Source organism: Lygodium microphyllum, chromosome 20 (assembly GCF_053477565.2).
Source record: "Lygodium microphyllum isolate KBCC chromosome 20, Lygodium_microphyllum_v1.1.10, whole genome shotgun sequence".
In the NCBI taxonomy this organism is placed as follows: domain Eukaryota; kingdom Viridiplantae; phylum Streptophyta; class Polypodiopsida; order Schizaeales; family Lygodiaceae; genus Lygodium; species Lygodium microphyllum.
The window spans coordinates 111,549,560-111,621,648 of record NC_141154.1 but is presented as its reverse complement, the minus strand read 5'-3'; the positions used below and the strand labels follow the sequence as shown (position 1 = coordinate 111,621,648).

The window sequence follows — 72,089 nt, the reverse complement described above, 5'->3', positions numbered from 1 at the left end:
CATTCATTCTCCTCTCTCCCTCCCTCCCTCCCTCTCTCTATTTCTCGTTTTCTTTATTATGTTTCATGTTTATTCCGTCACTCTCTCATTCTATATCCCTCTTTCTTTCTTCTTTTCACTCTCTCATTTCCTCTCTTTTTCCCTCAATGCACCTCATTCTCAACAAAAAAAAAAGAAAAGAAAAGGAGAAAGAATAAGAACAAACCATGAGGGAGCAATGCACTCACCGCATAGGCCCGAGGATGAATTCTTCATATCCTCTTCACGACGGTGGCTCCTCTTCATCCTTTGTGCACTTCCTCCTCTTGTTTCGCGAATGGCGACATTGGTGGTGAGAAGCTCTCTTTTTCTCTCTTTCTCTCCCTCTCCCTCCCAAACACAAGATCTATTTTTCTCTCACTTTCAGTCTTTGTGGCAAAATGCTACGCTCGGGTTTCCGCTCTTTTTTTTGTCTGAGTACCATCACTATGTGTGTCACATTTGTGGCACAAATATCGATGCCGGTAATTTGGTCAGAATTGCCCATCGCTATTCCCCTATATCCTAGTAGTGAGTCCATTATCCCTTGTGATGTGCAAGAGTTTCAGTAAGAAAACATATTAGTTCCATAATGTTTAGCAACTACTATTGGCAAGCTTTTAGCTCCCATCTTGTCCAAAAGATACCAAACTTGACCAAGTCCATCAAGTTTTCACACTCAAAAAATCAAACAAAATGACACAAAGAAATCCTAAGCTAGACAAACATAGAAAATCCAACTACGAAATGACAAAAGAAACAATCACACAAACAACTAGGTTAACAAAAATCAAACCTCAATTCTATCTTCCTCTCTCTCAATATTAACTAACTCAACTACAATAGATATACCTTCCTGATCAAAATCGCTTTCTAGTTCTCATTGTCATTATCTTCTCATAAAATCTATCACTCTCTTCATCATCTTCTTTACTGTCATCCTCATTTACCAGTTCCTTTCATGAAGACATGTCAAATTTCTTTGCTACTCCCCTTTGATCATAAATTGTTATAAGTGCTTTTTTCCAATCTTGTATTGCTCTTTCTTTCCTAAGCCAAGGTCTACCCAATATAAGCAAAAAAGTTCCCAACCCTATTGGCATAACATGACCATCAATTTTCATGGATACACCATAAATCTTCACTTCCCAATTTTGAATGATACCTAAGCATCTCACTTTAGCATGATTAGCAAGCTGAATTTGAAACTTTGATCCTTCAATAATTCAAAGTCCAAACTCCTCAACACAAGTGTGAGTAATAACACTAATGTGTGCTTCTCCATCAATACATGCTTCATTTATGTTCTAATTCTTTTGCCAAGTATTCACAATAGGACAAATATCACGCAACTCTTCAACACTCAAAACTCTCATAGTTCCTTTCTTCTTTCCTTATACTTTGGATTCACTAATTTCTTCCATTGTCCTCTAGTTTTAGGGCACAACTCCATGAAATCCCTTTTAAGGTCAAGATATATCAGCATTCTTACCCATCAAATCCCTTTTAAGTTCATAGTCACTCTATACTTCCCCCAATGGAATATCAGTAGCATGATGATGTTTTCTAGGCACTCTCGATTCATTTCTTCTCTCTTCTCTTCTCTCTTTCTTTTTATTCCTCTTTCCTCACCAACCTTACTAGTCTTTGGTTCATCTCTCTTAGTATCCCTCCTTCATTTAATTGCAGGCATTACATCAACAATTTTATTTTTCTCTTTTTGATTTTCTAGAAGAATATAATAAATGGCACTTTTACCTTTCTTCTCTTCAATCAACCTAGGATCTTGATTTGTGTAATTATTTTTTATTTCTATCCCAAAATCATTTTGTCTATTAGGCAAGTTTTGAGATAAAGGATACATATCCCCTCTTGCTCTAGGTGGATAAAGACAATTTGTGCTCACATGACCTAACTCTTCACAAAAAAAACATTTCACCATCCGTCTTTGAAAATATCCTCTTCCATTTCCTCCTCTTCCACTTCCTAAATTTTTTTTATTGGTTTTGTTCTACAAATCCTCCACTTCCTCTTCCCTAAGGTCTTCCTCTCAAAGTTCCTAATCTTATGATTTGCAATTGTCTTGACAATTGATCCTCAACCTCTGGTGTAATTGAGCATTTTGTCTCATTAAAATCTAAAATTTTTGTCTATCCCCTTGCTAATTAGGTGTTCTAAATGACTCTCTCTTGTTAAAATTTTTAAATTTTCTCTCTTTTTCTATAGCAATCATTAACAGCTTGCTCAAAAGTGCTTGATTCCTTAATTTTCAACTTTGTCCCTGCAACTTTTCAACAAAATGTTTTGTTTTTAACATTTATGGGGCTCTCTCTCATGGTCCTAAAGATACATTCCAACAATCCTAAAGTGCGGTATACTCTAAGGCAAAAAATTCTATGGTTTAGTCTTTCTTTTTCTCGCAAGTTTTTATTTTTCTCCAAAGGTCCTTGGAAGTTTTAGTTCCCTTAAAATGGTCAAGAAATTCTTGCTTGGTTACTTCATATTCCATAGGTACAGGGAGGGGGATTCCTCAATCTAGGGGTTTTTCAATAATCTTCAAACCAATTTCGTTTTTCATCTAATAATTGAAATTTCACAATTTGGAGTTTTAGGGTTACGTCACTTATTCACTAGATAACGCATCCAACCTCCAATTTTTTGAGGAATCAATGTGAGGACCCTCTCCCTTCTTTCCACAAAATTTAGGAAAAGAATAGGCCATAGGAAAACAATTTCAAACAAGAAATCAATCCACAAAATCACACAAAAAGTCAACTTTTTCAGTGCTCGTCAACATGGGGGCACAAAAAAAGAGATGTTACATGAGTGGTAATTGAGAGAAGCCTCTCTCACAACCCAATAATGAGATGTCAAGGAGTGCCAGTTAGGGTAATTGACTTTGTTGTTGATCAACACCAACACAAAAAAATTTAAAGTTTCAGAGACACCATATAAGCCACACACGAAACCAAATGACACACAATGCCTCTTGTAGAAATCAACAAAAAACTCAATCTGGGTAGAGCATCACACACTTTGCATAGTATTCAGAAACACACTTCGAAAACAAAAAACAATTGAATTCTCGTACCTTGTAAAAACCTTGAGTCGATACTTTGGTACTACTTCCAATTTCTCAATCTTCTTAATTGGCACAACAAGAGTCCACATTCTCACATGCAACCCTCCACTCTCAATCAAATTACAATTTTATTTGCAAGGAGTAGGGAAAGGCTCTTAGTACCTCTCGCACCTTCCTTCATATAGTTTATTCCCAATACACATGTTTGGTCTTTTTGGAAATTTTGTGCTTTCCAAACATTTAGCTTTTCTTCAAAAAGCTTTAGTGGCATTTTTAAAGTCTAACACTTGAAAGCTTAAAATCTTTAGAAATTCATAAAGCTTTATAGCCTCAAGCGTTTTTAAAGCTTATCATGTTCTTATCACCCTCTTGCATTATTAATAGCACTCACCATTGTGCTTTCAAAATGTACTGCCACACCTACCCGCCAAGAATGCCGCTATTATTGCTTGTGTTATCGAACTACCTTGTTTCTTGCTTTTGAAGCCATTCATCTCCACCAAGATCTTTCCCATTCAATAATGCAATACATGGCCCTCTTGATTCATGCTGTTGTCAACTAGGCCCCAAAATCATGGGCCACCTTGCTCCATCAAAGATGCATAAGACTAGTCTTCCAAATCATTTTGATAGGTCAACCTACATCTTCTATCTTTGGCTTAATGCACACGTTGGTGAGTGAAAATAAGTGACCTGGGACATGATGCTGGAAATATCATTTTTTTGTCTTTCTAACACTTACCTATAGCGGGAGTCGGGTTGATAAATGGAAATCCCAAGTAGTATCATGCATGTTCGACACGTGGTTGAGATATTTTAGATTTGAGACACATGCTTCATGTAGGAAAGGAAGAAAATGTGTTCTCATTTCTGATTTTGAGTCCCCGATTAGAATTTTAAGTGGCAAGGGGCATGTTTGCCATCTAACAATTGAGGGGAAGGGAGAGGCAACTTGAAAAATCTAGATGATGGTGAAAAGAGTCTTCTTTTTGTCTTGTTTTCTTCTACTGCTTTGTGGGGCAGAAGTTTGCAGATCAATTTTGGTATGTGGATATGAGTGAAAGACAACAGAGGGCTGTTCTTCATCATGTTGAGAATGATGTTTGTTAGTTGTTGAGTGAAGCTTCCTGTTAGCAAAGAAGAATGAAAGTGGAGGATCCCTACATTTGAAACAGGGTATGTAGCAGGGAATATGTATTATTAGTAGGTGTTGGATGCACGGACTCAAGTTAGTGGAAATCTGGAAGGATTTGGAGTCAGGAAAATGATGAATCAAAGTTTGTAAAGTTTGAAGCTCCCACAACTCTTCATCAATGCAAGATTATGCTTTTGGAACAGAGAGGTTGTGTTTGCTATATAGAGCATGCAGGAACTTAGGATTGCATACTGTGCATGGCTGTTTTAGGGTAGCAAATCAAGGAATTTGACTCTGAGTTGTTCTAAAGAGTTGTAGATTGAAAGAGAGATACAACTTTCCTTTTTAAAGCTTGGCCATTTGAGGTCTGGTTAGAAAGTTATGAATTGTTATGTGTAATGCTCTATGAGGCAATTTCTATGCTCTATGACGAAACATGTGAATTTAGCAGCATCTATGTCACCAACTTGGTTTTCCATGAAAGTCATTATGATTATCCATTGCTATATCAGTGCAAGATTTGTTTTAATGCAGTAATGGAATTTCTTCAACAGTGAAAAACTTGTAGCGGTTGAATGGGCATGAAAATTTGCTATATAAAGCTTTGATTACTCGTGTATTTGGTTTGTATTTATGTGTGCTCTCAGGAAATAAGAATAGAGAGGGTATACAACTGATTTTGTAGTGCTTGAAGCAATCATGCTTTGTGGAGCAGTTTGCTACTTAGGGTTGCCATCCCTTAAAAATAGGAGTTGTGTGAATCTGAAAGCTCATGTTGTCAGAGTCTCTACCATGGTTGTTTCAACGTCAGATTCTCTCTAAAAGTGGTAAAAACTTAGCTTGAAGGTTTGAAATGCTTAAGTTGTTGAGTTGAGGTCTTAGTGAGGAGTGAGTGATCACGAATTCTAGATCATGCATTCAATGGTGCTGTCTCGTGGGTTTTGTTGAGGTGAGATCCTCAGTCTTTATCCTATGTTGTTATTTTGGGCATTGTTAGAGGCCGACTACCCAATTCACCTACCATAGATTGGTGCTCCCACTAAGGATCTCATGTGCTGATCTTATCAATTGGAAAGTGTAAGCTTTGGAAACCAGCCTGTACACAAACTCAAGCATGGCATCTTTTGGATATGAACCCTTCTTTGGTACTGAAAATGAGGATGCTAATCAATTTATCAAGAGATTGAAGTGGTTGTCTTACCAAGATCAAAGAGACACTGATGCAGACAAGCTTCGAATGATCATCATGTTGCTTGAAGGTCCTTCAAGATTGTGGCGGAACTCACTGAATGAAGAGACAAGGGAAAATTGGAATGAAGTCAAAAAGGAGTTCTTTACAAGTTTTTCAACTAAGAAAACTCCAGAGGGTTTATGGAAATCTTTGGAAAAGATGTTTCAAGGAGAAAATGAGGAAGTGTCTAAATTTGTAGCAAGATTTGAAGCAAAATGGATAGAAATTGCACAGAGTATGGAGCAACAATTTGCTAAGAGAGGAAGCATCCATACCATTATATGATGGGTGCCGAGTATCTCACCTAAAGACAGTGCTTGCACTCCTAAGTGTGCAAGCAAAATACGGGTGGAGCGTACGAGTGTGACCGAGTTGATCAGGTACCTTGTATGTATGCTTCGTTGATTTCTTTTCGGCACTATCATTGAAAACATTTGTGCTTTTTCAAGGTGTTTTATGATTTTTTTCAGGTTACTGAGGAATCATATATTATCACTTGCAAATACCTGCTTGAGTCTCATGATGATGCATGACATGTTTTACGAAAGCTTGGCATGGACTACAACAACATCCATGCATGTATCAACGATTGCATACTGTTTTGAGAAGAATACGAGACTATGGAGACATGTCCAAAGTGTGGTTCTCACAGGTATCAATAGGACTTGCTAGGGCAAACCATTTCTCAAAAAGTTCTTAATCGTATATCTGGCATGGCGAGCTTGACAACGTGGCATGCACAAAATAGGTCCATAGATGGATTTCAACGAATATCAGCGGATTCATGCGCATGGAGTCACATTGACTCTATCTTCCCAGAGCCAAGGAATCTTCGGCTTAGTCTTGCAATGGATGGCATGAACCCATTCTATCTATGCTCAACTTCTTACAGTGTGTGGCCTATAGTCCTTGCCAACTACAATATCTCTCCATGGATTTCTACGAACAAAGGACATCTCATCCTTAGCTTACTCATCCTTGACCGCTACAAAGTAAAAAATATGGACATGTATCTTCGTCCATTAGTCAATGAGCTTAAGATTTTGTGGGAGGAGGGGGGTCACTGTGCAAGATATGAGCAAGTGAGATGGTAGACGTCCGCCAATATTCGAGCCATTCTCATGTGGACGATGCATGACTTTAAAGGATTCGGAGAGTGCTCAAGTAAATAGGCTTCCATTCTTGTTGGTAATATCTATCATAGCTCGTTCAAGTTTGTATTCATTGGATAGAGATGTTGGGACAAGTCTGGTTACCTCAGGTTATCATGCATGTTCATTGTGTGGGCCATAGTTAGACTCCCGAAGGTCACGAACCATGAAGAATATGGTATATCAAGGACACACCACTTTCTCGCTAGAGGGTCATGAACTCAAGGAAGGTTTTCTTGGACGACCTTCAATACATATGAATGCCCAAAGTTGGTACGAGCTGAAAATGGTCCACACAAAGTCACATCCAAACAGAATGTGACGGTTCTCAGTTTTCTACAAGTTGCCATATTGAACCCACTTACAGATCAACCACTTGTTGGATCCCATGCATATTTTCAAGATGTGGGCAGCTTGCTATGGGACCACATCATAGGAAAGAGAGACACTATAGGGACACGAATGGATTTGAAGGAGGTAGGCAAGATGGAGGTGCTTTGTCCGCAGTTGAGTGCTGATGGAAGATATGTCAGGTTTGTACTACGAATGGATTGTAAGTGGCTTGCGCATTTTGCTATTTGGAGTGTAGTCATTGTTCATAATGCTTTCTCATTTGTGGCAATTTGTACTACCGATCGCGATCGTAGGATGTCTTACTCCAGAATTATACAGGGCCATTTATAGGTTGTCGACTTTTGTGCAATGGATCTCACAGAGGGAGATTAAGACGTCCTCTATTGAATTCGCGAGGCGGGGAGCAGTGGAGACGTCTATCTCTTTGAGAAATACCTGCCTACAAGCATGCTCATGATACAAATTCACCTTCTTGTGCATCTTGTAGATGAAGTGGAGATTGCTGGACCTATCCATATGCGTGGATGTTCTTCTTGGAGTGCTTCATGAAAACCCAGAAAGGCTTTGTGTGACAATGAACTCAACCAGAAGGTAGCATGGCTGAAGGTTGGTTGGTGTCTGAGGCGCTAGTGCATATTTCACAATGGCTACCAATGGTGGATGCATATAATAGTATGCTATGGTCGCTGAAGGGCGATGATAGACTGATTGGAGATGTGGTGGTTGGAAATGGGGTAGAAAAAAGAATGGATGTTGCAATGGAGGAGAAAGTGAATCGCTTTTGTATGTTGCACCATGCCTCTATGGAGACGTGGCTCACCATGTACCAGCAAGCTAGGCAAGATCGAGAGGAAGTGCCATCTGAATTTTGATGTAGTATGTGCCATCGACCGATTTGATATCCCGAGGACATGGGGAGGAGATTCCGTGGTTCATGTCAACACGGTGGTTGCATGGAGCTTTGACCACAACGTCTCGCGAAGGGGCGGAGGTGTCAACCGAGGAGTGGAAATTCTCGAGGGGATGTAGTTCAAAGGTGATGATATGTTTAGGGTTTGTCATATCTATATTTTATATGCAACAACTAATTGAGTGTTTCAATGTATAGTATAAAATATATAGTGCAGCGTGGTCGCGCGGACGACATTTTCGTGTAGAGCATATTGACAAAATGCGCTCCACAACAGATTGTGGTATCATGGCAAGGTTCAAGCAAGAGAGCCGATGACGAGCAATGGATCCAAACACGGTTATAGATGAGATGGAGTATTTTGGGAACTTACAAAGTATTGTTACAGTGGATTACCGTAGCTTCCCCATGATACTATTCGATGTGCACTAGTTCAAAGTGGTACTTGAAGGAGCTGGAGCAACAGTTCAACGAGGTCCATTTGGATTTCTTGAAATAGATTTTTAAAAAATGATGGATTTGTGCGACACCTTTGTGCTGCCGGCCCATTGTGAACAGGTGCATGAACTCATTTGTTTGTTAATTGTATTACGACATGGTACATGTCATAATAGTTAAATCTCTCTTGTACATGTTTGTGAATATGTAATCTTCTATCTAAACCCCCGACAATCTTGATGGTGGTATGTTATACCTTCAGCTCCCTGAAGTGCGAGAGTATATGATCAAAGAGATGTTCCAAGCATAGATGAGGACAATATGCAAATAGAGGGGTCGATATTGTAAGGGGTGGAGGCCACCGAAGCTTGGAGCATGTAGAGGAGCCAGCATCAGGTAACAATGATGGAAATACAGGAGTCCAAGAATTTTTTGAGAACGAGGTGGACTCGTCCTTTTGTGGTGACATGTCTATTAACCTTCCAGTTTATGCCGAGTTGTGTCAGGAGATTAACATGGGATCATATGATACTTCATACTTGGAGCATCCACTTAATCAATTCATTGACTAATCACTTATAAGGATACATAAGATATGCATTTTAAGTAAGATCATTTTTAAAGATTTATATTACCGTGCTTTGTATGATTTAAATTGATTATGCTAACATCACTTTTTATATGTGTAGGTAACCTTTGCGGATACTTAGATCATCAGGATGAGTCGAGTGATGAGTGATGAGGAGTTGCCGGATATCTTCACGCGTATGTCTTCAGATCAGATGGCAAGATTCAGAGACATGGTGGACCAGGAGCTATCTCGGACATCGTCAAGCCACTCTATTAGATCTATTTTGGCGCGATCAGATGCTTCAATTTTGAGCAGACGAGGTCGACGCTCCAAACTTGGGCCAGATGGAGGGAGTGCTTCAAGGTCAAGGGAATGCTGCAGAGATATAGATGCAGTGAGCCTGCAATTGGCTCGGAATATATGTGCTACTCCTCGCTCTCCTGGCGGTTCCAAAGAGCGTGGATCAGGTGGTTGCTATGGAGGCACGGATGCTGTGTCTCCATCTCGTCGTACTGTTGGAGTTGCATCACCTCTGGGATTTGTCACACCTATGGGGACGTCTATTCCAATCACTCCAGATTTTGCTCAGCCATCCGCAGGTGGCACCCCTATGGGTGCTACTCTGATAGATACTACGCCAGTTGGTACACTAGATGTACAGGGGTCTCTTGGATATGCCTAGGAGCATGGTCATAGGTGGGAGAGAACCCATTTTAGGCATACCCTAGAGGGGTATGCCTACCTTGTAGATGATAGGCCAGGAGCCATCATCATGAATGATGAGGGAGGAGGGTGATGGCTCGCATGAGAGAGTTGTGCCAACAAGTTTTTCAACACAACGTCTTGGAGCATTGGAAAAACATACCGGAGGGGAGCAATGACTACATAATAGCATCCTTGCATGAGGAGTTTCCGAGTACTAGCCGCAGCAGATATGTTTTCTACGGGCTGGATGATGGAGTGCATGTGCGCATATATGTCACACAAATGATCGGACACACGCAAGGCACTCAAGAGTGGGGCTGCAAAGCCCGAGTGGCTAGATGCAGACGACTGGCGCTGACTGAGGGAGGAGGCTACAGATTCTCTAGGACGTTGGAGACAGCAGTGCGAGGTGGCGAGGGCATGACTAGAGGCCGGAGTGGTCCATCATCTTGGGAGTTGCGGCCACAGGACATATCTGGAGGACTTTGTCAGTTTTTTTTAAATTTTGCTTGCTTATTTTTTTGCAATATCCTTTGTACTGACAATCGTGTTTCTAACAGTTAGTATTTTGTTTCCTTTGTAGCACTCCATTACAAATCGCAATCTGACTGGCCTTGAGACTCGATATGCAGAGAGGCACGGTCTCACTGCATTGATCGACCGATTGTATGGACGTGGCGGCCCTATAAGTCACTCATCTTTCTTGTCTGTAGTTACCATGTTTAATTAGAATGCATTATTATATGGTGGACTGATGTGTAGTTGTTTCTTTTTTTGCATAGTGCGTTCGATACTCCTTTGCGGCGGGACAAGCTTTTGGATGGCGATGATCTATAGCTCGCCCTTGGATCCCTGGAGCTCACACACCTTTCTTTTTTGGTCCCATGATTTGTGTAGACATTTTCTATGTAGTAGTGATATCTTGCCATGATTGTACCAGTCACTTTCATTATGCGATCATGTATCAGTGTTATGATTTAAGTACACTTTGTCTTTATTAACACGAGCATTGTACACAGTGCAAAAACTATTTTGTATGGCCCAAATAAAGCACATAGTACTGCCCTGTCGCAAATTTTTTTTCCCTGTTACCGTTGCTATTAGCATCGCAAATTTACTGCACGTGTCGTTATTGGCATCGTTATTAGCATCGCAAAGCATTGTTATCAGCGTCGGTAAATGCAATGCTGATACCGACGCACATAGTGATGTTGATAAAGACGCTAATACCAACTGTTCTATGGCATTGCCAATAACGACGCTTTTTGCGATGAAGGGGGCAAATTTCTTTATTTACATTTTCGTCGCTTTTAACATCGGTATAAGGCCTATATCTTGTAGTGATGAAGATGTGGACTTTACCCATGCTAAGGAGGAGGAATTACTTGGTGGGGATTACATCCTTAATAACCTGCCCCCCTCAGAAAGCCCAAAAAAGGGTGGAAACAACACAGAACAAACCAAAAGAAGATATTCCAAGGTAGGTCAAAGTACTAGTAACCCCTTTGGACAAGGTCAGGACTCTCAAAAGAAAGATAAGGCAAAAAAAAACTAATTAGTAATGACTAAGTTTACTATTCTATCTTATAACTCAAAAGGGCTCACTAACCCTAAAAGGGCAATTAGTATTAGAAAATTGCTTAACCAAGAAGCGATTCGTCCTGAGGTTATTTGCCTATAAGAAGTCAAAGCTACTCAAGATACTTTGACTAAGAATCTGAATCTTATATCCAAGGATTTTGTATGGTTCACCACTAGACATAATCAAAGAAAGTGAAGTGCATGTATAGGCATTTCCAGTAGGGTCAAAGAGCAGCTAAGAAATATCTCTATTGGCAATTATAATAATTGGATAGCTGCCCACTTTAAAAGTTTTGACGAGTTTGTAGTTGTGTCTATGTATGCCCCTAATTCTTCCTTAGAAAGAGAAAAAGTTTGGGATTGCTTGCAGGTTATAAAGTGCCCCATCATACTGGCTGGAGATTTTAACATGGTGGAGTCCTTGAAGGACAAGTTCTCGGAAAAGGGAGAGTGCATCTTAGGCACTGAGAAGGAAAAGTGGATGGCAACCAAGGCCTTTCATGGACTCGTGGACATAAGTGACAGTTTAAGTTTCTCTTGGTTTGATAATCAGGTAAATTCTAACCTTAGGAAAGCTAGGCTAGACATGTTTTATATCTTAGTAGGTATTTTGGCTACATTATTTAATGCTAAGTGTAAAATGCTTAAAAACATTGTTATGTCAGATCATTTTTCCATTCAATTGAATTTTTCTAATAACTCCCAAATTGTAAAATCTGGATGGCTCCACTTTGATCCATGGTTATTTAAACTAAAAGAGGTGAGGGACTCTATCAAGGAGATATGGGAACACTTATTCCAATCCTTCACCTCCCCAGCGGGGATCCAAGATTCTCAAGAATTTCTTAGACAGATTAAGGCTAGGAGGGTAACGGAGATTAGGGCTGAAAGAGCAAGAAAGTATTCCCTTAGTAGGTCTCTGGAAGTTCAAATTGAATCAGGGAAGGTGCACTTACAGAGATAGATCTTCTCAAGGTCAATGAAGAATTGAGACTTTTAGAAGAAAAAGAAGCATCAAACATTCAGCTTTTCACTAGGCAATGGTGGGTTGGAAAAACTAATAAACCAACCATAGAAATGTTCAACATTTCTTTTAAAAAAAAGGAGAAGGATACTATCCTTCTCTTAACTAAGGTTGATGGTACCAAAGCTAAAGACAATACTGAAAATTTGATAATTACTAAAGAATTCTTCTATAATATCTTTAGCTCTCTTAGAATTAGTAATCTAGAGGATATTTATGCAAAAGCCAAAATTTCCCTGGTTAGGAAGAAGGTGGTCCCATCTTCTATAGCCACCCTACTTGATGGTGACCATAACCGCAGTAGAACTAGAAGACACCATAGATGCTCTGGATAAAGGAAAGAGCCCACGGTCTCGCTAATGAATTCTTTAAAGAATTTAAAGAATTCTTGACTACCCCTGCTAAAAGTATGGAAGGAATCCTTGAGATATGGAGCCCTACCTCACATAATCAATGGAGGGGTGGTAAAGCTTATACACAAGAGAGACGAGAAAGATCTACTCTCCAATTGGAGACCAATCTTGGCCTATAAAGTGTTTGCTAAGGCTTTGGAAAAAAGGCTTTCTCCACACCTAAATTCTTGGATAAGGAACAAAAGGGGTTTATTAAGGGAAGATATATCCTAGATTCCATCATTGCTCTTTGGGAAGGGTTTGAATATGCTCAAAAGAAGAATCAAGGCTTTGTCTTTTTCAAAATTGATTTTAACAAAGCCTATGATAGGTTGGAATGGGAGTTTATCCTTCAATATTTACATGACATGGGACTGGGGAGGAGATTTATAAAGTTTGTAAGTACTTTATTTGGCAATGCATCCACTAGAATTGCAATTAATATGGAAAAGACAGACTCAATACTTCTTAGAAGATCAACTAGACAAGGATGTCCCTTGTCCCCACTGTTATTTGCTATTGCAGCAGATACATTGGGATGGCTGGTCCAAGATCAGATTGAAAAGGGGAACATCAAGGGGATCAAATTACCCAATAGTAAAGACATGGTTTCAAATCAGTTTGTTGATGATACTAATGGGATTGTTAATAATGACCCTATCTTACTGGTAGCTTTTTGGAATTGTCTTCAAGCTTTCTATAAAGCCTTTGGATTAGTTATCAACCCAGTCAAAACAGGTATCAAATCTTTGGCTAATCGAGGTTGGGTGCAAAGAAATAGAAAGGGGCAAGGTTTTCAGACTTCTGGGAATCCTTATGGACTTTGATATTTGTATGAAGCAGAGATGGGATTGGGAACTAGAGAAAATTAGAAAACACTTTGAGAAATTGAAAGGACTTCAGCTTAATATGGCTGGGAGGTGCCTAGTTCTCAAACATATCGTTATCCCCTCCACAATCTATTTTTTAGCATGTTGGCAGCCAACCAAAACAGGATTGAAACATTTGGAGCATCTTGCTAAAATTTCTTGTGGAGTGGGGATGGGGATAAATTTAAGATCCCCAAAGTCTCATGGGTTATTTGTACAAAACCCAAAAATCTTGGGGGACTAGGCCTTCCAAACTTGCAGACATTGGCTAGTAAACTTGAAGCAAAATGGGTTGTCATCAGGAGTATTGATAGGGAGGAAGAAGATTGACCACCTTGTTACACTTCTCTATCAATCAATTTCAAGTAGATGGCTGTCCAAGGTGGAAAAACTTAGATTTTCTCAACGTTATCCTAGGCCTAGTAGAAATCAAGACAGGAGGATGCTCATCATTTTTTATGAAGGGGATCTGGCATGCCTGGTTTAAATATTAAAAACTGTTAGTCCCATCTTCACATTCCAACTTCACCTTACCTTGGGCTGCAATAGACTCTATATGGTTTAGTTTTTTTCACCAATCTATTTCAAAGAGCGATCTAAATAAAGCCTACAAAATATATTGAAAGGGGATTAGAACTTGGGGGGATATATGGGATCCCAATATAAAAGATTGGCTAAGCAATGCACAACTCATGAATAAATTTGGCCTACTTCCTACTACTGAAGTCAATATGGTAACCCTCAGAATGCAACTATGGGATCCACACCTCTCAATAGTCGTCATTCAAAAATAGCCTTTCAGCCCTAGAGGAGTATGTCTAATCAGCCTCTTTTGCCCCTTCCAAATCTCTAGGTATGCAATAAAGATTTATGTGCTAAACTCAATGAAAGGTGGCACATTAATTGGAGCAATAAAAAATGGAATTACATATTTACTAATATTTTGATGAAAGTTATTTAGCCTAAGATGTCATGTCTAATGTGGGTCATAATCCTTAAAGGTTTTTGGACTAATGAAAGGGCTTTAAAGGCAGGAATTGGAAATGGACTATGCCCAAGATGTAATAAAAATGTGGAATCAATATCGCATATTTTTTATAATTGTCATCATAACACTAATATTCCTTGTTTCTTGCAAGTGCTGTTTATGCCAGCCCACCCAACTAAGTTCACCTAGAAAGAGATAATATTGGGTGAAATATATGGCATATCTCCAGTTGTTTGGAATTGGATTAGAAGTCTCTTTCTTTGGAATATATGGATCTGTAGGAATAAAAAGGTATTTGAGAACATTTCTATTGATCCTATTCATGGATTTAAGACTTTTTTTTTTGTAGGTGGATAAGGATACTGAGAAGTTGCAAAGTCTCCATGAGGAAGCTTATCCTAGAGGATCAAAAGAGGAAGTTGTTGCATTGTTACTAGATCTTAAGAAGAAAGTTGTTAATTCCACGAGGACTTGAATGTGATTTAAGTTGATTCACGCTGTAATCTTAGGCTAGTTGCATAAGGCAGCTTCCATGTATTGAAGCTCCTCTTCACTAGCAGCTGTAAAATTCACTTTCTTTTTAAATATATTTTAACGCTTCGTTAAAAAAAAGACAATTTCAAACAAGAAATCAATCCACAAAATCACACACAAAGTCAACTTTTTCGGCACTCCTCAACAACCGGCGGTGGCACTAAAAAAATAGATGCTACAGTCGCTCTCACAACTTGATAACAAGACATTAAGGAGTGCTAGTTAGGGTAATTGACTTTCTTGTTGATCAACACTAACATAGAAAATTTTAAAGTTTCACAAACACCAAACAAGCCACACATGAAACCAAATGATAGACAATGCCTCTTGTAGCTCGAAATCAACAAAAAACTCAATCTGAGTAGAGCATCACACACTTTGTGTAATATTTGGAAACACACTTCGAAAACAAAAAAATTTGTGCTGAATTCTCATACCTTGTCAAAACCTTGAGCCAATACTTTGGTACTTCTCCTTCCAAATTTTCAATCTTGTGAATTGGTACAACAAGAGTCCACACTCTCACATGTGACCCTCCACTCTCCTCACTCAAATTACAAAGTTTTGTGCAAGGAGTAGGGCAAAGCCCTTAGTACCTCTCACACCTTCCTTTATATAGTTTTTTCCAAATACACAAGTTTGGTATTTTTAGAATGCTTGTGCTTTCCAAATGTTTGGATATTCTTTGAAAAGCTTTAGTGGTGTTTTGAAACTTTAACGCTTGAAATCTTAAAAGCTTTAGAAAGTCATTTATAGCCTTAAGGATAAAGCTCTTTTAAAGCTTATCGTGTTCTTATCACCCTGCATTATTAACAACAGTCACCATCGTGCTTATCACCCTGCATTGTTGAATAATCTGATGCCACTGCTTTGTATTGTAGATTAATACTGTGAAATAGTGCCACCTCGACCCTTCAGGAGACCATTCATGCACCAAACAATCACACACTCTTCTTCATAATAGAGTGCTTTGGAGATCATACAACCATAGTGATGATGATAAAATAAAACTAAACAATCGCTCCGTACCATATCATTGAGAATCAAACAAATCTCCTTCGGCTAATCAAACATCCTCTATGCCACCCTAGACCATTATTCAATCTTTTTCGCCATTAAAGCTATTTCAGATGCACTCCAATGTTGATGACCATCATAGTACTTTAACTTGATAATTAGCCTTGATATGAAAAGTCGGTAACTTAATGCTTCTAATCTCCTCTAAATCCTTCAAAATATCTAAGAATGATTACTTCTAGGAAAACCTATCCACAATCACACAATCTTTGGAAAATATGCACTGTACACCGCTCTAGTCAAAGCAAGCTTTGCATTCATCACTTGGCATTTTACATTTGTTCTAGAACTAGTACAAATTGTTGTTGCCATTGCCAACACTGCCTTCTGTTTCACATTTATATAATCTGTTGGTGATGCACCCTCCTCAAACACATGTAGAGATCCAACTTCAAAATGACATCCAATCTTCTCTACTCATGTAGTAAACCACCATGACTACAATACATGACCCTCTCGATTCTTCATTTTGTCAACTAGGTCCCAAAATCATGGGCTACCTTGCTCCATCAAACATGCATAAGACTAGTCTTCCAAATCATTTTGATAGGTCAGCCTGCATCTTCCATCTTTGGCTTAATGCACAGGTGACCCTCATATCATGTAGGCCACCCCCCAATTACACCCCCATTCAAGTTTTTGCAAAAACTTGTAGATAATTCGTTTTTCCCTGAAATTTGGAGTTTTGATGGCACAAGCCTTCAAAATTCATGTAGCATTAAATTTGAATGATCTTACTTGTAGAAGCTCGTACTTGAGAAGATGTATTTTCAAGGATATTTGCTCTAGCCTAAATAAGAAAATTCATTCTTCATCAACAACCTTCTCTTAGTAATCCACCATGCTATGCAAGTGCTCAATGATGGTGCAAAACATACATCAACCCGACCCATGGCATGGAAGTATTTGAAAGAATCAGAAGACGACCCCCGAGTGCAGTGCATTCAACACAAGTGCAACGTGAAGTGCTCGTAAACCCATTATCCCCTGTGATGTGCAATAGTTTCGGCAAGAAAACATACTAGTTTCACAATGTTTAGTAACTACTTGCAAGCTTTTAGCCCCCATCCTATCCAAAAGATACCAAACTTGACCAAGACCATCAAGTTTCTACACTCAAAAAATCAAACAAAATGACACAAATAGTTCCTAAGCTAGACAAACACAAAAAATCCAAGTATGTAATGACAAAACAAACAATCACGCAAACAACTACACTAACAAGAATCAAATCTAATACATTTTTTCTAAGGGTTTTCAATTTTCAAAAAATGATTGATAGCACTAGGTAAAAGAAGCCTAGCTAAGGGTTGTGCAACTGCAAGAATAGGCTATTGAATGGTTTAACAAGGTAGACATCATACAATGGTTGTAATCAAGGGTGGCATTGAGAAGCAAGTCACATGAGAGGATTGCAAACAATGGATACATTGTGGTTTGATATGAAGGAGTGCATCAATCTTCCTAATCACAATTGTACTACCACCAACCACCTCTTATCACACCTTACCACCACCCACGTAACTACACCCACCCTTCAGGAAATCATCCATCTTAGCCTGCAAAATTTTACTTCTCCTACACATAGTTTGACTCTCATGAATAAGCATATGGTTAATTTGAGAAGTTTGATATAAATGTTTTCAAATATTCTTGAGCCAACCCCTCTCACAAATGCCAAAGCATATAATGTTCTCAATTGCCATCATATACAAAGACAAGGCTATAAAGTTGAGGATATTACACATCAAATAGATGTAACAATAGTAGCAACAAAAAGAAGAAAAGGTTATAGATGAACAAGCAAAGAAACAAAGGGAGCATAAGAGGAAGAAACTAGAAGAACAAGAAGTAAAGGAGCTAAAATCTTTAAAAAAATGAGCTTCCTAATCCCCTTGTAGGTGTAAATCCATAAGGTTTTTAGGTGAATTTCTTTATACTTGATGATATAGGAAACATGAAAGATTTTGTAGGCTTTGACTTTGAGATCCTTAAGGATCAAATGAGATAAATAAATGATCTTATTCTTCTTACTAGGTTAAGGTATAGTATGCTCAAATTTTCATTCTTAAGAGTGACATATGCACGTATTTTTCATGAATCTTTAGCAACTTACTTCCTTTTTCTAGTTTGTGATGCATGAATTTTCTCTACACATATAGTAAAAAAGTGAAGTACTTGATCCCTCCATCTGCCATTTTAAGAGGAGAATTGAGGTCGACATAAGTGGACTTGCACATTGGTTTAATCCAATTGACTTTGCAACTATGGAGCTTCTTCTAGTTCCATACCATGATTACTAATTGATTTAGACATTCTATCAAATTTCCTCAAAAAAATTCTTATTTGCACGATCCTTTTAATTTAGACATTACTAATTAATTTAGACATTCTATCAAATTTCCTCAAAAGAATTCTTCTTTGCATGATCCTTTTTGTGTGACTACCTCCAACACTCATTGGAGTTTTTTTACCATAGTTTGCATTGATAAGACCAAAAAAAAACTCTGAAGGGAAAGGAGCCCATGAAAATACGAAGATGTAAGTTAAATAAGTTCAACGTCTCCCTCAATATTTTAAGTTTGGCTATGTATTACATATCTTAAGTTTCATGCTTATTCATATAGAGTTACAAAAAGATTGATTGAAGTGATTGAAAAAATATGTCAAATGCATTTTGATGTTTTTTCCAAGATGGAATATAGAGTTGTTGTAGTAAGTTCCTAATCAAAAGATGTTAAGATTAAATAGTTGAAATATTCACTATTTGTTGTTGGTTTTAGAGTCCTCCATCAAGAAGATAGTCATTCATGTGGTTGGAGAGTAACTTCAAATGCTAGAAGGTTGATTCATTTTACTTTTCTTAATGATGATAAACTTATAAAGGCTACACCAAAAGAACACTTTAAGAAAGAGTTTTACTCAAAAGCTATATCTTTGAAAAATAACGATAAAATAACATACTTTTTAATTGAATGTACATAGTTTAATAGGGATTGTACAATATTCAGCATGATTGATATGTAGGAGAAAAGCTATTGAATCATAGGATCACAATACTACTCAATTACAACAAGAAGAGAATGTTGAAGGAAAAAAGAAGGTTCACAAGAAATCTATGATAAAGAAGGGTATAAAAACTAACAAAAAGTATGCCAACCAAATAGGCAAGCAGGCCATGGAGAGTGTGTAAATGGACAAGGAAGAAGGGTTCCCCCCAAAATTGTACCAAATGAATGCATACCCTCAAGATGTATGGTAACTAAAGTATCAAAAAAAGTTGAAAAGGCCCAAAGGACTCATAGAAAGAATACCTCTCGTAGAGAAAGTCCTCACAAGAAGTAGTAGCCTTTTTGTACTATTAGTGCGAAATTGTAGTGCAAGTGCATACTAAAATGTAATACTTATACTCTAAAAAGGCATGCATTCGTTAGGAATCAATATAAAAAAGGTTATACAATTTTGTGTATTTTTTGGGAAATTTTGACTAGATTGACTAGATAAGTGATTTTGATTTACATGCAAGACCTTTTTCGAGGTTCTTAGACTAGTTTATTAACTTAAGTTAATAATGTATATCTCTTCAAATGTGCAAAATATCAAGTAAACATATGATCTAGTGTGAAAAGGTTCTTAGGATCACTCCTAACATATTGAGAGTAGATATAAGAAAGAAGATGCAAACCAAATAGATCCTAATTACAATGTACCATAAATTGTAGAAGATATATTTCTAAAATATACAACTCTCTATGGCTATTACATGTAAAAAGCCACATTTTCCACATTGATGGTGTTCTCTTGTTGTTAAGTTTTTGGTGCTTTTCTAGACTTGAAAAGGATTATAGATGGGTTCCCTACCGGTAAAATGACTTATTGTGATAAAATGCCCTAGGGGGTGAACCTATAAAAAATCATATATATAACATATGTTCAAGGGGTATTAAGAAATACCTTTTCTTTACATGCTGTAAGGCCATAAAATACAAAAATCGTTCACCTTTTTGTGCACGTGACTAATTATATAGTAAATATGGAGTATACTTAACATCTAAGGCTTTTATTTTTGCAATGCGATTATATTAAATAAGAAAAGAATATCTACATCTTCATCCAAACAAGGGAATGTAAGACAAGTTTTAATTAATGCTATAAATTAACTTTCCTTAAATAGTCATGAAAAGCTATATAGCTGGATGCGTCTTTAGCTTCCTACATGGTGAACCAAAATACCCAAATAAGACTCCTTTTTTATCAATTTCATAATATAAGCTAGTTTCTTCCACCCATCTAGATAAAGACTCCACATGGTCTTCACTGCAATGCAACCACCTCAAAATAGATACGCAATCATCTTCTCATGTTTACCACATAAGGTACCTATCAATGATATGTTAAATGATGTGGATCTAGGACATGACACAAGCTATGGTGGATCAAAGATGAAGACCAAGTTCATAATGACATGGACAAGTAGAGATAAACTATTACACAAGTGAATTAGGTTCCAAGATAGATTAGCTTGGACTCATAAACACAATCTTGTGTAGAATTGACAATGACAGACACTTAATTGAAAGTACAAAGCATCATGATATTGTATTCATTTCATAGTCAAGTATAATGCTTTATAGGCTTTGAGTTGTTCCACTCTCCTCACTGTGCATATGGGATTCAGGACAGCTCCTCTTGGAGCATACATCATTTGTCTATTTCTCAACACCCCCCCTAAAATGATGAGTCCCTACACTTGTTGGCTTTTGCCCCCCCTACATGATAACATGGCCCGGAAGACTAGCTCATAGGCAGCCTAGTCAAGTTAAAGCTTGAGACTTTACATCTTGGCAAGGGTTTTACAAATCAAATCCACTAAGTAAAAACATATGAAAGATACAATGAAAGTTCTTCAAAACAATCTGTCAGAGTTGTTGATGGTGGCGGAAGCATATTGTTCTTCTTCTTCTTCTTCCATGAATTGGTTCTGGTGATGATCACTTTGCAATTGTTGGGCTCTTTTCTTGTGGAAACATTCACTGGCTACATGGCCAGTCTTACCACAATAGTGACATGTAAGCCGATCCTTGTTGTTGTTGTTGATGAATCCTCGACCTCTTCCTTTAGGTCCAGCAGCCCCTTTGGTGTACAAAAGATTGTCCCTAGATGATGAGACATTGTCTTTTGCATTCTTGGTTTTTACTTTGCCTTCTTCATCGAGTAGTGAGTGCTCAATATCTTTAAGTGTGAGGCTTGGAACATTACTCAAAGTGGACACAAGATTTTCATATGGATCCTTGTTTACACTTGCAAGCAGTATGGCTATTGCTTCATCTTCCTCAATATTCTTTTTAAGAGATGCAAGTTGAGTTTTTAAACTCTTAAACTTATTAATGTGTATGGTCATAGAAGCACTGTCTTTGATATCCAGTTTATAAAACTGCATGAGAAGTTTTACCTTTGAATTTTTTGCTTGAGTACCAAACATTTTATCAAGTTCCTCCCAGGCGATTCTAGCATTTCCAATGCCAGATATATGATGTAACACGTCATCACTTAGTCCCCAGGAAATGATGCCTAGTGCCTTATTATTCATCTTCTTCCATTCTTTGGATTTGAACTGTTCTTCTTCAACGAACCCGTCTTCATCATCTTCCTTCTTGTTATCTGCATCATCTTCAAACAAGTCCCACAAGTCTTTCCGCATTAGGTGATACATGGTCTTTTCCTTCCAGGCATGGAAGCCTTCTCCATTGAACTTTGCTATTTGCTCAAGCTCTGCCATGTTGCTAATCTTCAGTTAACCAGCAAAAAACTGTATTTTAATGTGTCAAGAGACACAAGAGAATCAGTGTCAAATTGACACTAGTTGAGTGTTAATGGATACTAGTCGGTACTTGATCTGCTTCCTCTTAGGAACTTCGTGGGTGGCTTCTGAGCTTCCTTGGATACTTCCAGACTAGTAATGAGCTTCAGAGAGTATTCCTCAGTGATCAAAATCACTGTTGATGATGGTAATGAGAAAGAGGAATAAGGTTTCCAAGCTTCCAACTTTCTGGATATGGCTTCCTAGATTAGGGTTTCTGTAGCAGCCTAGTTTTTTGGTCTGTGTGCATTACACACTTGATCATTCTCAAAAATGTTTACATGGCCATGAAGCTTATGTCATGGGCTACAAAAGACCTATGATTGCTGTGTCGATTGTGTTGTGTGTTGTGCGTGCAGCTGTACGAACCGTCACGCAGTGGATGCACTGCGCTGTTTCTGGAAATTGCGCAATGTTGCCTGCTGTGGATGCTAATGTTGCTGTCCGATGTGATAGGCTGAAGTGCCTGGAGAAAGGGAAGATACTTCCAGAAGGATTCACTTGAAGATATGGCCCGTAGAGAGAGATCCAAGTGCTCCAAGGTGGGTAGGTGCAGTTTGGCTATGGCTGCCACAAGGTCCAACTGAGATTTGAAGTTGATACTGAAGGTATGAGCTGAATGTGGGCTGGTTAGAGATTACCAGAGGTGAAGGGAGACTAGAGATTCAGAGTATGAGTTGTGCCATGCCCAACTGGGCTCTGATACCATGTTAAATGATGCGGATCTAGGACATGACACAAGCTATGGTGGATCAAAGATGAAGACCAAGTTCATAATGACATGGACAAGTAGAGATAAACTATTACACAAGTGAATTAGGTTCCAAGATAGATTAGCTTGGACTCATAAACACAATCTTGTGTAGAATTGACAATGACAGACACTTAACTGAAAGTACAAAGCATCATGGTATTGTATTCATTTCATAGTCAAGTACAATTCTTTATAGGCTTTGAGTTGTTCCACTCTCCTCACTGTGCATATGGGATTCAAGACAGCTCCTCTTAGAGCATACATCATTTGTCTATTTCTCAACACGATAGTCCAGATTGCATCATTGCCTGGTTTGTGCAAGGAAGCCCCATGATAAAGTCCATGGCTATACTTTCCCAAGGCTCATTCGGAATAGGTAATGGCTTCAGTAGACCATGTGGTTTATGCCTCTCATACTTTAGTTTTTGGCATATCTTGCACTCCGGACATATCTTTCAATGACAACTCTAAGAGTGGGCCAAAAGAACTATCTTTCCAATGCTTGAGTAGTGGGTAGAATACCCCTATGTCCAGCATATGGAGATGCATGTGCTTCATCCATTACCTTGTGTCGAAATGGTAATGCTACACAAATTGCTTGATGATGATACAAATAACCATCTCGAATCGAGTAAGGTGTAGACCTGAGTTAAGCTGATCCCATATGGTTGAGAAGTCAGAATCAATTGCATACATTTTAGGTAAATCCATGAACTCGTTATGGTAAACAGTTGTGATTGCATTCACTCAAGGTCTCCGTGATAGAGCATTTGCTACCACATTCTTAGTTCCAGATGTATGAAGGATTTGAAAATGAAACATAGATAAGAAATTTGCCCAATGCATCTGTTTCTCTGAGAGCTTCTTCTGAGTGAGGAAGTATCTTAGACCTTGGTGATCTGTTTTAATAACAAAATCTGCACCAAGTAAATAGTGTTTCCATACTTGAAGAGCATGTACCACCGCCATAAGCTCTTTCTCATATACTGGAGCATGTAGCTCATGGTCCTTGAGGCGTCGGCTCTCAAATGCTACTGCATGATGCTCTTGGTTAAGCATAGCTCCAATGCAATCCCCAGAAGCATCATAGTGAACTTCAAAATGTTTTTGAAGATCTGGAACTGTGAGAACTGGTTCTTGAGTCACAAGAAACTTAATTCTTTCAAAGGCTTGTAGTTGTCTTGATCCCCAGCAAAAAGGCATTCACTTCTTAGTAAGGTCATGTAGAGGAGATGCAACATACGCAAAACCTCGTATGAACCTCCTATAGTATGAACATAGGCCCAAGAAACTTCTAACTTCATGTACAGAAGTAGGTGTATGCCATTCAACAATGGCTCAAATCTTCTCAGGATCCATTCTCACCAAGTTGTGAGAAACAATACGTTCTAAGTAATGAATTTCTAAAAGAAAAAGTTCACTCTTCTTAGCATTGACCTGTATTCTATGCTTGCGAAGCTCTTGAAAAACAATAGATATATGTTTTCTATGCTCTTCTTCAAATCGTGAAAATATTAGAATGTCATCAAAGAAGACACCTGTGAACTTTGAGTGAGGTCTGAAAATTCTCTCCATCATTCGATTGAATGTGCTGGGTGCATTAGTCAAACCAAATGGCACGATTAAGAACTCGTATAGTCCAAATGTCATAGGAAAAGCTGTCTTATGAACATCTTCAGGTGCTATCTGTATCTGGTGATAGCCGCTCTTGAGATCAATGAGACTTAAGATACTAGCCCCTTGCAACTTATCCAAGATATCATCTATCCTTGGGCTAGGAAAATAATTCTTGATTGTGACCTTGTTCAAAGATCTGTAGTCTATGCACATACGGAAAGAACCGGCTTTCTTTTGAACAAGTGAGACTGGAGAGCAGTATGGAGAAGAGCTAGGTTGAACTAACCCTTTTTCCAACAATTCGTTTACTTGTGTTAGGATCTCCTCTTGCTAACTTGCACTTACTCGGTAAGGCGGTTGGTTAGGTGGTGAACTGCCTGGAATAAGATCAATTGTGTGATCTTCCAGGTGCTTAGGAGGTAACTCTTCTGGGAGTGAATCACTAAAATAATCTTCATATTATTTAACAAAATCATGTCTAGCTTGATCAATTAAAGAGAGGGGTTTCTTTTAAAGTCTGAGACTTAGAAGCATTAGTTGGTCTTGTGTGTTCATTAGAGGCACCAAGTGCCCTTGAATCATTAGTTTCTTTTGACTCTTTGACAAAAATCATGTACATAGAAATAGCTTTCTTCATTTCTTTAGAAATGCTAACATGACTAACCATTGGCACAGGCCAATCTCCAGCATCAGCAATGCATACTATGTTCCGACCCTTGAATTGAAATGCAAGGGTCTTGCTAACAAAATCAGGAAGAGGTCTAATCTTGTAACGCAAAGGCGTGCCTAAGATAACATCATAGTTACCTATGGGTGCAAGTAGAAAAGATTCTTGGTCGCGGTAATCCCCAATTCTAAGATTCAACTTCCCTTGAATAGGATTAGAATTGGTTGTAAGTACTTAAAAATGTTGAACCTAATCCAATTGGTGTTCCCAATCGATCCAGTGGAATTTGTAGCCTTTCAACAGTATCTGCTGACACAAAATTATCTGTGGACCCTAGATCAAAGAGTATCAAAACTAGTTGATTGTTGAGTGTCCCCCAACCCTTTAAGAGTTGTCTTTTATGCTCATTTGAATGAGTGTTAGCTTGCACATCTGAAACAAAATTTGAGGACGGTGGAGGAGGATTTTTAACCACATTTTCTTCCTTCTTTTTGTGAGGAAAATCAGGCTTCATATGCCCTAACTTACCACAAAGAAAGCACCTTCCTTCCTCTTTGTACTTTTATATCTCAGAGGGTGAGAGATACTTGCACTTCTTCTTGTTACCCTTTGGCTTTGAATATTGGTCATGGATAAAGGTAGGTCTTCTTTGATTAGTCCTATCTCTTGGTTGATCATAGAGCTGCTCCTGTCTAGCTCTATAAGAGCTCATCTCCAACTTTCGAGATGTACCAGGTGTATGCAAACTTTCAGCTATGATGGCGACTCCATCATGCGAGATAAGGTTTCATGTGGATACACCTTCATGGTTCTGTGTAAATGAGGGAGTAGGTCAGCTTCAAACTTCCTTTTCTTCTCTTCATCGCTGATGTCTATGAAAGGAGTAACCTTGAGAAGAGTAGACCAAAACTTGTCCACATAACTAGTGACCTTTTCATGCTCTTTCTGGCCTAGCCAATCCCACTCCTTCTTGACATCATTCTCAAAATTCGGAGGCAAGAACTAAGCATAAAACTTCTTCTTGAACTTTTCCCAAGTCGTAGGTTTCCTTCCCTCCAAAATGAGAGTCAACCACCAATTGCTAGCAGTGTCTTTCAAGTGCATGCCTACATGCCTTAACTTGGACTTTTCTAAGACATTACCATCAGAAAAAGAAACTTCAAATTTCCAGACAAAGGCTAATGCCTTAGCAGGATCTCTCTTACTGGAGTAAGAGTCAAACTTTATGTCCTTATCCCCAGACTTGAAAGTCTTAGTCTTCTTAAGCTTGCTCCTCTTATGGTCCCTCTTTGTCCGTTTGCGGATTGCACGAGACTTAGAACCAAGAGAGTAGAAACTGGAAGATGAGGAGGAGGAGAAGGAACTTGAGTAATCATGGGAGTAGCTGGTTGCTGAGGGAGATGACTCCCTCCTTATCCGCCTCACTCGAGGTGAGGTCCTTTTACTCTTCTTGACCCGAGAATCCTTCTTCCTTCTAGGAAGCTTCTCAGCACAATTGGATGCTTTGCATCTTCATCATCAATTGGTGCAATCGTGTTTCCTCTAGTATCACCATCTTTTAGAGGATTCGGTCCTTCATAGATAGCTTCTTCCCTTGCCCTTAAGTTTGTCAATCAATTGACATACTTCGGGAATCTCCAACAAGCTACGATACTCTGTCAATTGAGCATGTAATTGCTCACTTGTAGGTGCTTCATCAGTTGCCATCTTTACCTTCTTCTTGCAAGGATCACCTTTACTTCGAGAAAAGCAAAGGTACGTGCTCTGATACCACTATTATAAAATTCGAGATACACGCTCGACTTTCTAATATACTTAAAATATATATGGTGAATATTATGTTGACACAGAGGGAGAATAGATGAGAGAAAAGAAATATGTAGAGAGAAAGGTAGAGAAATTGGCAACACACTAGGGACTAGAAGATGGGCCAGTCCCCCCCCTTTGTGGAGTTATATTATTGACAAGGAGCAAGTTCCTCCATTACACATAAGCTAGTTCTTACTTGTAGATCTTGGAAACAAGATCACGGTTCCTTACACGGTATACAACCGACTAACACTTGCAAAACTTGGAAGTTGGCACCTTTTGATCCTTCTTGAGTCTCCTTCTCTCCTACACAATATGTGTAGGGCTCTCCTCTTGGTGCTTGATTTTAGCAGAGCTTCCGTGGCACTTGCACCTTCTCTTCTCGTCTTGGAACTTAATTTCAGCAGAGCTTCCGCAGCACTTGCACCTTCTCTTCTCCTCTTGGAACTTGATTTCATTAGGGCTTCCACAGCACTTGATTTTAGCAGGGCTTCCGCAGCACTCGCACCTTCTCTTCTCCTCTTGGATACATGCAAAGTGATGCTTCCTTCACCCCCCTCTCATACCCAAAGAGAGCCTCCTCTTTTATAGGCTTTCAAGAGCTTCTCTTCTTCGAGAGAGAGTTGAGTTGTTCTTCATACAAGATGTGGTTGTTCCACTCTGTAGCACTAATTTTAAGATATCTCTTTGTGCGTTGTTTGGATGAAAAAACGTCCAAAAAGAAAGTTGTAGATCTCGTTGTTTTCGATAACCATTGCGGCCCGTTTTTAGAGATCATTTTTCTGTTGCGAGATATTTTAAAAATGGATTTTTAAAAATAGCTTTCTAAACTGTACTATTAACTTGTGGTCCATGCAATCACTTTGAGTCATAGATAAGGAGAGTTCATTAGATTGCCTAAGGCCTCAACCTTAAGATTGAATTCCACACAAAAGCTTGTGTCATTTTAGACCTTAGAAAGAGAAAATCACTTCTCTCCTCACTTCCAGAGGATCACATCTCTTGTCTTTCTTAGTGAGAGAATCCCCTCTAGTCTTTCTTAATGTTCTCATTGTAGCAGATTGAGCATATATCTGTCTATGATATTGTCCACTTCCTTTGGTTAATTGGTGAATTGGTTTAATTGATCATATGCGCCGATGTACCTCTTTGGTTTTTAAAGTGGCCCCAATATCTAAAGTTTTTGTGAGCTTCCTCTCTATGTTTTGATTCTCCTTCTCCAAGTCATTGACTTTAGACTCTAACTCCATATTCTGCACGTGTGTAGCATGCATAGCATCTTCAATGACAGACATTTCTTGTTGTAGGTTTTGGTTCTCCCTATCCTTCTCAGCTAATAATCTATCCTTTTCCATCAAAGATTGCATATTCCCTTGTAATTTTGTTTGCATATTTGTCAAGGTTTGATGAACCCCTACTAATCCTTGTGTGACAAGTCTGCATGTGTATCCATACAATCCTTCATTGCCTTCACAAGCAAACTTTACAAATGATGTAAGCCCTTTAAATTGTGGTGGCCTTTGAGTGAGTGGATTGGGTGGATAAATGCACCCATCAACCCAAAGGTCCACATTTTTTTCCCCTACATTTCTTTCTTGTTGCATCCTGTATCTTATTGCATCATCTCTTCCCACAATTCTTTTGAACATTGGTGCATATTCATTCTCCAATTGAAAGTGAATATCTCTCTTTCTCTTGATACATCCTGCACCTGCATTCTGCAAAAAAAAAGTATGCAAATTTTAACTTGGATTAACATTCAAATCATAGAACTACAACCCTTTGATTCACTATATCTGTGTTTTTTTAAACCCAGTTGGTTCTTGTCTCTTTCTCTTGCTTTCAGTCTTGATAGACCCTAATCAACCCCTAATCAACCTGTAATCTTGGCTTTTAATATACCTCTAATTAGCATCAAATCTTAACTTCTGCTCTATCCAAAATATTCTCTCTCTCTCTCTCTCTCTCTCTCTCTCTCTCTCTTTCATCAAGGAAACCCTAAACACATTCATACCGAAGCTTGGCTAGTGGAAAACAATAACATCATCTTATCTTCTATCCTAATTTACTATTTGTCACTTTATCACTTATTTTCTTTGTTCATCTCACACAGTCCTCTCTGTCCCCCCTTCTCCCCTCCCTCTCTCTCTCTCTCTCTCTCTCTCTCTCTCTCTCTCTCTCTCTCTCTCTCTCTCTCTCTCTATGAATTGATGCTTAAGGACTGAACAACAACTGTGAAGAATAATAACATCACAGAGATTGAAAAAATAAAGATACATCCATTATCACTTGATTGCTTGTAGTATAGACTGTTGAAGACACAGATTTCTTACTGCATATTTCTGAAGAGGGAGATGGCTTATAGTAGGGTAGAGTGTGTTGTAGATAGAGATTATTTGATTTCAACAAATGGTATCAAAACTACTTCTCAATGCTGCTTCAGAAGAACTCGTATGCAAGAAACCATATTCTAGAGGGAAAGAGAAGAATACACAAAATTTGGGACAAAACTAGAGCTTTCTGAGGGAATGAAAAAATGCCTAGAAATAGGTATCATTAGGGCCAAAAACACTTCCAAAAATGTACTTTTGTTAATCACGAGATTAAGAAACGGGTCAAAGAGAGTTTGCCACGTGTGCAAGAATATGATATTCTTGTCTCCTCTTTTTTAGAGATAGTGGAGTCCATTTGGTGATTCTCTCCTCTTTTTTAGCCAAAATCCCCAAAGTCTGACATGTTTTGGAGTCCCAAAGACCTTATTTACTCACAAATATGACAAAATACGTGACAGAGATGTGATGAAATTAATAATGAGTTTTTTGAAAGTTGAGAGATCTTTTAATATTCTTTTTGGCGCCCAATACATATTCATTTGTGTTCTTGATGCTACTTTTTAGTTCATTCACCCCTCTTTGAGCTTCTTTCTCTATGCTTTCATTCTTTTCATGGCTTCCTCTAGGCGCCCTTCTCGTTTAATACACTCTTGCACAGTCTATAGCCAAGGAGCAGATGGAAATTGGGAGCCCAAAACCTTTAGTGTAAACAATTGGGTTACCATGTTGCCATCTTGCAAGGGCTCTCATAAGGTGAAAAGAAAAAAATGAGATGATATAAAACATCACTGGAAGGGGCGTATCATTGCCTTCAAAATTATGCCCGAAGGGTCGTTTGTCAAGGTGCAACATGTTTACATGGCCAAGGATATGCACTTGCCTCCAAACGAACAGATTCCCCAACAAACACATTGTAAGTTATTAGTTGAATAACGCATGTAATTCTTTTCCACTTAGGCAAGTACTAACAGTCGATTCATCATTGCAGATATCTTTCCATCAACAAGTATTGAATGGAAACCTGTGGAAAGCCTAAGTGGGACTTTCCATGCCATTCATAAGGTACTAGCAAACATTATTTATGCCAATCAAACTGTGTCTTTTTTTAGTGAATGCAAAGTTTTTATATATTATGCACAGTATGTGGTTCCCTGTAGAGCGGATAGGTATGAGAATATCGAAGATTTGCCATTGCCAAGTCTTTCATATCTAAACTGTGACATTCCTGACAATGCAAAGGTGCAGAGTTTCAAATTCAAAATATCTTAGGATATTCAAAAGTCCATGACAGCTGGAAGGATCTTCAGAAGAATACGTTTATCATGGTTTGTACCCCTCCATATCTTCGTGGCTTGCTTCAAAACAACAAATTTACAAAGAACAAATGTATCCTAGCTAAGTAGAAACTTTTCGGAAGAGGATTTGGACAACACTATAGGGACACTTTGGAAATCTAGAGAGTGCGACCATAAGGGTGATATCTTGAGGTGCAGTACATGCCCTCAATCCTTGGCTTTGGCTTACATTATCCCTTGTCAAAATCTTGCTTTGGGCTTTGATTATAGGAGATACAAACTAATATTGGGTTTTGGGTTCCCTTGGATTCCGATACAGATTGCACACCGTATAAACTTGCGGTGCACGTTTTGTCGCATGAAGAAGTAAAGGAGGTGAATGTTACTTCCAATTGGAGTCTGAAAGATATGAGGGATACCTTGGAATTGCTTGACAATACATCCCCTAGATATAAGTTCAAAGTGAATGGCATAACAATTGGTAAAAGAGCCGAGCGCTCTTTCTCTTCTATGAGTTGTTTGTCTCCCACAATTGTGAATTTTGAGCCTTAAGAATGAAAACTTTGCAGGAATTTATCTTAATTGACTATCCTTAAGATATTTCTTAGTGGGAACTCATAAGCTATCATGAAGAAATTTTCCTTTCGAATGTATAGAAATAAATGTACATTACATTCGATTTATAAGTGAAAAAGAAGTTCATTACATCATGAGGTACAAAAATGTTATATAAATATACAAAGCCAAAATAATAAGCCTTGTGTATGCTTATGTTTGCTCTTTTGATTCTTCTTTATCTATTGCATTCTCCTTTTTTGGCTTTGTGGCTTCTTTATCGATTTCTTCAAAGATGTTTTTTCTCACAGGGCCTTTCTTCTTTGATTGTTGAAAGAATTTCACCTTCATAGGTACTCTCTTTTCTTGGGGCTTAAGAGGGGATGGATCAAATTTCAAAGGAGAAAGCGTTGGCATTTCTTTTCTTTTAGACTCGGCAACAGTGGTCTTTGTTGTTGACTTACCATTACCATTACCATTGCCATTGCCATTGCCTTTGCCTTTGCCCTTGCCCTTTCCATTGCCATTGCCCTTACCATTGCCTATATCCTTTCCCTTTCCATTGCCATTACCATTGCCTTTGCCATTTCCCTTGCTTGTGCCCTTGGCCATTGAAGTTTTGGGAGGAAGAGGGGAGTCAGGATCATATGGTGTGATTGCCTTGTCCAAAATCAACTCAATGCATCTCTCCCTTATCCACCAAACATATGAATCAGGATAGTCTCTACACTGTAAGAATAAATGTTATAAGTTAGTGAAAAGACATCATGATAGGGGTCACACAAAAATCAAATGAAATTAATAACTTACATTCACTCCTCCTATTTGTAACAACTTTGAATCCACTGTTCTGCAAATATTTGATATAACTCTCCATCCACAAGAATACACATCACTTTGCAATGGTACTTTTTGTAGAAGAAATGTATAAGGCTTTTGAGGATCAGCAAGATTCTCATATGTAGAAACAAGTCTACCAGCACTACAAAAGGAAGCTTTGTTAGTTCAAAATATTTTTTGTAAATATAATCAAAGCAAGTAATTTTCTTTAAACATACATTCATTCTTGGCCATGAACAGCGCTGAGAGAGTTCATAAAGATAATTTCTCTAGTAAGCAGTTGATATAGATGAGACTCCAATGCCCTCTGCTTTGCAGATTCAAAATAGAGGTGAGCAGAAGGGTGAAAGCAAATGAATATAAATTTTCCTCTACAGAAAAGAAAAATACATTTCTACATAAGGGAAAAAGATGTGGTAATTTGTCACACTATCGAAAGTACGAAAGAATGGTTCAATATTAGACCCAGATCTTGCAAATAGTTCCATTGAGAGAAGTGGATCAACAACATATATGGCTCTATGGATATCGAGAGTGAGAGAGGAGATGAATGCCCTGCAGTCAATAGAAAAAGCTATTTGAATCGATCAAAATCAATACAAATTACATATAAAATATACTTGAACCTATAAGCCTTACCTTATGTAGCAAAAAACAATGGAGTCAGATAGTTGGACATCCCTTTTTTCCAACATGGGCTTGTCCTTGGGAGATATACTAAGGTAATCCTCCTCAGGTTCTACAGAAACATTCACAAGTATTTGCCCATACAGTTTACCCATCCTCTTGTAGTTGATGGGACCAAGTGATGCGGCTTTCCTCTTGTAAACTTCGTCTTCAATTTCCAAGACCTCTTGTCTTTTTTTTCTCAAGATAGACTCCTGCTGAGTGGCACCCCTTGTAGAGTAAAGGTGAGTGACATCCTCAACCTTTAGCTTTTTCCCTTCCCTGGACAATTTTGGGGGAATGTTAAGGATTTCAAAGGCTTTTTTATCATTGGAAGGCAAGGGCCTCAACACTTTATCGAACCTATACTTGATTCTGTTGATCATGCTGAAATCTTTATTCATTAGGGTAATTCTATGAGCATGCGTAGCAGCAATGTAAGCATCGTTCATGAAATCAATGAGAAAATCTTCTACAGCCTCTTGTAGAGCAAGAATTACTGAGTGTTGCCACTTCTTATGAAGACCAGAGATAGTTGCCACTCTAGACAATCTGTCAGAGATTTCTTTTACAACTCTTATGAAAGCAACCTTTGGAATCACCTGCTCTGTGGCTCTCTGGGCTTTTCTAATCTCATTGAAACACCTCTATATGTAGAAGAACCGAGACTTCCTCTTTTCCTTTTGTGGCTTGGGAGGCTCACTGGCTCCAACAGAAGTAGGCTCAGGTGCAATTAGAGGGGATGAATCCTTCACAGGGGAAGTCTCACCCTTTGCTTCTTCAACTTCAGGAGAAGAAACATTCTCTGCATTGGAATGCTTTAACTCCATGGAAGATGCCAGGCCAACACCTGGTGTAGGGGGGATCTCTGTGGAAAAATGCTCTGGGGCCTCTGATGGCCCAGCCTCAGCAATATTTGAAGGGATTTCCTCCTCAAATTCATCAAATTGTAACTTCCTTCTACCCCCAGTGTCCTTCCTATCTACATAAACTTTTCTTGCAGTTTGTCTTGTCCTTGCCATGCAGAGGAGGAAATAAAAGAGCCAGAAAGACAAAAATGAGATAGGAATTTTCTAGAAAATCTGACAAGAGGGCAGTAGACACGATACGGCGCAAGGAGGAACAAACGAACAAGACGTATATTAGCGTTCGCGCCGTATCGAAGATGAGGACAGTGCGAGTAGAAAGCCCGATATGACGCGAGATGGCAATTAGGTAGACCACCGAAGGACGCCCTCGCTCCATATCAAACAAGCATCCACAAAACGCCACGGGTAGCAAGGAAACCGGCCATGAAACGGCGTGAAATGAGGAAAGGTTGGGTAAACGTTTTTTGTCCTTCGCTCTGTATTGAGCAACCAACCACGAAACAGCGCAAAATAAGGAAACCGAGAAAGAGGCAGGAGCACCCTCGCTCCGTATCGGGCGAGGGGAACCGATACGACGTGACAGGATAGAGACCCAATAGGCGCAGCACTGGGATTGCTCCGTATCGGGCAAGCATAGTGCGAGAGATCGAGAGAATGTAAAATATACACGTAAGCAAAAGGGTCCCTTATATACCCTCGTCAACCATGCCACGTGTCGAACACGTGTCTCACATTGATTGTGCCACATGTCTGCCTAACGTCTATATGCCACGTGTTGACTAACAATCGGTCCATATGTTTGCTGTGTTTGTCGGCCACGTTTCGCCCAATGGCTAGTGCCACGTGTCAGTGCCCAATGGCTAGTGCCACGTGGCATTATTGCACGCCCTACATAAGGAGGTCTCTGTCATCTGTACGGCTTTTTCGGTTGCCTTTGTGGACTTCCTCATTATTCTCCCGATACGGAGCGAGGGCGAGTGTTCATGTTTTTCACTTTTGCCTCCTCGCGTCGTTTCGGGCTTAGCTATTCTTATCTTGCTTCGGTGCGGCGTTCGTTTCCAAACTCCTAACCCGATACTGCGCAAGGGCGAGTGGTCGCTTATTTGGGTTCTACCTTGTCGCATTGTTTCGGGCGCAGCCTTTTGCTTTCGGAGATTCTGGTTTGCTTTTCTGATACGGTGCGAGTATCAACATCCGTGTTTAGCGTTTGAGTCTCATCACGTTGTATCGTGCAAGCGTTGGAAATATGTCTGAACCTATAGATTTTCTGGGCTCCAAGGTTATACCAGGGACTAGGAAAAGGAGAAGGCTTTCTAGAGGCTCAAGGGCTTCAACATGTGATGAGCTTGTGCATTCTGTTTCTTCCCCATGTTCTGCCACCAGTGTCAGAATGCCAAGCACATCTGCAGGGAAGGGAAAGTCTGCAATGAGAGTTCTTGGAGTATCAGAGCTTACTGATATCACTCCATCAGAGAGGCTTCTTGACTTTATCCTTCAGAATGGCATGAATCTCTCTTTCTATGGAGTTGTTAAGAATGTATTTAATCCTGATTGGGACCTTGACAGTGTTTTGCAATATTGTAAAAAATATTTTTTGGAGTTTGAAAATCTAGCAGGTCCTACTATTGAAGTTGATTCAGATGAATATGTCCATGTTCCCATTGGGTCAACATGCAATGAAAAGTCAGTGTTTACTAAGAGGTGTGGTGCCCACTCTCTAGACACGTTTTATGCCAGAGACATATTATGCTCCACTCATTCCAAGAACTGCAAGATTATGTCAAAGTCTGCTGCTTTTATTGTTTTCACCCTTGTTAAATATCCTATGAAAGCTGATGAGCAACAATTGGAAGGAGCAAAGTCTCCTAGCTTTTGTATGTTAGATGACCTGGCAGATGAAAAGGAAACAGAGGAGGTTGTAGATGTAGATTTTGAGGCTTTTATTGCTGAGAAGTTGGATGTTGCTCACTTCAAAGCTGAGACCATCATTGAGGAGAGCCGAGGAAATGCAAACCCTGCAACTGATGAGAGTTCTCACTATATTGTTCCTTCTCTATCATCTATACCTTTCAAGGAGAAGGAGTACATTTTACTGTCAGATATTCAAAAACTTTTTAATCTTAGGGAAGATTATTGTCTAGCAATTATTGCAAAGGCTTCTGATGCTGCAAATGGGATAGTTGACACAAAGAATGAATCAAAGGAAGAGATACTCAAACTTGATAAAGAAACTGTAGATGATAAGTTTATTGATGTTGGTGAGGCCCTCTCTCTTTGTTTTGAAAAGGTAAAAGATGCTGAGAAAGAGTTGAGTATTACTAATGAGGAGTTCGATCGCATGCAAAGCCAACTTGGGATTTCCAATTTTGGAAGAGAGGAGTCTGAATACATTAAAGAATTGATAAACACCAATGAGACATCATCATCAATAAATTTATGGAATCCAGTTCAATTGGAGTATGATGAAAACCAAGCGGTAAGATTATTTTGAATTTTCTTTTACACATTGGTAGGTTTGAGTTTCGTGCTCATTTGGTATGGGTGTTATTTGCAGCTGGAGATTGTTGATTCAGATAACTTCTTGGGACATGGCAAAGGATCGAGAGCTGGTAGTAGTGCATTGAAAGACATTCCACTCGGCCACTACTTAGCTAGGATTGACTCTAATTCATTTTTAGTACTTCATAGTAGTTTCTTAGAGGATGTAGCATGGCCCATACTTTGTATTAAAGCTCTTACAAGGGTTCTAGGTTTCTCAGGATTACAATATAATGCCCACAAAGTAATGTTTTTGGAGAAGACTACAGCAATTAGGATTTTTTGCTACGGTCCAGGTTACTCTGCTTCTAGAGCAGGATACTTTTTGGCCTTCACATCCTATGCCTTGGCTGCAAACCAAACTGATGTAAAATCTATAGCTGGCTACAAGAGAAGAAAAATTCTACGTTATAGAGGAAAGATCCCCGAGGAGGAAGAGAATGTGAGAGTTTTGGAAAGCTAGCTTTGTATATATTCTATCTTATATATAAAAGTGTGACTGCTCTTGTGTCATTGCCATCTTTTATCTGCATTCTTTGAAGTTGTCGTCGAAAAAACCAATTGAATAGCTCCTCCAAAGCATTGCTTTTTGTAACTCCTCCCCCATGCCTTGTGCTCCGAAAATAACTTGTGTGTGCTTGATAGTGGGATTTTTCCATGCCTTGGCTACTATAAGTTGCTAAGGGGACATGCTTCTCCCACAAAGTAAGGCCCATGAATATGAAGAATATGCTGCAATACAAAGTAACACTCATTTTATACCAATTGAAAAACCTGTCAAAATAAACCCATATTAAATAATTGTTACTTTACCAGATAAAAAGTGATATCTTTTTCTCCCCATGCCTCTTTTATCGCCTGAACAAGATTTGTGATTGATCTTTTGAACTCTTCCGCATATGTATATGTTGTCTTATGTAGCCTGAGGAGTTTCAAAAAAAACATCAAGGTGTATCCAAACCTCCATTCTAAGAAACGTAAGCCTTGGCGTGCTTTCAACATTTGTTGTGATCTCACATAGCTCTCTCCAACACTCCCAAGCCGCATTCACCTGCTTTCCTAAATGGTTTCCTAAGAATCGTCTAGCTTTTGAGCCCCCCATAGAGACATTGGTCAAGATATCTCTTGTTTTTCCTGAAAGTATTGGATCCTTTCTTAAGTGAACTTGGCTTCCATGAAATCCCATTTTCGATAGTAATGCCTTGCATTTATCAATACACTCATCTGATAAAGATAATGGCTTAATGGAATATGCGTAGTCAAGATACAACCTGAGAAGCTTATCGATTATTCGAATCTATGCATGCAAAGTACAAATATGAATATTCTTAAGAGAGATTGAAAGAATGGGATCCCAGATGTCTTCTATGTTTTTAAATTTACTCAAATCTATAGAGTCTCTATTTGGGGCTCTTCTTACTAGTCGCAAACTACTCCAATCTTTGGATCCAACACTTTCCATGCAATAAATGCAAGGATATTTTGCATTTGCACCATTACATATTCCAAGCATACATTTGATAGTTTTTAAATCAGCACTCATATGCCATTCCACAGTAAAATTACCAACCCCATCAACTACCAACATTTCGCCTTCACTTTGAGACTTAATGATATTTGAAATACCTGCGTGGTTGAACAACCATTTCAACGTTTGATGATTTTCAATTGGTACCTAGGCTGCACCAATCCACCAAATCTCCATCTCGGATTGGATCTTATGCAATGGAGCTTGGCCCTCACCATTGCTATGGTCCAATGCCATGTTCATGAGGCAAATGCTAATTCTTTCCATCTGCTGTCCCTTTTGAATCTGTGCTTCATCCAACTTCAAGGAAAACTTTAGAACACCAAAACTTTCTTCTACTGTGATTTTATACATGTGAACCATTGCAATTTGCACCTTTTTTAGATCAACCCATATATTGTTAAATGCATTGTAATAAAAATACATTTTTTTTTGTTTTTCATAGGACATAGACCTTTCGATGTGAATGTAATCTCCAAAAACATGTGGAATCTTGCAATTCATGGCAATTCTTACAGTTGAAACTGCAAGGGCTCAGGGCAATCCAAATACAGTTACCCTATTGCATCTAAGATTTTTAAACCATAATCCAGAGATAGCACGATAACCTTTCCAACTTATACCCACAGTATTACACATCTCTACAGTATTACACATCTCAAATCTGCATTTTCGGGTGACTTAAGAATCCTCAAAATATCTTTCTTATTCATGGTTTCCTTCAAAAGTTTGATTCTTTCCTCATTCTCTCGGATATTGATGCCTAATATGTTAAAGACATATTTCTTTGTAAGATTTAGTCTCCTTTTCTTTGCTCTCTCACACAAGTTGGTTATATTTTTTAATGGTCTCTTCCTCTCTCAAAATCCTACTGGAGTTTCTCTCAAGCATGTTAGCTTATCCTGCAATGACTTGTTAACATTTTTCAAAACATCAATTTGACTTGTCAACTCTAAAATATTTGTTTGTGCAATTTCTAGTGCTTTTTTCATTTCGTGCATTTGAGCTATATATGTGTAAGATGCAGAGTATAACTCATACAGTAGCCAAGCATCCCATTGTAACCTTCTCCAACATATCTTATATAGTCATGGACATTGAAAAAAGGAGGTGGTTTACCTGTAGAAGGATCCCTGGGATAAATATTTCTGTCCACCCACAAATCTATATGCTTCATTCCTTGTGTTTGCAACCTGTTGGCTTCGATCTCATCTATCAATACTTGATGATGTATCACTACAAGGGATCGGGCTCATACCCGCGCTCCTAGCCGCACAAAATGACTTGGGAAAAAAAGTGTCGGGCCCGTGTAATAGCGCGTGTATCATCGCGGCTAGAGACATGCGTGTAAAAGCGCGTGTACAGTGACAGCCAGTCGCGCGAATACACGACCCCATACACGCGTTCTGCGCAGTTTTGCTGCAAATTTACACGCGAATCTAACAGACTATCCGCGCAAATATACACGATTTTGACAGATGACACGCGCTTATACACGCGATCACAGAGGGGAAAAAAAAATCCAGAGAGTGCTTTTGGGTGCCTGGCAGCATCCAACCACCCAAAGGCACTCTCTGGATTTTTTTTTTGGTGCATTGCACCATAAAAAAAGAGCGATTTAGATTTCAAGACACGAATCAAGACTCACTCTCTATGAATACACGATTCAATATTACTATCTAAAACTTAATACACGACTCAAGACTCACGATTCAATACATTGTCAATACATGATACATTTGTGTACAAGGGAGTCCATATGTCAAAATAGCCCATGGCTTTAATTAGGAACAAATATATACAAAGTCAAATAGGGAGCTAGGTGCAAAAAAGCCCATGGCTTCAGTTACAAAAATTTTTTGTACAACCACATCCTACAGTATTCTGAAAGCTAATCAGAGGATGATGAGGACCTTGTGCTCTCTCCATGATCAGAGGAGCTCGCATCGGTATATTCCGATGAGTGGTGCTCGCCTCCACCAGGAGCAGTGGCACGAACATCAGCAGTGGCGGCTGGATCATCAGGGGCAGGAGCATCAGCAGCTTGTGCCTGTTCAAGAAATATACCGTATGTAAGTATACATATATATGCAATTAAATAAACCGAAATCATTCATTTAGAGTTTTCAAGTACCTGTCAACCGTATGGTCTCATGGCCGCGTCAAACTGCGCATCCGTAATACGTCCCTCGTTTCTGAAGATGGCCCACGTGTCACGTCTACTATTGCGGCGAGCATACCCAGTCTCGTGGGCTGTGGGCCTCCTCCCCATAACCCGTCGCTGTAACATAATCAAGATAGTTTGTAAGATCAAAACAATCATAGAATCAATGAATTTGGCAAACAATCAAATAAAGACGCAAGTTACTTACGAACTCTGCCTCCCACGACTCGACGCCGCCAGATCCAAAATGCGACGATCCAATGGTCTCCATCTGGATCCGTCGTGCCTCCACATGCTGCCTGCTCTTCACGCCTCCCTCTGCGCACTTCTTTGCCTCCTTCCACTCGCGTTTGTGGGCAGTGGCAGGTTTCTCACAAGGATAGCCACCCGCAGCTACATTCACCCCATCATCGTACGCGAGTTTCTTAAGGTGAGATATTTTATTACTTAAGATCTCCCTTATTCGCGTCCTTCCCCATACATCCGAGAATGTCGCTCGTGGGGGATTGGGGTACCGACTATGTACACTATCTAGGACCTCCCTAACTAACCGGCTATCCTGATCTTTAAATTTTACAAAATAGTTTCTATACATGTTTGAAACTACCCCCCGCATATACTCCATCACCTCTTTCCCTCTCGCATCCATGACTACCCCGCCCCTATCCGTAACATCGTAGAAAATCTCTCCCTCCACCTCTCTCGCCTCCTCCGACTCCTCACTGTCTCCTCGTACATGCCTCCCTCCATGCCCTCTCTCACCGCGTGCCCTACTACCCCCCCCACCAAAGCACCCGCCGCATAATCCTCCACTCCCGCTCTCCCTACTGCGGCGTCGGCTCTCATCTGTACTGCGGGAGTAGCCATGACTAGGGGTGGCTGCACGTGACTGTGTACGTGACTGTGGCTGTGAGGGAGCACGTGATGGTGGCCGTGAGCCCTCACGTGACGGTACAGAGGAGGGTGTGCGTGAGTGTGTCTGTGCAGGGGTGTGTCTCCTCGGTGAGCGTGTATGCGCAGGGGTACGTCTCGCCGGACTCGCAGGCGTAGACGGTAGTGGAGAGGCTTGTGTACTTGGGGGCGCGGTGTGACCTGGGAGTCTAGGAGGAGGATGGGCATACATATACTCTGTCAGCTCCACTGGATTAGGATGGCGCCCAAAATGGTTTATCATCTCCATCATCCAAGTGGCGTATGCCCACGGATCGGAGGAAGAGCGTGGATCTATGAAGAATCTGCAAAGCGTCGAAATTCCGCCTCAATGAACCAAGCAAAACATGCATATAAAAAATAAACATATCTCCTACAATATATCTCCTCAATATATCTCCTACAATATATAACCTACAACATATATCTACCATTCTAGAAAATAAACATATCTCTTACAATACCAAACATCGAATTAGTAGAAGATCATAAGCCAAAAGAAGAAGTTCATTTCGAATTAGTGACGAAATTCATGAAAAACAAAAACTCTTTCCTCTATCTTGACGGACATTGTCCATCAAGGGAGAAATGACTAAACACATACACAAGGGTTCCTTCTTCTCTCTTTCCTCTATCTTGACGGATGTCGTTTGTCAAGAAATAAATAGTTAAGCACATATACAATGTGTGTGAATTCTATCCTCTGTCGCTTTCAAGTACACATAGCACGGGTGGAAAGAAAGAAAGCGACAGATTTGCCAAAACAAACAAACGACAACCAACCTCTTTGAAAAGTCTTTGAAAAGTGAGTTCGTTGATTCTTGCTTCTCTCTCCCTTTCTGTGTTGTCTACACCCTTTGCTTCTTTTGGGTAGTCCAAGAGGGAGAAGGCTGGTTGGAAGAGGCAGGTTCGGGGGTTTGGAAGAGCTGGAGGCAGAGGTACTGTAGCGACAAAGAAAGAAGAAGAAGAAGTGTTTTGAAAGAGGGCTTTTGAAAGAAAGAAAGCGACGCAGAAAGAAGAAGAAGAAGTGTTTTGAAAGAGGGCTTTTGAAAGAAAGAAAGCGACGCGCGCGGTAGGTAAATGCGAAAAGCACGCGTGTAAAAGTGCATGTAAAAGCGCGTGTAAAAGCGCAGCAGGATACATTGTAGACGCGCCTGTACACGCGACACAGAGACTGTTTATACTTTTTTTAAAAATTGATTGTTCTTGTGTATCCATTGTTTTGTGCATAGGATGTGTATGATTTCACTAAAAACTGATCCTACTTCTGTATTGGTTATTTTGGACATAGCATGTCATCATCCTCTTCAAGCAGTTCTGGTGAGGATGAGACAATGCGTCATCGTGATCGCGACGTGTGGCTGGCACAAAGGATCAAGTGTACGTGTAATCGATGTCAAGGGTGCATTGTACGAGCGCGTCGAATTACATTGAATCACATCTCGATGTATGGAGAATGGATTCAAACAGGTTTAGAGGTGAGAAGATGTGAATTGAAAGTATTAAAATAACTCATGGTGTGCAAATTAATGGAGCGCGTTGTAATATATATACTGTGATTGAAGCAGGATGCAGTACCACACCCTAACATGGTGCCATACGCACGGCGAGAGCATGCAAAGCGTCGACGAGATGATGCTGGAGCTTCGGGATCTGTTGTCGGAGATGAGTGGGAAAGGGATGACAATAGCCCTGCACCCCACGAAGTTGTGGAAGAGGAAGTGTTTGATGACATGGTGCGGAATCTTTTTAGGGATGATCGCAAAGGTGTGGACGACAATGATATGGAACAAGAGCATCTCTACAACGCTTCATCGACACCGGTTTTTGAAGGGTGCACATTCTCTATTTTACGTGCTTCACTTGAACTGCTCAATATACAAACAGTTTATGGATGGAGCAATGCAAGTCTTGACGCATTATTGAAGTAAGCATTGTAACTTGCAAATTTGAGTTAGTGGTTTTTGGTTTACAGTATAGGGTTTAGGGTTATGGGCTAATTGATGATATTGGATGCAGGCTATTATCAAACATGCTTCCAAAGGGGAATAGACTACCCACCTCAAGAGACAAAGCGAGGCGCTATGTGACATCTCTTGGAGGATTGGATTATGATCGCATACATGCATGCGTCAATGATTGCATTCTCTTTCGTGGGACGCATAAGGAGGCTCGACAGTGTCCCACTTGTGGTGAAGCAAGGTATAGAACAGATGTGAAGAGTTTTGATGTACCTCGTAAAGTCTTGCGACACTTTCCTATAATTCCTCGCATCAAACACATGTTCAAGTGCAAATCCATAGCAGAGCTCATGTCATGGCATTCCTCGCATCGATCGGATGATGGCATGTGGAGAATTCCTGCAGACAGGAGTTTGAAAAGATGTGCGCAGTTCATACTACCTACTAGCATCGACCATTGTGCAGACAGGAGTTTGAAAAGATGTATTTATAAGATGGGCGAGCTTGTGAGGTATGTAAATCCCATGTAAGATCACCCTTCATTATACCTTGCAAAATGAATGTGCATGAGGTATAACGTACTGTGCATTTATTTTTCAGATATGTTAGTTCCAAAGCAATTGATCCAGCCACATTGGATGATGCGCGTGTTATGGCAGTGGAGGTGGTTTGTATGGTAGAGGAGACTTTTCCGCGAACCATTCTCACAAGTCAACTACATCTCATTGTGCATTTAGTGGATGAAATTGCTTTATGTGGCACTGTGCATGCCCGTTGGATGTTCTTCCTAGAGCGCTTCATGAAGACCTTAAAAGACTTTGTGAGGCAAAGTGCAAGGCCCGAAGGAAGCATGGCTGAGGGTTGGTTGATACAAGAGTCTCTTGTATATATATCAGAATTTCTTGATCAGGTGGATAGCTCTTTGCCGCGACTATGGAGCAATGAAGAGGACTTGAGGATGATGTCTATTGTGCCTCAAGGAAAAGGACAGAGTAAAGTAATTGAGAGAACATTGATTGATGATCTTAATTTCACTTGCATCCTTAATAGTGATGTGATGAGCAGATGGGTTACAAGATACGAGGATGCAAAGACAAAAAGGCAAGCAGACAGAGCTCTCTTTCGGAGGCAACATGGCTCTCGTAAGGCGTACCCTAAGCATCTAGCAACACTTCCGAATGATATTCATGTTGATTGGTTGCATGAGGAAATGGAGAGAGCAGAGAGAGATGAGGGGCTGCATATCACGGCGGAAGAATGGGAGTATGCACGAGGATGCATGTTAAAGGTACATAGAACAAATGTAAATTTGCATTCTTTGTAAGTGATTGGCTTTTCATATTTATTCACATTAATTGCTTACATAGATATTGCTTATATTTTGGTCCAGTGCACTATGTTCAATGCTATATGGTGTGAAGGCAAGCATTTTCGAACACAAAGAATAGATGAAAAGAGGAATACACAAGATTGCGGTGTCATTAGTAGCTTTGAGGGAGCCAATGGAAAAATTGATGATTATTGTGGCACAATCCAAGACATATACAGACTTGACTTTCGCCGCTTCTTTGTGTATGTTTTGGATGTCAAATGGCAAATGAACGTGGTGGAAAAAGGGCCTAACGCAACGATAAAACGCCATGCAAGTGGCTATGTAACTATTGACTCTACAAAGTTTTGGCAAACAAAGAAAGATAGGCTCGTATTGCCACAACAATGTGAGCAGGTATGCATTTTTTTACAAATGTGTTTCATGTACATATATATCTAAGCTCGCGCACCCCTTGACTTTTGATATGCTAATTAATTAATGAATTATGTGTATTTGAGCAGGTTATCTATCTGCCAATGGTGCATGACAGTAAATGGTGGTATGTCATCCCTATTGCACCACGTTCCAAAGTAATGTATAATACATTCACTGATATGGAGCATATGGAGGATGTGGCAAGCCACAAAGAAGATGATGTCGAACATGCCAATGTAGATGATCATGATAATGAGGATGAGCGTGCCATTTCTCATGATCATGAGGATGACCCTTCCATTGAGGATGATGGTGATGATGATGAGAATGATCAAGGCATCGGTACCATTATCAATGGGCAAAATAGCGATAGTAGAATAAATTTAATCGTAGCCTTACAAATTGATCAAATGGATATTGATGTTGATCGTTTGGCAAGGATGGATCTTATTGAAGATGAGATCGAACCCTAACCAATCCATCACTGTATTGTTCCAAATTCATGACATTTCTATTGTATACTTTGTCTTTCAATAACCATATGAAGATATATTTTTCAATATATTACGTTGTTGTAAGTGCATGTAGTGGGATTTTGTAATGGTTTGTAAACACTGCAATGCACAATGACATTTTTAAAACTTAATGGTTTTCTGTTTTGAAAAGAAATGGATTTCTGTAGTTAGGCTCTGTGTCGCGTGTAACAGAGCGTGTATTATGACAGACTTAACGCGCAAATACACGCGCCCTCACATGCAATTATACACGCGCTGTTACATGCATGTATACACGCGCCCGATATTGCTGTAAGTATAAACGACCATACACGCACCCGTAACTTTTCGCGTGTAATGGACGCGTGTATGGCGGCATTGTGTTGTAGTGTATATTTCTCCAAGATGTGTAAATCGGATCTAGCTGAACATTAGCTTGTATTTACGTGTGCTTGCGCCTATGTTATTTGAAGAGGTATTGCTAGACATTTTAGCAAATGAACCGAGCAAGAATCTCACAGTGATAGGAAGCAAGTGCAACAAAAAGAATGGCAAAAGAGAATAGTGTGTAGAAAGAAAACGCGAGAGCAAACAAATGCGATTTTCGTGCAAAAATCTCAAAAATACAAAATCTCTTGAGTTTCAAGACAAAAATGGTCGAAAAGGTGACCCCTGACCTGGATTAAAAGATGAGGGCAATTAATGGCTGACCTCTTCAATGAACCAAATATTCTCCCATTAATCACATCTGGACAACCAAATATAGAGGTTTTATTCTTCCTAAACCTCAACTAATTAGCAACTTAATCACTTTCTTACAAGTGTTGTTTTTAAAGCATTTTTGGCCCTAATGATACTTGTCCAAAAAAAGATGAAAATTTACAAGGAAAATCTCGAGTCAAAAAGGTGTCTCTGGGTAAAAAATAACCTTCAAATATGATGTGTACATCATTTATATCATTTTTTAACTTGCGCCCTTTTAAGAAGCAAGAATGAGAATGATTCTAATATATTTTAATGTTGAAAAGTCATGAGGACATTAAAGAGTCATGTATCAATTATTGGCTCCGTTTTTAGAAAAAATAGAATTATATTTTTTTATTTATGAGGATTTTGATAAAAAGTGACCTTATCCTGCAGTTTGGGAATAAAATAATAGGTGAAATCTATTGAAAATACAAATACGAGATTTTCTTGATTGTAGAATATCTCTTTTTATAATATTATTTTGGAATCTCTTTTTATAGAGAGAGAGGTGAGAGAAACCCCTTAAGGGGCAAAAAAGAGAGTCCATATTTCTCCTAATGGACTTCGTACTATGGCACCCACATGACCACGGTATGATGTATACTTTGTACTATACATTAAAAATTTAGGCTTAGTTATTACTTACACGTACTGGGTACAACACTGATGAAAGCACATGTTCACCTTTAGAACACATTCCATAGAGAACTCCCACTCCTCTCCTTTAACTACCTCATCTTCATGTAATGATCTTGCCAATGCATCATGCATTCACCTTGTAGGCATGAAGGGTGGCAAAGACTAGGCCCTTAGCATATTGAATAGGTCACTAACATGTAGTACACTGAAATTCAAACCACATTGCCTTCTGGAAATCTCGCATCTATGAAGCCACTTCTCCATCGATGCATAATGCAGCATAGAAAAATGATTCATATTCTCAGTCATGGTTCCATCCATCTACTTCTCTATTCCATTTCCAACTTATACCACATCTCTAATTATTCTTTCGTCGTCGTTGAGGATCCATAGCAATCTATTGTCTATATCCACCATCACAAGCCACCCAAAAATTATGTGACAAGGCCTCTAATACTAGCAAGCCTTCAACCATGGTGTCCTCCAGATGAGCCCACTATTGCATAAAGCCTTTCAATGTTTTCACGAAGTGCTCCAAAAAGGACACCCATTAGCTATGCACTAATCCTACAACCTCCACTTCATTTAGAAGAGTTACTAGGAGGTTCGCTGTATCATGAGTATGATTATGGGTAAGAGGCGCTTAATCAAGTCAGTCTATCTTGGTTAATACAAACTTGGCATATCTCATCCCAATTTTGGAATTAGAGTCGTATTAGTTAGTCATGTTTAGAAAGCATGGTCTTAAGAAAGTGCATCACACCCATCAGTGTATTGTATAACAATGGTCTAGCTATGTTTTGAAAATATGTATTTTGGAGGTTATAATATATGAATGCAAAAGTTATAGATAGAATTAGTTGTTGTAGAAAGATGGAGTTGTGTTGCAAAAATAATTAAATTGGAGATTATAATATATAAAATACAAAAAACATGTATATTATTTACGTAGGTGGTAAATTTGGTTTTCACATCATAAATTTGGCTTTTATCAATCAATGCTAGTTTATTTAGCTAGATTGTTTATCTAAATAATATGCCTTGTTGGTTAAAGATAATCTTTGAATCCTTAGACTTTGATATGAGTCTTGGAAATTTTAGTATGTATAGAACCTTTGCTATACTTGTATTAATGACCTAATTTGAAAATCCCTTACCTGTGAGCTTTTCATGAGTAAAAACATGCTCTTTATCTATTCAACTTGTGAATATAACAATAACAATCTTCAAGAGCTAGTGTATTTGTTTTTTTCCCTTTTGAAAATAAACTTCATATGTGGCTATGTAACTATATGGTATTGAATTCCATAATGGAGGATGCCAAACTATGGCTTTCTAGTATGGGGGAAGTTGAGCTCTACTACATATTTTGATCTATCATTTTGTTTTCGTTCTTTCTAAACATACATTGTCAAATAATCTTTTTAATGTGTTATGTAGTAATTATGAATTTCAAGACACCTCAAGCCCATAGGTTCACCAAATATTCCTTTTCTTTTCAAAATGCAATAGTTTAGGGGTTGTCATGTGGTGTCAGACCTCTATGTTTTGAATGGGATAGTGGGAGTCCTGAAGGATCAAGCAACCCTTGGGCCCCATCCCCTAACCCTCCTTGTGTGCAACACCACTACATTAGGGCCATTGCTGAGGGGGGGGGGGGCGCGGGGTTGGGTTAAAGAGGGGACTTGGAACCAGCGTTGTGACACGGCCCTAAATACCTTATAAAGGTTCAGAACTTTAGTTGGTCGGTAACCAAGGAAAATTTGACCAACATTTCATATTAACCATAGAAATCTACACTCGAGAGGTTCATGAACGTTCAACGTTGTAAAGGTATGAGAACGAATATGCACATAATGCTGAATAAAAATGTAATGTAAACGAGGGGAGTGGTTTGGGAGGTACATAGAGCATGGCTAGAGTTGGAGATTTGAAAGGTGGGGCGATGGAACGTCAGGGCTTTTGGGTGGAAGCGAGCGCTATCACATGGGCCAGGTGCGAATGAGGCCAAGAGACCGCTCACACGGGCGGGCTCATGCACAGTGGTACACACAAAGACACACAACCATGACGAAGCAAAGCTAACTGTTCTTTTTGTTTTGGCTGGTTGTACAAGGATGGTAAAATCATGAGAGTGCAGAGAAAAACAAAAAAATCCGAGAAACGAAGCAGGCTGCTGGCCACCACCTCCTCTGCTTTTCAGCTGGCGTCGACGTACCGCAGGGCCGGGGGGGGGGGGGGGGGGGGGGCGCGAAGAAAGGAATTTTGATATAATCCAGTCACAACAATAATATAATAATCGAAATAATAATGCGTTACAATGGTGGGGAGCAGCATGCACGCGCGCGCGCGCGCGAGAGAGAGAGAGAGAGTCGCTATATCGGTAAGTTTCTTTTGCTATAGCTGGTGGCCTCATAATACGCTTGTATAGTGTGATAGTCGGTAGCAGTAAGGGAAAATCGAATTTGATTTTGTGGGGAGATATTGTTGAAATAACGTCATTCGTGTATTGGATGATGAAGGATGGAGGAGGAGGAGGTGATAATGAGGACGACGATGACTAGACGTCTAGTAGCCTCGTCGCTAGGGGTTGTAGTCCTTGCCCTTGCAGCGGCACCTCCATGCCACGCTGTAGTAAGGGGATTGGTCCAGCTGGACCGGGGTGGTGGCGTCCGGTGTGAAGCGGCCCTGCGCCGGGGGCACCGTGATCTCCACGGCTGAGCACGGGGCGCACCCCTTGCACTTGCCCTTGCACGACGGCGGCCTCGACCCTATCTTTTGCACCCCCGCTAGCTCCTCCTCCTCCTCCGGTGTCCTCCGATGCCCGCCACGTGCCCGCATCTCCTCCGCCCCCCAGCCTACGTATCCTTCCTCCCGAATCTTCCCATTATTCCCATTAGATTCTTTGCTCCGTCTCCATTTCGTCGTCGATGCCGTCCACGTCGTCGCTTCGTCAGCCTGATCTCATAACCACGGAATCAAAACATTAGCTATAAATACTTTATATGCTACGATTTTCCTGTTCAACTGAGCTAAACCTTCATGTACTGGCGCTATTTTGTATGCTAGTTCACGATCAACCCAATTAACATTGCGTTTTCTCATAGTTTCCCCACATACATGGATATTATTGACGCCGCCAGACCTCGCACCCGCTGTCGCCTGCATCATCTTCACTGCAATCACACAACGGACATTATTTTCATCAGTCTGCTTGTAAATTACCATGAAAACACTATTCTCATTCTGACGGTCATCACCCCTCAAGTCTTAGCCAAAGAAGACAGTTATCCTTCTGATTGCACTCGACCGGGCTTATACAAAGGAAATTCTTACATTTAACTTCTATGACCCTACGTGTACTTGGTCAAGCTTTCAGGAAGACGACTCGTATAATTCTGCCTATGCAGTATATGACGCGTCATGTTCCCAAACAGTCGACTTATGATTGATGCAGGCAGCTAATTAATGACAAGAATTAACGGCAAGCATTCAATCAATTGAGACTTAGTTGTACCCGACGATCGATCAGCTGCATTGACATGGATGATGGCCACGACTACCCACAACAGCAACTTGACAGATAACGTCCGGCGTACTATTATTGCTGCGGATGACGGCATCTTCCACTCAGTACGACGTGACTTTGATGTAATCAGCGCTCGCTCGAAAGCCAAGTCTCCCCGATGAATAATAATGTAGTGCTGCCTTAACTACCACGATGCAATATGGATTGGAACACCATATCATTGTGCAGATAATATAATGCTTACGAACTTGCTTTATCAGTTAACTCAGCCGTTGCTCACATGGCAGCTCAACGAATATTGTCAAAACAGCTGCCACAGCTGATTTATGCTCTCATCTTCATAAACCTGCAGGCGCCTTTATGAGCAGGCTGTCGGGATTCATGGGGTTGCATGTAGTTCACCGAGCACAGACCCATTAATAGGAACATTGCCTCCTAGAATGTAGATGGCTTAACCTTTGAAGTTTGTGCCACAGCTAATAATAATTAACAACAGGAGCATTACAAAGGGTGAGGTGAGAATGCGGGGAAGCTGCAGCTCGTATAGAAGATCCAGTATCGTGGGAATGAGAGAAAACCATTAAATGAGCGACTTGTTTCTGCTTCGATTCTCTCAGCTGGATCGACGAGAGTCTCGAGGCTGCCGATAGATTGAATTAAGTAGTAAAAAAGCCGGATATGTACTATGGGTCGATCACTCTAGAAAGGAGAGATGATTATGTATGGTTTGGGATGGCCAGTGACCACTTGGGTTGAATATAGGCAGGATATGAAAGAGCTTCGAGGGAAGGAACAGAGAATATGAGTAATTGGAATTTGGATAGAACTGAAAAGTGGGGCAAATCTATAAGGCAAGAAAGGGGCAGGGTGAGAGAGAGAGAGAGAGAGAGAGAGAGAGAGAGGATCTGTTATAGTGAGAAATGATGAAAGAGCGGGTGCTTGTGTCGGGCTTTAGACAGGCAAGAGGTTGGATTGTGCACACAAAGCCTCAGGCAGGAGTGATTGAGACCTTTCGGTATGCCCCCTCACAACACGCAGATAATTGCCAATGATGTTTGATGTCTCTCTCTGCGTAATCGATGTCAATAGGGTCGCATAAGATTGCAGCGTCGCAGTAATACGAATCAAAGCACGAATCGACGATCGTCTTTTATCAATTCGCATTAATAGAAGCCCCCCCCTCTGCCCTGCGCCAGGAATATCTGCATGGCCACAATGTGAAGGAGTTCGATCAGACAGATCTCCACCCCTTTTTTTTTTTGCCCGTTCACAAAGTTTCAAGCTGGCATTAAATGAATTAGCACTTGCATTGACAAAAAAAAAGGAGAAAAAAGAAAAAGGAAACACTAGAGGCAGTTAAGACTTACAAGTTACACGATTTGCAGTGCATATCATGATGTCGTCTCCTCTCGCACGCTAAATCCTGGTACTCGATTTCGCAGTCAGAGAGGGATGAGGATCGATCTAGAAGAAAGATAGTGTAGCATACACAGAAAATGCATAAATTCCACTCTAAATTGCCCCCTCAGAGACCCATAAAAGAGCTCACGTTTTCTATGGCTTCACAATTGGACCCAGAACTTTTTGAATATGAAGAAGTACTAGATGTTCTCTCTCTCTCTCTCTCTCTCTCTCTCTCTCTCTCTTATCATACACTGGCAAGGGCATAGCTTTGCCAGTTTGCACACCACGAAAAAGAGAACCAAAAGGTTGACATTGAGGGCCGTCCTTTTCTCTCTGGGACTTGTCTATCATACTACTAGATTCCATTGCCACCATCATCATGTCCTAATGACAACAATTCACACCCCACGCTTACAAAGACTAGACCGTCCATGTGGGGTGAGGAACATGCATGGTTGACCTTGGTGGACACGGATCCAAGAATTCTTACTACGTTGGTCCTGCATTACCTAAAAGAAACAATAAAATGTTTTGGGAGCATTTCCGGTTCGATCCCTTAAACCTTTTATGATTACATATGGTGAATATAGGTCACGTTAGTTTTGCACGTTGTTCTTTCCAAACTTGTGAACTTCCATGATCTTGAAACACACATATTTTGAGATAATATAGGTTATGGTATCTTACGAGGCAACACAAGCATCAATTCTTCTTGTTTGGCCTATGAATCACAAAAGGTAAGACATACATTTCATCTAGAGCATGTGCAATCTATTTCTTTCAGTATCTAGGAGTGATGCCATACATTGCAACTTGCCATCTAGGATAAAGACTACTCAATTTGTGTGTAAAGAAAAGTGCTCTCAAGTTTTTGGGACAACAAAATGTCGTAGTTAGCTTTTAGGAGTCCTAAGCTACATAAAAAACAAACTATTGATGGCAAGTGATATATTGGACATGCCTACCGAGGCTAGCCAAAAAATTAGAAAGTATTTATGCATATGAATATGATGTACTTACACGTGTGGAGTCTCACTTTGCCCATTCATTGCTTTGTCACACAGATGAATGAGTATTGTGTTGAATCTAAGATAGAAATACCTTAAACTTTACAAAAGTTATCACATGCTCATTATGGTAAGAATAAACGGTATCATATTATGCATGGATCAATGGATGTTACAAGCTAGAGCTGTTAATCAATTAACTTCTTATTTGTTCTCCAGTAGCGTTCAAGGTGTAAGGCTGCATCAAGTAAAGGTGGTCTTAAGTAAAGGAATCAATAATCTCTTTTAGACATCTTGCATATTAGAAGTGTTCTTTTGTAGTGTATCCAATTGTGTTAATATGGGGTAGAAAGTATTTTCAATATCCCCTTAGCATTCATGAAACTCTCCTAAATGCCTTAGTGGCTATCCTATAGCTAGCCCTTATACCCTTCAATGCATTATAGATTCATTTGACTTCTTTCAAACACTCACCAATGGCATCATCAATGTAACCCTCACAAAATTGTGCTCCCTGTCTCATTTTAGCATTTCTTCTAGATCAGACATACTTCATGACTACCCCTCTAATCATTTCATGAAATTTCCAACTTTTGCAATTCATGTTGCATTTGTCTTGTAGTAGCGCTTACTTACACTTGATGTTGCCTCTATCTTATAATAGCTCACATGTTTGATGTTGCCTATGTCTTGTAGTAGCACTTACTTACATTTGATGGTGCTATGTAATTCTACCTAATCCATGCATCTCTTAAAATGCCTCCATATCTTTCTAACACGGTGGCATTCCCAAACACGATGGAAGATCTCCTCCTTCTTTTGACTAAAGAAGCAACAATTGAACTTATTCGCTTGAATCTTGTTATCCTTGACTTGGTAGGGAGTTTTCTAAAAGGATCACCCTTCCATAAAAACACATTGAGCTTATTGGAGGGTGTGGATGCCCATACCTTGACATCTTTTAGACCAGATTTTCAAGGTGTTATTTAGGAGCTCATCCCAACTAACCTTTACCTTTCATAATGAAATTCCTTCGATCTAAACCAACCTTACCCTTGAGTTTATGCAGCCTTACATTATTGTGGCTTCTTGCACAACAAGATATGATCTTCCATTTTTGGGGTTCGGGATGTTGGACATGTATTGCTCTTTGTGGGAGCAAACGTTGCTTAGGGGGTTCACCTAAAATGACAAGAGTATATCACAGCTAATCAAAAAGTTGGATACTTTATTTGATAATACTTGAAAATATTTACAATATTACATTTCGAGGATGGGATTTATTTATTGCAATTTGAAAAAAAGTGTATCTTTCTTGAGAAAAAGTGGTCATTTGATTACCTTACAAGATAGAAGTAAAGGGGGTCTATTAATACCCTTTGAACATTAAGACACATTATTGCCATTCCCACTCCATAATTATAAGATTAAATTCAAACTTGGTTTGTGCTTTAGATCTCTAGCTGAAGTCACCCCACCCCTAGAGATCACATCTCATTTCAATCCCTATGACTACTATCTTGCTTCTTAATTTAGTCTTATCCTTTAGAGGGGCATGGTCTATGCCATAGCCCTCATGCATGACCTAGACCTATTGTAGAAGTGAGGGGTGTCATTTCCCATCTAGGACTTAGTTCATTTGACCTAAAACATACCTCCTACGATTAATTATGGCTCTAATTACACTAGATCAATTAATCTATGGCTTTACCTTGGTGCCAAAGAGCTTACCCATATGGTTTGATTCCTCAAATAAATTGGGGACCATTGGGCTACCCTCAACAACGTATTTAAAGATTATAGTTGTGGGGTTGACCTTCTTCTAGTCTCTTCAAGAGTGAAAACACTAGCCTTCTCTAGTTTGCTATAAAATGCACATTGTCAAGAGAACTTGCATCTTTCCCAAGCATGTTACGATAAGGAAAATAATCATCCTACAAAAAGTGATATGATGGTAGGATGCTTTGCACCACAATAGTCTTCCCCTTAGCTCCTAAGTCTATCCTCGCCAATTTAGAAGCTTGGATTCTATCTTCTATTTTGGCCAAGGTGACAACTACAACAATTGGGTATCCTTAGTATTTATCAATGTCCCTAGTATAATTTCCTTGAACCATAATCCATTAACCCACTATGGTGGATCATATAGCCTACAAAGAGTAGCTCAATCTTTCTTCGGCTAATTTTGAGTCTTGAAGCAATCAAAAACATGTCATATGCTTAAAGTAGCTTATTTTTGTAGTTGTAATTTGTTAGCCCCCACATACTTTAGTTATCATATCGAGAGATTCGAGACAAACATTTGCATGAGAAATGGTTACTCATGTGGAAGCCTCATCCCTTTGATTAATCCTTACTCTTATTTGCCATAAATTACCCTAAGAAAAGGTTCAAGTGCCATTGCAAAGAGGTGGGGGGTGAGTAGGCAACCTTATGCCATTGATAATCTAATATCAAACACTTTGAAGAGGAACCTCATTGATAGGCATATTTGTTATAGCATGACAATAAAAATTTCACCACTCCACAAAATCCTTCACAAAAGCCTTTTGCACCATTTTGAGCATGAACTCTCATGATGCTCTATGGCATGTCTTTTCAAATCCCATGTTTATTGGGAAATATTTCCCCTCTTTCTCCAATTCTAGCTCAATCAAGACCATCATGTTCAATATGGGGTGTTGAATGTTCTTGCCATAAAGAAAACAATACTATGGGAAATGTACTAAGTCGGATAGCATGAACTTGATTTGCCATGCCATGGCTTTTGGCCATTATTTTGTAGGTTGTGTTTAGGTCACCAAATGTCTTTAATAACACCTTCTTTCATTTGCACTTGATTGCATTGGAATAAAATTGTTTGGGGCTTTTCCTTGTAGGTCTTATTTTTGTTAGAGTTGAAACATGGCAAACTCCATCCATTACGACGACTAGCAAGTACACTTATTAAAAGTAAGATGATAATATATGCAAAATTATTATACAATGTTAGTTCCCACCCTCGAAATAAGCATTGGGCTGCATATGATAGTATTTAGCTCAAAAATTATATTAATATAAGCCTTAAAATACACATAAATAAATGTTGAAGATTTTTTAACACTTATTCTAATGATTATAGTGATAATTGCAAAAATATTATATTGAGGCTTATATTGACATTTTGTAAAGGAAAAAACTTTGCAAGGACCTAGCCCCCATGAAGGTGTAAATCCCTATCATCAATGTCTATTATCTTGTTAGGCATCAATGGTCGTTGCAACATCCTTAAAATCCCAAGTACTAAGTGAAAGAATATACTACAAAGAAAGATATATCACTTGAAATTTTAACAAAAGAAAGACATTACCATATACTTAAAAGCAGAAAATTAATACAATGATGTCCTTATAATGCAATAGGGAATCAAAATGTATAAATCCCAAATCATACAACCACAAAAAAACACATAAAGTTGTCTTGATAGAGCTACAACTCTAATGCTATTTAAACTAAATATCTAAGTAATAGATAGTGGTGAGATCCCTAGTGGAAAATCTCATGCTTTTCATATCCTCTCTCATCTCTACACTTATCCTTAATTATTATTATTATTGATGTATTAAATCTTCATATAAATTGCATGTTTCAAATATTCTTTTCATATAAACAAATTTGTAATTTCCACATTTAATCTTATGCACTTTCATAATAGAAGTATAGATCGTAACATTTTATAATAAAAGTTGATGAAATATGGTCCTCTACATTTCTAGAGAATAAAGGGAAATATAATGAAAGAGATGTCGCATACTTGATGTAAGCCTAGTGAAGAGCCCGAAGTTGGATATCTTGCATGCACATATAACCTCAAGGACGATCAAATACTTTGCCATGTAAGCAATTAGACATCACAAAACCAATCTACATAAGCAATAGTGCCAAATTAATATATTCCCCTCATTCTTTCCTTTTGTAATAAATGACACTCACAAGAGACATGCACACCAAGTGACAATTCTCTTACAAGAGAAGAAACCTACTATACTCAGCCTCAAGCATTAGCCCACCTCCACTTGTAATCATACATTATTAACCTTTGGAATAGTCTTTACCATATATTCTCAAACAATAGAATTCTTTCCCGATATATGATCTTGTTGCTTTTTTTTCATTGTTAGATACTCTAGAAGTCTAAAATATGTGTCTCTCTACCCTTTACTTTCTCTAGAAATTGAAAATATGCATCTCTCTCTCCTCTCTCTACTTGTTACTCTATTTGCTCTCTACTCTCTAGACTCTACTCTCTATAAGAAATGGGAAACTTATTGAGGTAAAAAAGTTATTATGGAGGAGTTCAAAAAGCCTAAGTGCTAAGTTACTTTTGGTGCAAATTTTTAGTCTATGGAGGTGGCAAAGTCTCTCTCCTCTCCTCTCCCTACCTCCTTTCTACTATTTTTCCTCTCCTCTCTACCTCCTTCACCTCATCTCTCTCTCTCTCTCTCTCTCTCTCTCTCTCTCTCTCTCTCTCTCTCTCTCTCTCTCTCTCATCTTCTCTTCTCTCTCTCTCTCTCGCCCTCTCTATGCTCTTCTCTCCTCTTTTCTCACTCCTCTCTATCTCCCCCTACTATTTTGTCTCTCTAGCTATGCTTTCTCTTTTATCTCTCTTCTCTCCTCTCTCTTCATCCTACTCTTTTGCCTCTCCTTTAGCTACCCTTCCTCTCTCTACCCTCTACTCTTGTCTTTCTGCTGCTATTGAAAGATAAGCATAGGAACTCTCCCTACACTAGAGAGGATAAGGGTAGCTAGGTGTAAAAGGGTTGGAGGATAGGGGAAACCCTAACCCTAACTCCTCCAATGGCTATATAAATAGCCTAAAGTACACACTCAATGTAGAGGAGAGTGTACTAGTTGTACTTTGAGCAACTGACTAAACAAGATCTTGTTCTTGTACTTGAGCTCTCTCTCTCTCCCTCTTGTGCACACTCTCTCAAGCCTTCAACTTTGATTTTCAACATGGTATCGGAGCTATCTCTGATCCTTCATCTTCCCTCAACCTCTTTACACATCTAAGTGCACAAGAAGTACTCTTGCCATCTCAGTTACCTTCCTCTCCACCATAGCCAACGAGACCCCCTGACCTTGGAGGAGCCAGTGTGGGTAATAGAAACAATTTCAGCTTTTGATTTCTTTTGGAGATCTTGTGCTATGTCAGGCGACTCAGCTTGGCACATCAAAAGCTAGGATTAGGTGACGTGGTGGACGACATTACAAAAAAAGGCAAATTTGGTGCAGTTTTCGTAGGTGATCTGATTCGAGCTAAAGCATGATTGGTACAGGGTGCAATCATGGCGGCTACCTTAGGGCTATTGTAGCCCCTACAGTGGATCATACTCACCTAAGAGGGTTTGTCCTAATTCATCTTCTACAGCCTGCTGTGATCAAAACCCTAGCTATGGGTCTTTTGGTAGCCATAGCTAGAAAGCTCCAAGCTTCTTCCATCTTCAAGTTTTTTCAATGTTTAGTCATTAATAATGATTTTAATCACTAAGTAAACTCTTCCAAAGTCAATTAATAATCTAGGAACTTCATTTCACAGGTTGTTCTACTCCAAGGGCCATCATCAAGCTCATCAAGACCGACATCTACCATCTCTATCAACATAAGCTCCAGATGAGTGCTTGTAAGCACTAAGGCACATTGCTTAATCATCATTGTTGTTGGTACTTACACAATCTAAATGTTTTCATCAAAAAATTAAAGCAATTGAGTGTGTTACTTCATGTTGTAAGGCTATGTGTACAATTATAAACACATAGACCATCCTACCCTAAACTTGTATTGCATATCTTGTGCAACTTTTTTCAAGTACACTGGTCAATGAAATCAGAGGGATGAGTGCCATTGTACTCTCCTCAGAATCATCAGCAACAAGCATTGAAATCATAGACCATCCTTGTCCAACATAAGGTTCATCCTCTAAGCCATACCACAAGGACGAGCCCGAAATCCAGCATCATTGAAGCCTAAAAAGACCATTAAACCTCGAAAGAATATTGCACATAAGAAAGGAACACCAAAGTAATATTTTGAAATATTACATATGTATGATTTTCGGCTTTTCTCGTGGCAAGGTTGTAATGGACTAGACACTGCCCTTGTTCTAACAAGTGGTAAGACCTTCCCCATGGCCACAACATATACTGATGTTCGTCCTCAAATTCAAACATTTAGTGGAAAATATTTCTATCCTTGGCAAGTTTTTATCAAATACAAAATGATGGAAAGAGGATATTGGCCCTTCATAAAAGGGACCAAAATAATAGACCCATCCAATCCCCTTGATGTAGAAGATGATGAACGGGCTTAGGCCATGATCATGCTTCATTTAGATGAATCCTTAATTCATCACATTGACCAGCTCTCAACTGCAAAAGAAAAGTGGGATGAGCTCGAAAGGCTTTACGGTGCTACAGGAAAGAACTCCAAGATATTACTTAAGATTGAGTTTTTTAGCTTGGAATACAAATAGGGAGAAGATCTAAGCAAGTTCATTTCACATATGAAGGGTCTTATGGCACAACTTGCCTCCGTTCAAGCACCTATCCTCTAAAGTCTATGAAGAAGGTCTTTCCAACCCTTGTGACTAACCTAACTAATATCCCGAACCCAACTCTAGCAAGTACCATTCAAATCATGCTGAGATGAAGAGAAGAGAAATCATACTAAAGGGTATTCAACATTTACTTCCCGCGATCAAGTGTTAGTCCATGCAACTTTTACTAAGTGCTCCTTCTGTCACAAAAAGGGGCATATTATAAGCAACTACTGGAACAAAAATACTGACAAAATGAAGTGCAATAAATGCAAAAAGACCAGGCATATCACCAGTAAGTGTCCCGGTGTTCCAAAAGTACCTAAGGTATTGGAGATCAACTTTGCCTCCCAATCCACAGGTGACCGACTCTTTTGAGTCTTGTAATACTCTCTACCTATAACCTTCTTTTGTAACCTGATCTATAAAGGCATTAAGGGGAGGCATCCAATTATGTTTGTATCCAATGCCACCTAGCATTGAGGGGGGGTGTTGAAAGATAAGCATAAGAACTCTCCCTACAGTAGAGAGGATAAGGGTAGCTAGGTGTAAAAGGGCTGGAGGACAGGGAAAACCCTAACCCTAACTCCTCTAGTGGCTATATAAATAGCCTAAAGTACACACTCAATGTAGAGGAGAGTGTACTAGTTGTACTTTGAGCAAATGACTAAACAAGATCCTCTTCTTGTACTTGAGCTCTCTCCCTCCCTCTTGTGCACACTCTCTCAAGCCTTCAACTCCGATTTTCAACATCTACCAAATATTTTCTTCTCTACTATTTTCTCTCTCCTCTCTACTCTTATGTACTCTAAATCCTAAACCTTCCACTCTCTTTTCACTTCTCCTCTCTTCTCTCTAATATATTCTCCTCTCTACATTATTTCACCCTTGCTTTCTCTAGCCTTTACTCCCTCTTCTAACTACTCTCTACTCTCCACCTTCTTTCACCCTACCTCTCTCTAGACTCTACTCTCTCTCCTCTTTCTACCCTTGTCTCTCTCTCTCTACCTCATCTCTTTCTCCTCTCATTTTTCTATGCATCTTTCTCTCCTTTCTCTACCTCCTCTCTACATCTCTCTACCCTCTACTCTCTCTCCCTTCTCCTCACTACGATGTACTCTTTTCTCTTGATCCTCTCTCCACCTACCCTCTTTTTCTCTCTCCCTATCCTCTACTATTTTGTCCCTTGTGTCTATCTCCATTATTTTCAATTTATACTCTTCCTAATATTTCCCATCTATTATCTTCTCTCTTTATGTTGTACTCTCTCTCTCTCTGTGTCTCTCTCTCCACATTACAGAAAAAAAATAAAACATAAATGATTTAAAATATTTGGAGCCTTCGTTAGCCTTACTTTCATTTTCCTATCTCAAAAACGACAAGAAGAGGTAAGAAGAAGATAAATGCAATAAGATTTTGTGGGAAAACCTATAAGCTCAATGGTGTCAAAATGAGCATGAAGAAAAACTCTTGGCTTAGGTATTTTTTGATGATGTCATTATGTGCCTCAATATATCCATCAAAATTTGGAATCTCATTGGAAAAAGCATTGAAAAAAGTGTTGCTATTCTATTGAATTATTTGTGATTATTATACCATCGCTTATACTGACTATTATAGTCTTGCTTATACTAATGCCAATAAAGAAATCAAATCCAATTCTTGGCTATAGATTTCTATTTACATTCTAGGTCAATATCCCATTATCCATCCTAATAGTCCATGTCAGCACCTCATATCATCATAATAGCTTTTTAGATTTCATATCTAGAAGACCATGTAAGGGGGATTCTAAATGTTATTATTATGTTATCCATAAGTCCATTGGCATATTTCTAATTTCACATTCAAAAGTTGAGAAGGTGGAGTTTTAATTTTGAGGTTTCATATTTACCCATTTTTCTCTAGCATCGAAAGGTTATCCACCCCAATATTTGTAAGTTTTAAGATACACGTGGAGATATTTACCATGGTATGCTTTACTTAACTTATATAGATATTTAAAAATTCTAGCATTTCAACAAAAGACTATATCAAATGTTAGCATAAACTTAGCTCAATTGAGAAAAAGGTAGGGGATACTTTAGTGTTCTCATTGTAAGCACCTTTAGAGCAAGAATTTGAATTGCTTGAATGTACATAATTGAGTGATCCTACTGTGCAACTAGGCAAGGAGGTCAATACATGGCGATAGCCTCTAAGATTTCTTGATTTACTTTTACTACCCTTTACTCTCCCATTCTTTTGTGCTACATCCACTCTCTAGGCACTCCTATCTCCCAAAATTCTTATTTCATAATAGAAGACTTGATATCAAAGGTAGCCAATTCAAAATGGAAAAGTGATCACAATTTTTATATTTTTTTGATATGGGAGTCAATTCCAACTAGGCATGATAGATCATGTCTCAATCAAAGAACTTATCACCAACATAATACAAGATCATGACCTTAAATTGTATAATGTAGTCTCACACTACAACTCTAAAGTAATTTACTTGCCTTGATACTAATGGCATTGCTCATGGGAAGAGATGCTCTATTTTTGAAATCCTAATATAAGAACTGCTATTATTATAGCTACTACACTATTGCTAGACAAATCGTGGAATTCACATGTCACTCATATTTTCAATGTACACACTTGAGAAAGTCTCATAACTAAAAACTAGGCGCTCCGCGCCTAGACTCACCTCGGCGCTTCGCGCCGAGGTGGGCATGATTTTTGCGGGCGGGGGCGGGGGCTGGACGCGTGGCATCCGCCCCCGCATTCTCTTTTTCTTATTGTGGGGGAGATGGGGGGTTGCCACATGGCACCCGTCCCCCACCTCTCGTTAACTAATAGTATAGATTCTTTAAAAACTTCAAAGATGATATTTAAAAAATTTGCAAGTACTTTTATTAGTTAGAAAATTTAATGGTGTTACTATCAAATTTTACCATGCTAGCTAGATATAGGGTTTCAATGTGAAAATAACATCTAGCAACTTTATATGATTCAAAGCAGAAACCTAGTAAGAGTCAAAAGTTATGTGGAAATAGTTCCCATCCTATATCACTACTACATACAAAGTCCATACTGACCATTTTTTGTTGCTTATTTGTGTTGCTATGACACATTGCTTATGCATGGGAAATAGAGATAGAATTTCCATTGCACAAGCAACTAATCTAACATTACACACATGACACTTATTGTATGAGCAAGTCTATCTCCTATACAATTGTGTCACTTTAATAATGTTGTAGAAAAAGAGATCCTAATGATAACCCTACCTACAATTTATAGTTTTTTTGTCCTCTCTCTCTCTCTCTCTCTCTCTCTCTCTCTCTCTCTCTCTCTCTCTCTCTCTCTCTCTCTCTCTCTCTCTCTCTCTCTCTCTCTCTCTCTCTCTCATGCACATTCACATATTGGAGTGACCAGCTACTATGATCCTAGAAGATCAACATGCATTTTTGGTTAATGAAATTCCCATCTCCAATTTTATGTCTATTTTTAAAGACTAAATAGCATGAACTCAAGTTCTCTATCTTATTCACTTTCTCATTTTGGTTATGGAAATAGGATTCTAAGTTTTAACTTTATAATCCTTGTAAGGGAGATTACCCTCAGCATGATCCTCCATCTTGAAATTTTCTATATAACATGAACTCAAATTCTCTATCTTCCTCAGTTTTATACTTTTTGGATTGAAATTTCATTCCAAGTTGTAACTTCATAATATTTTTGATACTATCCTCATCTTGATACTCTATTTTGAAAATTTCCACTTTTCCACTCCAAGTGTCAAACTATGTGGCATTTGACCAAATTTCAATGCAATTAAGGTTGATATTTTGAGACTTGAAGGAACAAACTACACAAAATTGTTGGAGAAGTAGCTCAAACAAGGTTATTATATGTCAATTTACATGCTTCAAGGTAACTTGATCTACTTTTGGTTTAAACTTGTTCTTGATCAAATTTTGGTCTAAAATGATTTGACTACTTCTAACAAAAGTATCATGTTTTGAAAATTTTGTTTCCTATTAATTCATGGGCACATGCCCAACTACACTAATGTTTGAACTAAGTTTAGGGTTCATGAGTTGCCAAAGAGTAAACTACATTCTTAAATGTGACAATTGAAGCTTACTTTTATAGCACATCCATACAAATGAGGAAATATAATGCCAAATGATATTTTCATCACCCATTTCATTTTCACATCCAACAATGCTACATCAATTTGAGTATAATGAATGATCTATTCTCTATAGTAGGTAATGGCAATCTTAATTAACATTGAGAGAGGATAAGTTATGTTAGAGGACTACTTTTTGGTGATGGGATTGAAGGCTACATCAATCCTTGGAGATTGTGCTCGAGATGTGTTGCATATTTTACCAACTATCATCCCTATTGTAGCTCCACTAGGCATAGTCGTATCCTATTGAAGGTCATGAGATCTCACAAAGTGTAATGTAGTATGATGCACATTATGTTTCTTAGATATGTAGTACACTAACTTCACAAAAAACCAATTACATGAAAAATGCTTAGTTTTAGGAAATGTTTCTACATTTGAGATGACTCACATGCAAAAACATTTCTAAACTTCTAAGCTTTTGCCATGTGATTTGTTTTCTTATGAAGTTAGAATCTTGAAGAGCTTGAAGTGGGACCTATGGAGAATCTAGCTATAGGATGCACTTGAGGATACTTAGTGAGGCCTCATTACCTTCAAGACGGGACATGTTGAAATCCTAGTTGCAAGCCATCTTTCTGTAATCATATTCCTAATAAAGTTATGTGCTATAACAAATACACAATATCAAAATTGTATGTTAGTATTAACATCACCACTACAAATTGCAAGGGTTTCTTCCTATAGGTATTTTTCTCTCAATCAGAGTCCTTTATGCATATATGAAAATAGAAAATTTAATACAAATATCTTTAAAAGAAGTTATATACAATTCATACAAGATACATACACATCACATATATATTTTAACCTCAATTGCCCCATTTCAAAGGGTCTAGAAAAACATCCTGTAAGATACCTTTCAATGGTTTCTCTTTTCTATTTATTAGCAATAGGTATTTCTTCCATCGTCTCAAAGATTCATCAATTCTACAATTCCTAGTTCTTGATTCATTCCCTCTTGATTCTAGGTTCTTTTTAGGATATCCTTATGTCTTGGTCTTAAAAAGATCTACTCATGGAACACTAAGGGGTTGCTAAGGTACACATAGCTGTAATTGCTTAAGAGTGCACATTATTCAATGGTTAAATACTATACTCATAATCCCTTGGTTGTACCTTTTGAATCTCTTTATTTCCATATTAGGAATGGGTATACGATTAAAGGGTACCTAAGGTGAAAGCATTGTTTAAAACATGGCAGCTTCTCTTTGTCTAAATTCTTACCCTTCTCCTCACTTGCTAAGACATAAAGCTTGTATTATCAAGTAGTCCTTGTTTTTTTCTTTTTCTTTTATTTCCTTATACACCCATTATTATGTGAAGAAATTAGGACTTATGTGAAGTGTGGCTATAAGTGTTCACTTACTACAACTACTTATGGTTATAAGGATTGTACTTGGATTTTAATGACTATACAAAACACTATATTTTATCTAAGGTTGTGTTGTGTCCATGAGTTAGATGGATCAAATGACTCAAACCCTAAATTCTATCCTATGTATATGAATCTACTACTCAATACAAAGAATAAAAAATGTGGTTTATGAGAAATGGAAACATAAGCAAACACCCTTAGCTCATTTACATACTTCCAAATTGTTATAGAGTGAATATCTAATGGATATCTTGTCAATGGATAAGGTGAAACACTCAAAACATGCATAAAAAGAATGCAAGAACCCTACAAATTTGAAGTAAGGGACTGTGAATTTGTACTTTGAATACCTAGTCTTTTTGGAAACCAAGTTGTCTAAACGCTCATCATTCACAAATAGATTGCAAGTCATCTTGTTGTACACCACCACCTCCTTCATGTATAGGGTATTTTGTATCATATACCCAAAAACACAAGATAATCAAATCAATGAATATGCCTATTGATGTGCCAAAGTGTGAAGAACATGTTTTCCCTTGATACATATTGTTTGTGTTTTGCACCTTATTGCCATCTTTCTTCACTTGAACTATCTTATTTTTAGGATTCTCTATTTTATCCAATGATTACTTTTAAACATCAATTTGATTAGAAGAGGCTTCAAAGAAAATCAACTGAGAAAAGAAAGAATGCAATAACATACAGAAAATGAAGAACTCCTCTCAAGGGGAAACATTGTCTAAATACTTTAATATGTCAATGACAATACATGTTCTTATTATTTATCTCATATAAATGACTCTTCTTCCATTAGTGTACATGTGAAAAGAAAAACTCCAGTAGCAAATAAAAGAGTCCTATTTCATTATAGTCTATGTATAAAAAGACAACTCTCTATTGGAATAAGAGATGCTCCATTCACTGTATCAAAAATCATTGATCCATTACCTTTTGAAATGTTGACTATTAGAACAAGAGTTTCCAATCTGAATCTTCCATAATACCTTTGATAGTAAATATATTAGCTCCAATTAAGACTCTCTTCCTTAAGCAATTTTCAACCTAATTGGACAAAGAATAGAGCCTTGGATCAACGATCGGAGCCAAGGTCTTTCCTTCAAAGTTCTCATGGAAAAGAGCATTCATGTCAAAGACTCATCTTCTATTGATCCATGTGTGAAAAGAAACTTTCAAAATGGAATAAGATTCATGTTCAAGGTTGCTAGATGAGTATAAGATCTTACTATTGATTTTTATATACATATATGCTTTTTCAGGTGGGGTTTTTAATTTTTTTATTAAGGCCTTGTTTCTTAGGGAATTATTTGTTGACAAGATTATCTTATAATTCCAAACTTATTATGGAAAGGTTTTCCACTTATCATAATGAATTTCATTGATAAATTTTCTTTTCCAATGTGGATTAGGGAAAGAATAATATTTTACATGAGTTCCATTTTCCATTAAGTTTTCTAAGTAAATCTCTTGGGTCCAATTGATTGTAGGGGGATCTATCTGTTGTTTGATTTTATCAAACAAAGAATATAGCTAAGGTGAATGGAGCCAAATCACTTTCTTAAAATATATAATGGGGAATAAGATTCAAATTGAACATCATCTTGCCACAAATTGATGTTTTCACATTGAACATTGTTCTTCCATAAATTGTTGGGTGAAAAGACAATTTCTGATAGGGAATTAGATTCAAGATGGAAGCTATTAGATAAATACAAAATCTTACTATTTCTTTGAATAAAGATATGATTTTTCAAGCAATATATGTATTTCTTTTCATAAGGTTTTATTTATTAGGATTGTTTTGTAGTGCTAACATTATTGCTAACCTGAGGACTCTATCTCTGTCTGTCTGCTGTCTCTCTCCTCTCCACACACACACACACACACACACACACACACACAACATTACCTACAACCATAAAGTTTGTTTCCTCTAGTGCATTTACATGATGTAGTTCTTATCTCATCCTCTCAAGTGTTTTTGTTGAGGATTCATTTAGCCATGCACTAGGCAATAAGATGCATGAAAGGGGATGAGCTTTACGTGTCCTTAAGGGCGTGCCACTATAAATAAATAGTATGATTTAATTATAATTAATAATCTATATGTATGTTAAAAATCTTGGGTTGGGTCTAGCTTATGGGGCAACATGTAGACCTCAAGAACCTATGCATCAATGACTCAACATTTTGTAAGGCATAGTGAAATGCCATACTAAAATATACATGATCGATCACTTAGCTTGTGCCAACTCATGCCTCAAAACCTTGCACCTTAACTTGAGTATCTTTCTCATCCCAATGTTTTGGACATTATTAAGGTCTAAGATTTTGAGACATGGAGTGGCACAAATTAAGAAATGAAGTATATAGGTTTTAGTATTATGGTCCACTATGCCATATGAAGTATAGTTAGATCCAAATTTGCTAAGCTTCCCAAGGGCTACTCATCACATTATGATTGAACCCTACCCAAGGCACAAAATTGTATATGATCAAGTGAAAAAGTATGTGGTATAAGGAGTTTAGTCACCAACACATTGGGATGTAGAGAATCCATATTGAATAGCATGGGCTATCACAGTCTAAATCAAGAGCACTAGCATCTAGGAAGCTAAGTTTGTAAATATGTACAATCTATGCATTAGACTTGTGTATTTCTCATGTTAAGCATTGCAATTTTTCTCTTATTCTAATAACATATCTCATTTGTATAGGAACAAGGAAATGAAAAGGTAAAGGAGGAAGAAAGATCAAGGGAGCCTAATGGTTGTGACAAGGACAGTGTGACCAGGAACACCAGATCAAAGGAAGGGTTTGTCAATGCACGAGGTAGACCATCCTAGATTTTAGTTGCACTAGTTTGTACTAAGCCAAAATTTGCATTCAAATTTCATGTATGCAACATTATTTGCAATGAAACAAAGCATATTATTTGGAAGCTTTGACGTCTCCCATGCATCTTGTATACAAACCAAAATTTGGATGAAACACCATAAGTATTAGTAAAAATCAACCACAACATCTTATACAAATGAGCTTAAGAAGTAATTAGATACTTACAAAATGAATCTCCCACATAGTGACACCTCATTATCAAAACCAACACAATGAGCTATGTCACTCCATTTGGATTACCCTATGTTGTGGAATAAAGGTTCCTATCACCACCCTTCTTTGTGCTTTGATCCAATCACCCAAATTGTGAGTTGTAAGCACTTTTAATAGAGCCTTCCCTTGCTCTTTCCTACTCTCTAATACTCTCTTCTTTAGTAAGGATCTCTTGTTACTTAGGACCTTTCTGACCTTATCTCATTCCCAATGGTTAATGAAACTCATACACTTAGGATTAGGAAACCTCATATGTATAGTACTAATGATTTTCTCAACAAAACTTAAGACTTGGAAATAAAAGGCAAGAAAATAATCCGTATAATAAGAATTTTCTATGGAATAAAGCTAGATCACAATCTCTCGGCCCTCATTGTTTTATAAGATGTGTATAAGATACCACTCTCTTAGTCAACTTGTACTAGACTACTAATGGTGGCAATCTAGGGCAACCATATTCACCTCATGGTAGTAAGGGGATGCTCCCATGACCAAAACCACTACCTAGGCATCCTCTACCTCAAATTGCCTCCCCATTCTTATGGCATTCCAAGTACCAATACTAATCCCCCTAGATAGCCCCCACAATGGGGATGGTGGAGAGGATGAACAAGGATTGGGCAATGCTACTATTGTTGGTTGCAGTGGCATGCATGAAAAAGATACATAAGGACTTGCATGTGGATTTTGTGATGCACAAGAGATTGTCATCACAACCTATGTGGCTAAGTATATTTGAGAAGGTGAAGGGCTAGTCATATAGTCCCATAGCACATTTGTAACAAGGGGACACCCAAAGAACGCCTTGAAATTTGCCATAAACCTCTTATGGGTTGCATTATCCCATTCAATGTTAGGGTTGTTACTTTGAGATGAGGATCTCAAATATATATATGTTTGTAATAAGAAAAATAGATACATCTACAAAAATACAACACATCATCTACATCCTATGCACCACAATCTAATAATCTAATAGCACACAATATGTAACCATCAACATGTAGCATACACATTGACCCCATAGTATACACCATGCCTAGTCTAGATTATAGCTCTGCCTAGCTAGCCCAGGTATGGCATAGACTAGGCACAAATTTGGCACATAATGTAGGCACAAGCTAGCCATATGTATAAGGTTCAAGCTCAGCATAGGCTCAACATGGCATAAGCAAAAGAGGGCATATGTGCTTTTTGTACCATGCCTAGACTAGCTACACCTATATTTGCCTATCCAATGTATGGATAGACATAGAAGTACACTAGACATAGGCCTACACTTGCTCTTAATCTGCCATGCTGCCTAGCCTCACCTATGTATACATGCTAGGTACAAGTATAGTTTATAGGTATGGGCCAAGATATTCATAGCCTAGGAATAAATTTGATAGAATATATGCTAGCAAGGGCATGAGCATGGGCAAATGCCAAGCATAGGCCTGCACTTAGCATACACCATGCCTAATGTAGCCTCTTGATCATAGCCTATTGATATTCTTGGCATAGGTATCTCCTAAGCATATGCTAGTTAGAGGTGTAGGGTAAGCTGGCCATAGATTGGGAATAGGTATCAGGAGACCAAGAATTCTTTGAGAACGAGGTGGACTCATCCTTTTGTTGTGACCTTTCTATCGACCTTCTAGTATATGTGGAGTTGTGTCAGGAGATTGACATGGGACCATAGGGTTCGTCATACTTGGAGCATCCACCTACTCAATTCGTTGTTGATGAATCACTTATAAGGGTACATAAGATATGCATTTTAAGTAAGATGTATTTTTTAGATTTATATTACCGTGCTTTGTTGATTTATATTGATTATGCTAACATCAATTTTTGTATGTGCAGCTGACCTTTGTGGATATTTGGATCCGTACGATGAGTTGAGGGATGAGCGATGAGGAGCTACAAGATATCTTCACATATATGTCTCCAGATCAGATGGCTTGATTCACAGATATGGCGGATCAGGAGCTATCTCGGACACTATCAGGCCGTTCTATTAGATCTATTCGGTGTGCTCTATTGCTTCAGTTTCTAGTAGACAAGATTGACACTCCAAAATTGGGTCAAACGGAGGGAGTGGTTCAGGTAGATGCTACGAAGATGTGGATGTAATGAGATACAAGTGCTACTCCTCGCTCTCATGCACGTTCGAGAGAGTGTGGCTCAAGTGGTTGTTGGGGAGGTATCGATGCAGTATCTCTGTCTCGTCATTCTGCTAGTTGTGTCAAATATGGGATTTGTCATACTTGTCAAGAAGTCTACTCCAGTCACTCCAACTTTTGCTCCAGCGTCCGCAGGTGGCACCGCTATGGGTGCTACTTCGAGATATACCACCCCTGTAGGTACACCAGATGTACAAGGGTCTCCTGGATATGCCTAGGAGCATGGTCGCATGTGGGAGATGACACATCTTAGAAATACCCCAAAGGGGTATGGATACCTTCCAGATGATAGGACAGGAGCCATCATCATGAATGATAAGGAGAGGAGGATGATGGCTCGTATGGGAGAGTTGTGCCAACAAGTTTTTCGACACAACATCTTGGTTCATTGAAAGAACATACCGGAGGGGAGCAAGGACTACATAGTAGCATCCTTGCATGAGGAGTTTACAGTACCCACCGCAGCAGATAGGCTTTCCACAAGGTGGACGATGGAGTGCATGTGTGTGTACATGTCACACAGACGATCGGATGCACGCAAGACACTTAAGAGTAGGGCCTCAAAGCTCGACTGGCTAGGCGTAGATGACTAGCACCAACTCAGGGAGCAGGCTACAAATTCTCTAGGACGTTGAAGACAGCAGCGCGAGGTAGCAAGGGCATGACTGGAGGCAGGAGTGGTCCATTATCTTGGGAGTGGCAACCACAAGACTTATCTAGAGGACTTTGTAAGTTTTTCTTTTATTCTTCTCGCTTATTTTTTTGCAATATCCCTTGTACTAACAATCATGTTTTCAACAGTTGTATTTTGTTTTCTTTGTAGCATTCCATTACAAATCATGATCACACCGGACTAGAGACTCGATATACAGAGAGACACGGTCTCAATACATTGATCGACCGATTGTATGCACCCGGCACCCCCATAAGTCCCTCATCTTTCTTGTCTGTAGTTACTAATTTTAATTTAAATGCATTATTATATGATGGATTGATGTGTAGTTGTTTCTTTTTTTGCAGAGTCTATTCGATGCTCCTTTGTGGTGGGATGAGCTTTCGGGATGGCGAGGATCTATAGCTCGCCCTTGGATCCATGGAGCACACATCCTCTTCTTTTTTGGTCATGTGATTTATGTAAGCATTTTCTATGCACTATGTTATTATCATCCTTTGTATCTTGCTATGATTTTACCCTTGCTTTCATTGGGATCTTGTATTTATTTTATTTATCAATCTTATGGATTCAAGTACACTTTGCCTTCATTTTGACGAGCATTGTACACTCCATTTTTTTAAAAAAATCTATGGATTCAAGTACACTTTGCCTTCATTTTGACGAGCATTGTACACTCCACTAAAAAAAAATCTATGTAACCATTGCTATTAGCATCGCAAATTTACTGCACGCATTGCTATTAGCATCGCAAACCGTCGCTATCAACGTCGCATCGATGCAAATAGCGATACTAATAGTGATGCAAATAGTGATGCCCATAGCGTCACTTATAGTGACGGTTCTATGGCGTTGCTAATATACCAATGTTGCAAATCATCGCTATCAACGTCGCATCTACAACGCTAATAACAATGCAAATAGAGACGCCCATAGGGACGGTTCTATGACGTCGCTAATACTGATGTTTTTAGCGACGACGAGGGAAATGTTTTTTAGAACATTTTCGTCACTTTGAACGTTGGTATGAGGCCTGTATCTTGTAGTGATATATTGACCTAATTTCTTGTCTATTTTGTGGTTGCTATTTGCTTTCATGATAGCTTCTCTTTTGTCTCACTTGCCACTTATAGGTTCTTTTAGAGGCATAATAATATTATAATTAGTTAATTTTTTCTAGATGTAAATATCAATACATTGGATCCTCTTTGTTTGTGTGAATTTGAATGGTGTTCAAAATTGCAAGTAGCTTGTGTATCCTTCCATAAAGTGCTTGAAATGGGCTTATCTTTGTTGAGGCTTGAAAATTTTTCCTAGTCACATGAAATAAGTATGATTAATACCAATTTCATTCTTAATATGATGGATCAACATGTATTGCTTTCATATTTTTCAATGTCAGATTCAATCTTTCTATTAGGCCCTTTGTTTGGGGATGATCACGTAAGCAAAAACTATTGAATTTTTACTATCACATTGTCATGCTTAATCTTTCTATCAAGCCATTTGTTTCTAGATGACTAGGTTTTACCATAGCATGCCTCACTATTTGTATGATCTATTATGTAAAATTTATAGAGAAGATTGTATAGTATTTTGGTTGCAAAGTGTCTTACCAAAGATTACGAGTTGTTACTAAATTTATTTGACATGTTTTGGTTTTTAAAAATACCACATGTTGTTGAGGGGGAATGTGTCAAACCACAAACTAAAGGGGTTCAAGAAAAGAATCAAGATATATAAAAGATAGAAAGATTCCAATAAACACTATGTATTACTATTGAATGAATCTATACAACTATCTCACAACTATATTAGCACTTTTAGTTTGCAAACACTACATCTAAGTCAATTTCTTAGACTAAAATCTTCCAAGATGATCAATTGGACACTCTTTGCAACCCAAAAGAATTATTCTCTTACGATATGATGGAAGCAATGTCCGTCACACTTTATGAATAGTCCAAA

At 38.8% G+C, this 72,089-nt stretch overlaps 2 protein-coding genes across 2 annotated transcripts; one reads left to right on the top strand and one right to left on the bottom strand.

Moving 5' to 3' along the window:
* The first annotated feature begins 44,043 nt into the window (after window positions 1–44,043).
* Window positions 44,044–44,694, top strand: LOC148019264 (uncharacterized). The gene is made up of 2 exons (XM_087701328.1): window positions 44,044–44,172; window positions 44,280–44,694. The coding sequence occupies exons 1-2, from the start codon at window positions 44,044–44,046 to the stop codon at window positions 44,664–44,666; spliced, it is 516 nt and encodes a 171-aa protein (XP_087557454.1). The 3' UTR covers window positions 44,667–44,694.
* Window positions 44,695–48,311: 3,617 nt separating this feature from the next.
* On the bottom strand, window positions 48,312–51,196 carry LOC148019263 (uncharacterized). The gene is made up of 4 exons (XM_087660849.1): window positions 50,970–51,196; window positions 49,591–50,804; window positions 49,194–49,249; window positions 48,312–49,031 (listed from the first exon to the last, which is right to left on the bottom strand). Exons 2-4 carry the CDS (start codon window positions 49,694–49,696, stop codon window positions 48,657–48,659), a joined length of 537 nt encoding a protein of 178 aa, XP_087516975.1. The 5' UTR covers window positions 49,697–50,804; window positions 50,970–51,196; the 3' UTR covers window positions 48,312–48,656.
* Between the last annotated feature and the right edge of the window lie 20,893 nt (window positions 51,197–72,089).

Coding starts and splice junctions, on each gene's coding strand:
- LOC148019264 (XM_087701328.1), top strand. CDS start 44,044: ATGAACGTGGTGGAAAAAGGGCCTAACGCAACGATAAAACGCCATGCA. Junction 44,173..44,279: donor TGCCACAACAATGTGAGCAG/GTATGCATTTTT, acceptor GTATTTGAGCAG/GTTATCTATCTGCCAATGGT.
- LOC148019263 (XM_087660849.1), bottom strand. CDS start 49,696: ATGCCGTCATCCGCAGCAATAATAGTACGCCGGACGTTATCTGTCAAG. Junction 49,250..49,590: donor TGCAGCTGATCGATCGTCGG/GTACAACTAAGT, acceptor GTGTGATTGCAG/TGAAGATGATGCAGGCGACA. Junction 49,032..49,193: donor GCGGCGTCAATAATATCCAT/GTATGTGGGGAA, acceptor TTATGAGATCAG/GCTGACGAAGCGACGACGTG.